Source organism: Siphateles boraxobius, unplaced genomic scaffold (assembly GCF_051911475.1).
Source record: "Siphateles boraxobius isolate OS27281-9 unplaced genomic scaffold, OSU_SipBor_1 33, whole genome shotgun sequence".
In the NCBI taxonomy this organism is placed as follows: domain Eukaryota; kingdom Metazoa; phylum Chordata; class Actinopteri; order Cypriniformes; family Leuciscidae; genus Siphateles; species Siphateles boraxobius.
This window is the reverse complement of record NW_027508953.1, coordinates 12,802,243-12,874,331: the sequence shown is the minus strand read 5'-3', so window position 1 is coordinate 12,874,331 and position 72,089 is coordinate 12,802,243. Positions and strand designations below refer to the sequence as shown.

General features: G+C 39.8%; 4 protein-coding genes across 6 annotated transcripts in view; 3 read left to right on the top strand and 1 right to left on the bottom strand.

Annotated features, from left to right (window-relative positions):
• Window positions 1-2,151, top strand: part of ppt2b (palmitoyl-protein thioesterase 2b) — a 50,442-nt gene extending 48,291 nt beyond the window's left edge. Inside the window, exon 8 of the mRNA XM_077195568.1 lies at window positions 1-2,151. This exon is cut by the window's left edge and continues 4,333 nt beyond it. The gene's annotated coding sequence lies outside the window, so the exon portion shown is untranslated.
• A 422-nt stretch (window positions 2,152-2,573) lies between these two features.
• Window positions 2,574-11,829, top strand: LOC143701863 (uncharacterized). Its single transcript, XM_077195552.1, has 3 exons — window positions 2,574-7,919; window positions 9,019-9,351; window positions 9,967-11,829. Exons 1-3 carry the CDS (start codon window positions 7,308-7,310, stop codon window positions 11,047-11,049), a joined length of 2,028 nt encoding a protein of 675 aa, XP_077051667.1. The 5' UTR covers window positions 2,574-7,307; the 3' UTR covers window positions 11,050-11,829.
• Window positions 11,830-24,958: 13,129 nt separating this feature from the next.
• On the top strand, window positions 24,959-43,222 carry clic1 (chloride intracellular channel 1). Of its 2 annotated transcripts, XM_077195571.1 has the most exons (7): window positions 24,980-25,405; window positions 30,015-30,124; window positions 32,667-32,792; window positions 32,921-33,027; window positions 39,661-39,842; window positions 39,925-40,123; window positions 40,218-43,222. In XM_077195571.1, exons 1-6 carry the CDS (start codon window positions 25,370-25,372, stop codon window positions 40,084-40,086), a joined length of 723 nt encoding a protein of 240 aa, XP_077051686.1. In that variant the 5' UTR covers window positions 24,980-25,369; the 3' UTR covers window positions 40,087-40,123; window positions 40,218-43,222. The 2 variants fall into 2 exon arrangements, with proteins under 2 accessions (XP_077051685.1, XP_077051686.1); XM_077195570.1 differs by having other exon boundaries at window positions 24,959-25,405; window positions 39,925-43,222.
• LOC143701875 (uncharacterized) lies at window positions 40,155-71,044 on the bottom strand. 2 transcript variants are annotated; one of them, XM_077195574.1, is made up of 4 exons: window positions 70,840-70,928; window positions 70,629-70,780; window positions 59,805-59,927; window positions 40,155-45,233 (listed from the first exon to the last, which is right to left on the bottom strand). In XM_077195574.1, exons 2-4 carry the CDS (start codon window positions 70,678-70,680, stop codon window positions 45,019-45,021), a joined length of 390 nt encoding a protein of 129 aa, XP_077051689.1. In that variant the 5' UTR covers window positions 70,681-70,780; window positions 70,840-70,928; the 3' UTR covers window positions 40,155-45,018. The 2 variants fall into 2 exon arrangements, with proteins under 2 accessions (XP_077051689.1, XP_077051688.1); XM_077195573.1 differs by having other exon boundaries at window positions 70,629-71,044.
• Between the last annotated feature and the right edge of the window lie 1,045 nt (window positions 71,045-72,089).

Below are 72,089 nucleotides of genomic sequence, written 5' to 3'. Positions count from 1 at the left end.
CTGAGCACTTCTTGCGTTGTTTTTGCCTCTCCAAGATGACTCGCTTGGTTTAATCCTCAAATGTAAGTCGCTTTGGATAAAAGCGTCTGCTAAATGACTAAATGTAAATGTTTGAAGAGGTACGGAAGTTAGTAATAACAATTATGGCAGAGAAAGAACAGTCAAAATTCTCAGTACCTGCATATAGAGGTGACGAAGTCAAACAAGTTAAAAAAAGGAAGACAGTATTTGAAAAGGCTATGAACAAAAAGTCTTTGGATAAATCAAGAAATCATACGAGAGTCAATATCGGCGTGGCTTTCCAGCGGTGGCGACAACTGAGAGATCTCAAGGGGCTGAAAAGTGACTCCATGATGGCTTTATTTCTGCTGGACAGCTAATACACTGGCTTAGCTATGACAGTGTAACTTTGGTGTCGACTGGTATAACGTTACTGTTAGGGAGCCAGGGTTGAGACGATAAATAAGCAATAGGCCTATCTGCAGTTGAAAGCTGTTTTGTTTAATTTCGCCAAATCTAACTTTAGACTTTAATCTAACTTTTAAACTTTAAAAAGTTTAGGGGATCTATTTTTATACCTAGCTTTACCCTCTGCCTAAACTTTGTTCCTATGTTCACCGTGAACTCTACCTGCTCCGTTTTTTCACGTTTGGATTGTTGTTATATGCTCTACATATGTTTACCTATGTCTTTATGTTGTATCTGTATGTGTTATACAATATATGTTGTGTGTGTGTGTTATATTATCTTGTGTCTGCAATGCAGTTGTGAGAAGGTGTTTGAGTGTATGTTACTCAGTTTATCTGTAAACAATACATTTAAAAATCATCAAAAAGTGGATTTACAAGGCCACCACCCCGTTTCCACTATTGTCACGGAGTCTCTTTCTGACAGGTGAGACTTTTCTGTTGTGCCGTTCAGTGAATGAGTGACAGTTTGTACAACAATAAAGTTAGTAATTTTATTACTTGTGATTCTGACATGATGTCACTATATGCACTGCGCTCCTCTCTGCTCAGCGCTGGTAAATGCGTCCGACTCTTCCAGCTGAGCGAACGGCCGGTATCGCGCGTTCATGTGTTTTGGGGGCGTGGCTTTGAAAGGAGCCGAAAAGGGAGGGGGTGGGAGTTAATGGAATAATGAGCTGTGTTTATTGCAGCCCTGAGAGGACTACAGACACTCGATTTTTATAATTTCTTTTCCAGAGTACTTACATTTTAATTATGCATTGATATATAAAGACAGTTTAAACAAATTTGTAAAAACGTATTTTTGGGGATTTCTAGCTACCCTGCCTTTAATTACTATGTTTTAATGTGTGTACATTTTCTTTATTTTTTATTCCTCTTTGTATTTATGTAATGTGTGTGTTTGATGTGGACTGTGCTGCTGCAGTAACATTCATGCCTTGCATTTAAGTTATTGGACATGTTTTGGTCTGTTTTTGTCTAAAAATGCACATAGGAAGTGCAATGAGAAAGGAGAAAATTAGGGAAGGAGAGAAAAAGGGATATATATAAAGGAAATATGAAAGGAAACTCATGGAAGTGCTGTTGCATTTGCTGTATATAACATTACCTCTCATTTCCCATTCTTCAATCCTCAGTCCCAACATTGCTTGTTTACCATAAAGGGATTTGTATCTGAACATTTAATTCCTATTTAATGTCTGTGTTAGAATATTTTACTGTTATTTCATGCTTGAAGATAACCTTGCTTTAACAAGGTGTTCTATTAACATAGTATTCACTTTAACAGTTTTAGAATTTCTAAAAGGGTTTGATATTTTTAAGCACAATTTGATTATAATGCATTTAAAAGTGTGCTATACAGATGAGTACTGTACAAAACACATTTAGCCATATTTATTGATATCATAGCAGTGTTATGTGTATTTTTATGTTTAAGGCTATTTTAACTGTTTTTAATTAAATGGAGGTTAATGGATAGTTTAACAAAAGTATATTGTCTGAAGTCTTGACCATTGAAGTACACTTTTCAGCTAAAATGATTTTGTTCAATATTTCACATTTAGTACCATGACGCATCTCCAGTTTGTACATTTTGTAAGTGACTTAGGCTGCATACCAGTGTGCTCAACTGTTTTTACAGTTTAAGTTAACTTTCAGAATAAATTTTTCATTTTTTTGATGTCGGCAGTGTTGTCATTTGTCGAAAGTCGCCTATGCAGTTCTTAATTGTATTTTTAAATAAGAGGGTTTGTGACATTGAATGAAATTTCATGTGAAAAGATTTCTGAAATGTGACCCTTGCATAATCTACAAAATGTTAATTTTAGCTTGGAAAGAAATAATTTAAAATATAGCTGTACATAAAATATAACCCACGTCCCCGCGTGCCTCGCTTTTTCCATCACTATCTCCAGTCCTGTTTACTCAGGCAGACCAACGCCCCTCCCCTCATGCGACGGGCCTCGTCTCCTTCGGCGGATCAGATGAAGAGCATGACAGCCTCTCCATTGCTGTGTCTGAGGAGAAATGGTCGGGCTCCGTGGACCCCGCCCACTCACAGTCCTGTGCTAGCGCTACAGCTAACGTGACCAGAACTAATTCGGACGCCGAAATGCTGCGCATACTCACTGCGGCCGTTATAGACCTCTGTCTCGAATGGGCCTCGCCCGAGGAGCCGCCCAGGAGTCAGCTGGATGGATGGTTTCTGCCAGGGCACCAGCACACGCTGGTTGCACCAGACGGATCAAGGAGAGCGGATGCTCAGTCCTCCTAGTAGCCCCCCTCTGGAAAACCCAAGCCTGGTTTCCAGAGCTGGCATGGATGATGGACACTGTTCCCTGGCCAGTGCCAATGAGGAAGGACCTCCTCACACAGGCGAACGGGACGATCTGGCACCCTCGCCCCAACTTATTGGCCCTCCATGTATGGCCCCTGAACGGATATATGGGGACCTCCCAGCAAAAGTCTTAAATACCATCACTGAGGCTAGAGCACCGTCTACAAGACGCCTCTATGCTCTGAAGTGGTCAGTATTCGCTGGCTGGTGCTCAGCCAGACACTTCGAGCCCCACTCATGCGAAGTATCAGTGGTGCTCTCCTTCTTACAAGAGCTTTTGGATGCGGGCGCTCCCCATCCACGCTCAAAGTGTATGTGACAGCCATGGCAGCTCACCATGCTCCTGTGGCTGGCCAGTTGCTGGGGAGAAACGACCTATCGTTCGTTTTCTCAAAGGAGCCAGGAGGTTGAACCCCTCCCAGGCCTCCCACTATATAGGCGTGGGACCTTTCCATGCCGTTTGAACCACTACAGTCAGTTGATCTCAAACCACTTTCGCTGAAGACGGCTCTTTGGCATCAGTCAAGCGAGTGGGGGATTTGCAGGCGCTCTCTGTGAGCCCTTCCTGCCTGGAATTTGGGATAAATAACTCCAGAGTCATTCTCAAGCCAAGGCACGGCTATGTACCTAAGGTGCTCTCAGCCCCGTTCAGAGCTCAGGGGCCGGTTGCATAAACTGCTTAGACTAGTCTAGTGACTAAGACTGGTGCTAACTTTTTAAAGTCAGTTACATAAAAGGGTAGATCGGCCTTACCTCTTGATTAATTTCTAGTTTGTCAAATTAGTTCTTAAGACACAGTCTTAACATAGTGGCTAAGTTTATGCAACTGGTGCCAGGTTATTACATTATTATTACATTCAAGACATTTGTGCAGCGGCCGGGTGGTCCTCGCCGTCCACATTTGTCAGATTTTATAATCTGGAGGTACCTTGCCTGCAGGCCAGGGTCCTCTCAGTATGATATTTAACCCAACGGTGTCTGGTTTTTATCTGTCTAGCATGTTACTCTCCATAAGCATAAGTAGTCCTAGGATGGTTATAAGCCCCAGTTTTTATTCATGAAACCCGACTCTGTCTGGTTAGTGTCACTATACTGGGAGACTGATTATGGCTTGTTCTGTTGAGCCTAAGGGTCTTCCCTAGGCTCCAGTTGATTCAGCCAGTTGCTAATGTGTGGCGTTTTACATTGCACCCCCACTGCGTATTAGCTACGCAATACGAAGTGACCGTTCTCGAAAGGGAACGTACTCTGTTACTAACGTAACTTCGGTTCCCCGAGAGTAAGGGAACGAGTATTGCGTAGCCTGCCGCACTATTGCAATCTGGCAGGATGTGTCGCTTCAGTCGTTTTAAACCTGATATATTGGCCGAAATGAGCGATCTTTATAGGCTTAGGCCACGCCCATTTAGGCGCACTCTGACGTACTCGGCGCTAAGTCAGTTGATTGGGGAGTGCGTCTGAGGCACTCGGCCATTGGATGTGCAGTTGCCGCAGCACAGCCAATGAGCGAGCTAGACATTCTGCTGTGTTTTCACTGTGAAGCTGCACTGTGTTTTAAATTATTGCTTCAATATTTAGAGGTAGCCAGTTAATATTTAGAGAGTAGCCAGTTAAGCAATAAGGTTTCTTTATAAAGATAAACTAAGAAATTATGTTCACTTTATTATTCAGTAAAACAATATGTTATTGCGAATATTATTGTAAAGGCCTGTTCACACCGGGACGAAATTCGCCGACATTTAATGCCTCGTGATTAAACAAAGGGCGCCAATGTGAGTTTGCACACCGACGCGAAAAACGGCACGCGTAAAAGCGTAATTTTTTTTTAAAACGCCTCGGGTTCGTTTTTTTGGTTTGACGCACTGCGTCAAAAACTATCCGACTAATGAGATTGCCGCTTTTGCTCACGTGTCTGGAGCTTCTGAAGTTACAGTAAAACACAACTTGGGGGCGCAAAAACACAAAACGGTCTTGCCGTGCACACATACGTAACGGCGAAGAAGATATACGCCAAGTAGCGTATACTGCCGGGAAGAAGACGAGGAAGATGCAAGCCAAGATGAAGTTAGAGCTGCTGGTGTCGTTGGTGTCTGAACATAAGGAGCTGTATGACAAATCGCTTGGGTGTGAACACAAAAAACGTGTTGAAAAAAGCATGCGAATAACGTGCACCGATATTTGTCCCAGTGTGTACGGCCCTTTACTTGTTCATCATTGTGTCAGTGTTTTATTTGCTGACTTTAGCTAGCTTCTTTGCATGAGACAAGACGCGTTTGTCCGTTTAGGGCCACTGTAGAAACATGGGGCAAAATGGCACATTTCAATGTAAGGGGACCCGCGGTGTATCTAGATAGAAATGGCTTATTCTAAGGTAATAAAAACATAACGGTTCATTAAGTAAGGTCTTTATACACCACTGAAAACATAGTTATGTATATTATATTGCATTTCTGTCTACAGATCCTCCTAAATATTACACAATGCACCTTTAATAATAAAAATATAGCAGTCAAAGAGTAATGAACTCCAACAGCTCATGTTTTTACTGCAAAATGATTTTGAAACTACAATGACGAAAGTTAAAGTTTGATGAAACTGCTTACAAAAATACATGCTAGTTCAATTAGAAATACCTGACTTTAAAATGAAAAGAAAATATTCAACCTATAAGGATTTCTCCTTCTTGCTCAGAATAGTACTACGGCTATTATCATCCTAGTATATCTTAAATTGTTGACAATTTAGAATTTGCTGTTTATATTTTTTAATGTCAGTTATGCATTTCTTACTCTGCATTTGTCTTTGAGAATTTGATGTTTTGTATTGATCATCTCTGAATTGACTGAATTGAAGTGAATTCACACTTAGCAGGTACAACATCTTATGCAATTGCTCTGTTCGCACGGATCATTTAAATCAGTGTGAAGTCAAGTCAAGTCACCTTTATTTATATAGCGCTTTTACAATACAAATTGTTTCAAAGCAGCTTTACAGAGATAACAGGAAAGTAAAGTTGTAATAGTATTGTTAAATTCAAAATTAAATGTTAAATGTCCCCAACTAAGCAAGCCAAAAGCCAATGGCGAATGAAGGCAAAAAAAGGCGACAGTGGCAAGGAACCAAAACTCCATCAGCTGACAGAATGGAGAAAAAAACCTTGGGAGAACCCAGGCTCAGTCGGGGGGCCAGTCCTCCTTTGGCCAACAAACGAACAATGTAGGATTATGATTTACGCGGCATAATAGGTCAGAAGTCAGATTGGATCAGAACTTTTACAATATTTATCCAGTTCATCTGGTTGGGTCGGAGTCATGACGCCGGTATGGAGATGAGTTTGTTGAGGTGTCCATGAGGCCTTCACAGTGTTGATGAGGCTGTCACTTCAGGGATGCATTGTCGTCGTGTCCATGTGATGGTCCTTCATCAGATCTGGATATGGCCTGGATCCGGCGGTTTGCGGTAAACCTCGGGATAAACAGAGAGACTAATATTAGTGTAGACGCCATCCTTCTTATGATGTACAAAGTATATCAGGATTTATGGGAAGTGTTCCCGGTTCTGGCTGATCTAAACTATGCAGCCTAACATTGAATTATAGCAATCTATAATGTCTTATGTGTATGCTAAGCCAAAGAGATGTGTTTTTAGTCTAGATTTGAACTGACAGTCTGTGTCTTTGCTTCCCGGACAATGTTAGGAAGATTGTTCCAAAGGTTTGGTGCCAAGTAGGAAAAGGATCTACCGCCAGCAGTTGATTTTGATATTCTAGGTATTATCAACTGGCCAGAATTTTGAGATCGCAATAGACGTGAAGGACTATAATTGGTTAAGAGCTCGCTCAAGTACTGCGGAGCTAAACCATTTAGTGCTTTGTAAGTAGTCAGCAATATTTTAAAATGTGTACGATGTTTAATAGGGAGCCAATGCTACGGAGCCCCTAAAGGGACCTGTGCAAAAATAAAAAAATTAAGACTATCGCGTGCGCACGAGAAACTATCGCGTGCGCACGAGATACTATCGCGTGGGCACGATATACTATCGCGTGCGCACGAGAAACTTTCGCGTGCGCACGAGATACTATCGCGTGGGCACGATATACTATCGCGTGCGCACGAGAAACTTTCGCGTGGGCACGAGATACTATCGCGTGCGCACGAGAAACTATTGCGTGCGCACGCATTACAATTTCCGGTTTGCGTTATAGCATCATTAATGCAAATGTGGAACTAGGAATGATATGTACGGAGCTCATTTTTCATCAATAATCGCAGATCACAACTGAACATGGAAGAAGAATTTATTGAATTTTTGAGGTCACGGGATATTCCTCAAGATTCAATTGAAAAACTAAAAGAAGATAAGGTAAATTGTGTAACAGTAGCCTAATTATTGATCCACTAGGCCTTGTCGATCATCATGACACTCATATGCATATGTTTGTTGCAAATGTATTTATAGCTGACCTTTTCTTTTAGATTAACTTAAGTGTCATTGCAATCATGACTGAAGACGAACTGGCAAAATATATCGTCAGATATGGGGATCGTCTTGCAATTAGAGCATTTTGCCGTCAAAGACTCGCGGCATGTGAAACCACCAAGTCCACTGTAGGCCTACTACATAGATTACGAGACAAGATGCAAAAAGGTGCCAGTACATCTGCAAATGACGGGGTTTTATTAAACAAACTTTCAGGAATCGGCAATAAACATGCATCTAAAGAGACCAGACGCCTGGAAATTGGATGGCTTAATTTTCATAAACAAGAATTTCACCAAGTTCGGACAAGACATGGAGGAGGAACGCGACATCTGACGGTTAAAAAGAACACTTCAGTTGAGGAATTGATGGCGATGGGGAAGGATTTGTTTTTTCCTAAAGGGATTTCTTCAAAAGGTCGCGCTGAAAGCTATACTTTTGAAATGCGTGATTTCAGTCAGACCACAATTCCATTAAATATTACAGTTAATGAACTGTATGAACAGAGTAAACTCAAAATGATACGCCTGTACTTATGCACGATGGAAATAACGGACTTAGAGGATTCACCACATGTTTTATCAGACTCGTCCTCAGATTTTCCTGTTGAATTGGAAAGAGAGCCGAGAATGGTAAGTTATGGATTATATAACTTAACAAAAGTTATGAGCAAAACAACATTTACAAACGCACGCACACACGCGCACGCAAACACACACGCAAACACACACACACACACACACTCTCACACACACACTCTCTATCTCTCTCTCTCTCTCACACACACACACACACAGGCTATATACAGTATGTAGATGTTTATGCTTACAGTTTTTTTCGATTGCTAAACGACAGTGAGCACAACTGGAGCTACATGTGCAAAACTCTAACTCCAGTCAACACAGCAGCAGTTCATGTGGACCAAACTCAAGTTCGTTTTTCAGTGCTTGAACACAGTTTTCAAAACTCTACACACTTATCCCATGACTTTAACCACAACCTGCACAACACTGTGGATTTACAGCACTTTGTTCAAATGCTAACACACTGCTGTCAAAACTGTGAACCACACATTCAAAACAGAATAGATTTCAGCCTTGTGCCTTTCAAACACTGCTGATTGCAATTTCAGCTAGAGATGCTAGAGAGAGGCAGGATTAGCCCCTCAATTATTTGTTCGAATTACAGTATGTACTTTTAGTTTCTAGTTTTTTTTTTCTCATTACTGTAATTCTGTAAATTACTACAGACTATTGAAGCAAACTGCTAAATTTCATTTACCTTAAAGAATTGTTATGTTCTAAAAATTTAAATAAATCATGTGAATGAAATGTCACTCTTTTCTTTGAAGAAAATATTACTTTGTATGAAGTCACTGAAATTGTTCAAATTGTAAAGATGAAAAGTTTGTATTTTCTGTATTGGTGTTTGATGCTAGTGTTTTTCCTCTCAGTGTGTTCTGAGTGACAGTGTGTGTTATCTCAGTGAGGGTTGTGTATATAGTGTTTGTCTGCATGAGCCTGTTTTGAGCCATGTGTAAAGAGTTGTGTTGCTTGGAATGAGTTTTGCAGGTGATGTGAACTGTTTTGCTCAGGGGACTGTTGGTAGTGCAGACTGTAGTTAGAGTTTTGCACGTGTAGCTCCAGTTGTGCTCACTGTCGTTTAGCAATCGAAAAAAACTGTAAATATGTGTTCTTTTAATATTTTTTTGTTCATGGATCCTTTCAACAGACAAGGACAACTAGGCGAACCAGAAACGCTGCTAGAATGTCAAGACAGCCTCGTCCTCAGACAAGTGATCCTGTGCCTGTCAGTCATTCAACACCCACTGAAGAGGAGGATAGCTTCTCTCCCAGTCATAATTCTGAAGAGGAAAATTATGCATCCACTCTTGATCTGCATGAATCTGATGATTTGGGGTATGAAGATCTAGGGCCTCCTGCTGCTGTTTCTTATGATCTAGAACTGGAGGACTCAGAGATCCAGATTGGAATTGCTCATGATAGTTTTGACATTCTGGATTCCACTCTTCCCTGGAATACAGAAGATGGGGATCCTAGACAGGTAGTTATATTTATAATATTATTATTTTTTAGATCTTTAAAATCTTTAAAAGGATAGGTCACTTACATTTCTGTTTTCATGTATTATGTGTGGCTTTTAATCTGTGAAACACAACAGGAGAATCTTAAAGTTTTTTACAATATAATGAAATTAAAGGTTGGTCTGTCAAGAATGAATATAACAATGTCTGTTTCTCAAAGTGAATTATTCAGAAGGCTTAATGTAACGTGATTTGCCATTCTTTTTTCTAGAGAAAGTTCAAATTCACTTTCATTACATGGTTAGATTCAGCATAAATGTCTTCCACAAATTCTAATTTTGTGTTCTATAATAAAGTCAAACAGTTTTGAATTTAGGTGACATTAGGTGAGTTAATGATTACAGAATTGTCAGAATTTCAACTTTCACTTAAATTTGTAAAATGTCACTGTACAATAACAATGTATTTAAAAACTTTACAATGACTTGCACCATAAATGTAATACAAATTAAAGTATTATCAACAATACTTGACTGGATGTAGTCCTAGCAGATTGGGGGGAAAAATCACCCAAAAAAACAGTGTTTGTAAAGTCATCTTTTCATGTTCTAATACAGTATTTTTGAATTCTGCAGAGTCCACCATTAAATGATCAACCCCGTCAGTTAGATGGATTATCTTCTGCAGGGCAGTTTATGGAAGCATCTGAAGAATCTGAGAGCATGAAAGAGATCAAATCTGTGAAGGTAAGAAGGGTAAATGTAATCAAAGATGTTTTGGAGATCTTCATGGAACCCCAAGTCATGAAAAAAGTCCTGCGGATAGAATTCACGAATGAAAATGCTATTGATGATGATGGAGTCTCCCGGGAACTGTACACTGCCTTCTGGGAAGATTTTCTTGCTCAGTGTGAGGGTGAAGAAGAACGAGTTCCAAGATTGCGGCCAGACTACTTGGAGAGGGAGTGGCAAGCTGTTGGAAGAGTGTGGGTGAAAGGCTACATTGATCATGGTGTGATGCCTGTCAGGTTGTCTCCAGCATTTATATTGGCATGTATTGATGGTATTGACTCTGTGGATGAAGAGCTCCTGATGTCCTCATTTTTTAAATATTTGTCTACCTCAGAGCAGTCCGTTGTTGAAAAAGCTGTTCAAGGCAGTCTGGATGAAAGTGATGCAGAAGATTTACTTGATCTCTTCTCACGGATGGGCTCATACCAATTGCCGTCAAAAGAAAACATCCGTTTAGCTATTTTGACAATGGCTCACAAAGTTCTCCTTCAAGAGCCCAAATTTATTATTGACTGCTTCAGAACCATTATGCCGAGTGGCATTCTGAATCTAAACAGACAAAGCATACTGGAAGCATACGAGTCAAAGAAAGCTACAACCAAGAAAGTGGCACAAATGATAAAGCCAGCAAAAGATTTCTTGAACCAGCAAGAGCAGCTGACCCTTAATCATCTGCAGCGCTACGTGAAAAACCTAGACCAAAGAAAGCTGGAGACATTCCTACGATTCTGTACAGGCTCTACTGTCATGTGTAAAGACAAAATCGAAGTCATGTTTAATGGATTATGTGGTCTTGGACGCAGGCCTGTTGCACATACATGTGGAGCAGTTCTCGACTTGCCGTGTACATACAACTCTTACCCTGAATTTCGTGCAGAGTTTGACAATGTCCTAAGTGGAGATTGCTTTGCTATGGATATTCTGTAACTGAATCAACTGAACTGAGAACCTAAGGTTTTTTTTTTTTTTTTACACCACTGGTCATACTATTTTTTTTTATTGCTATTTTATTTTTTTTCAACTTAATTTAGAATTTTTGAAATGATTGAGTGTTTTTAAATTATAATTTAAGGTTTTAAAGTTAGTTTACATTTTTATTCTAAAGAGACAGGATCAAATTTGAGTTTTATACAAAAAAAATTACATTCAGTTGAACTGAAAGAAGAAAGTGTATGTCTAGATGTTGTACATGAGTTTATAGTTTGTCTTCATTAATGTTACAAGTCAGTAGCAATTATATTCAATTAAATATCCTGTTAAACAATGTTTGAGAGCCGTTTAGCGCTTCGACTTCGACTTTAGAAATGTTTTCTAAACAAAAACAATGTTTGTACATTGCAGGTTAAATTAAATACCCTGTTAAACAATGTGTTTGAGAGCCATTTAGCTCTTCGACTTTGACTTTAGAAATGTTTTCTAAACAAAAACAATGTTTATACATTTCAGGTAAACAGTAATGAAAATATATTCCTGTGAAATAAATAAAACAGAGTTTCTTTTGCACTGTAATTTTAATTCATTCAATATATATTGCCGTTTTTTCTTTCTCTTTGTTTTCTTTTTTACAATTTATTATAATGAAGAAAAACATGAGTTTGAGTAGCCATGTTTGTAAACATCGTTAGATGATGTCATCAGTACATTGTCTGTGTTAAAATATAATAATCAATAAAACAAATATCAAACAAGTATCAAATATCCTTTAAACAAGGTGCCACCACCCCCTTTATTTATCTACACCCTGAGCGCAGGTTACAATAAGGTCAATAACTCACTCCTTAGATGCAAGTATAAGTCTATTGCTTGGTACGAGTCTTTTAGAAGCTCAAAGTGAGCTTCTATCATAAGAGTATTGCAAATCTCATAGACATCACTGTCACATGGTATAGACGATCGAAATGAGCATTCTGTCTTGCACAGCTGTAGGTCTCCTGTGTCCACCGGCGACATGTAGTTCTCCGTTCTATAGAGCTCTGGGAATAAGTACATCACATTGGGTCTACCGCTTGGCACTCGATTGTTCTTTGAAGGTCTTATTACATGTGCATCCCACACACGTGCGGTTTCATCCAATTCATCCTGCAATACAAATATAAATTTTAGATAAAGGTTTGAAACGAAGTTATTCAAACTGCAATTGGTATATCATTTTTAATCTGTAGTGGCATTTTTCAATGTAGAATGATTTTTTAAAATGCTGCTTAATTATTAAATGGAGTGCTTTGTTAAACCGAGGGAACAGTTTGATAATTTGTGAGTACGGTTTATAAACTGATCGTATACAGATTACAAAACCGTCCCCACAGATTGTTTTTTTTTTTCTCCCACAGGTGACTTCCCGGGCTCCGTAGTTTCTCAATTGTAGCGGGTATGAGGTGAACCTACACTGAGTGCGTGGAGGCCCCAGGCAAAATTAATCAACGAGGCCCTTTTTAAATAAATAAAAATATTTTAAATATATATATATATATATATATATATATATATATATATTAGTGGTGGGCCGTTATCGGCGTTAACGAATGTATAATGTAGAGAATACTTACGAAAATGGAGAGAAAATATAAATCGGGCGCATTAAAAAGAAAAGAACGAGATAGTCTTTGTTTTATTTAACATAAGCTTACTTGGCTCAACAAGTGACACATTATTACATATGCATTCATCAGATATTTTACGTTTTTTTTACGGTTTTAATTTTAAAATGACTTGGTAGCAGAGGGCCGCATGATAAAGCTCCGCCCCCACTGTACTGAGAGTCTGTCTCCGCCCCTGCCCATATTACAAACTACCTGCGAGGTTATTTATTTGGGTAGCACACATATTATGAATGCCTTCGTCAGAATTCAAATGAGCCATTTTAATCTAGATTAATTCCAAGATTACAGTGAGATTAATCTAGATTAAAAAAATGAATCTATGCCCACCACTAATATATATATATATATATATATATATATATATATAGGCTATATGAATAGCATATAATATTTTTTTGTTAATATATCTTCATTAGGCTTACCTGATATAACTACAAAATACTAAAAGTAGTCAAAACGCATCTAACGCATCTAATAAGTTATTGATTTTTTACAACATTGTGCTTAATTAACGAAATGTCAATCTTCATCTTTATAACAGAAGAGATACAATAGAATAATCTTCAAGATACAGTACAATCTTCACATGCAGGGCTTGACATTAACTTTTTTGCTCACCAGCCACTGTGGCTAGTGGTTTTTCAAAGTTACTAGCCACTCCGCATTTTCACTGGCCACAATTTTGACATCGATACCATAGGGAAAAACTGCCATATTTTTAATATTATCTCATTATTTGGCAGGAGTTCCGCAAGAAATGCCCAATACATGGCTGGTTTTCGTGCACGTCAGCAATTCATTGACAGATATTTTTGAATTCATCCTTATTTTGCCCAGTCTTTAAAGCATATTTCCCACATTACTTCTTTTATGATTTTTTTTTTGTTCATTCATTTAATTTAGATGTGTATTTCTATTTTTTCTTCCCTTTTTAATTATTTCATTTATAAATTCATTTAAACAAAACACGAGTACAATAAAGTGTACAATAAAGTAGGGCTGCACGATTATGACCAAAAATCATAATTGTCGATTATTGCCTTGAAATTGTAATTGCGATTATTAATTACATTATCAATATTTACATTGAATGATATTTTGAACAGCTTTATGCCATTGTTTGAAGCGACTGCATGCCATATTGTTATATCAAAATAAACCAATTGAAAACTCCTCCTGAAACATTTTCATTGCTTTTCTATAGCATTAAGCCTCAAATGTCAAATATTTAAACAAACCAAACCAAAGTAAAAATACTCATGGTATTATAATGTTACACTAACTAAAATTAAAACAATGGGGAAAAGACCCTTAAGATAAGCTAGAAAGAAAGAAAAACACATCTTAAGCACACAGTAAAATGTAAGTGGACTTTTTGTAATTGTGCCTTTGAAAGATTACATAATTGTGGCATCCATAATTGTGATCGCGATTACAAATTCGATTCATTGTGCAGCCTTACAATAAAGTACAATCAAAACCTTATATTATACTCACGTTGCAGTGTAATCTGTTAAATCTAGATAAAAAGTGTAATCTGCCGGTTGTCCTGCAATAATAAACTAGTGTTTAAAATGTTTAAAATGTGTCGGCTGCAAACATATCTTCATACATAGCCTATCCGTTTAAAAGTGGACATTTCAAGCTTTATATAGGTAGCCTATATTTATCGTCGCTGTGAGGCTATGCTTTTTACATTTTTGAGACGCGCTCCAGTTCACGGAGATCATGAAAAGCGCGCCCGATTGTTTTATTTTATTTTACAAAAGCACAACGTTTTCTTGTTATTGTGAGTTTACACAAAAAAGTAGTTGCAAATGATGATTCTTTTCTGTATGACCACAAATTGAGTAGGCCTATTTGAAGTTATTTCCACTGTTCTGTTGATAGGAAAATGCAAGTGTTCACGCCGACACCTCCATCCGTGCCGCATGCAGCGAGCGCTCAACACACTCCGCACAAACCTTTGGATACATACTATAGGCGTCAAAATCTTGTGTTTACTTGTGATAATCTTTATTATGAATAATAACATGAATGCGCGATGCTTTGGAAAAAGAGAACCAAATGTTTTGATAAGTAGCTAAATTAGGCTATACAAAACAACATCGTTAACTTTAAAAGGAAAAGTAGCCATAGACCTTCTCAACTCACCTGAATAATTCCCAAGAAACAGAATCGGATGAGATTTTTATCCAAAAATCCCCCGTCGAACAATCCTCTGTCCTTGAGGTCACCAAACAAAGAGATGAAAAATTCCATGCATTCTTTCCTGAGAAATCCCCACCAACTCTCTATTCGCTGGTTGGCTGTGCTTGCACCTTCTATGTAGCAGTCAATATTAGATTCCTGTAAAATGTTGCGTCTGAGGAAACGCTGGAAGTCTCTCACGTGCCCATTCTCTGTGCCACAGTCGCCTCTAATGATTCTAGGGCAGCCACCTGAACTCTCCACTGTTTCCATGTAATATCCTCCGATGACCTTCGGGTCACTGCTTGTTGTGTACGCATTCAGCCAAATGATCTTTCTTGAAAAGCCGTCAATACAGCCGTTTATGCAAATACCATATGGCTTCAGTTTGTCATAAGAATCAAAGTGCCAGATGTAATTTGGACCTTTTGCAAAATAGTTACGCCGATGGAGACGTCGGGCTTTTCTGCATTCTACACCACCAGGATCTAACGAGCTCAAAATGAAGCGAACATGTTCTTTTCTGATATGCAATCCATTTTCTTTACACTTTGCATGCATCCACCTGTATCCATGGAGCTGACCTGAAGTTTGGAGTTGATGCTGAATAAATACAATCGCGTCTTCAATATTTGAGTACCCTTTCCGTCGAAACAGACTTCTAGACCTCAATATGCGTTTTAAATGTCGCTCAGTGATTATATATCTGTGTCGAAATGCAAGAACAGAAACTATGTCTTTGTAAAGAAGTCCTAATTTAAAATAGATTTCGATTAATTCATGCGCATCCACATCCATGCTCTTGTTTTCCTCATAGTAATGACAGTGACGCAAATTGTACCCAAACCGGAAATTGTATCGCGTGCGCACGAGAAACTATCGCGTGCGCACGAGATACGTTTCTCGTGCGCACGCGATAGTTTCTCGTGCCCACGCGAAAGTTTCTCGTGCGCACGCGATAGTTTCTCGTGCGCACGCGATAGTTTCTCGTGCGCACGCGATAGTTTCTCGTGCCCACGCGATAGTTTCTCGTGCTACGCGAAAGTTTCTCGTGCGCACGCGATATGTTTCTCGTGCGCACGCGATAGTCTTACTTTTTTTATTTTTGCACAGGTCCCTTTAGGGGCTCCGTACAATGCAGTGTTGACAGAACCGGGCTAATATGGTCATACTTCCTGGTTCTGGTAAGAACTCTAGCGGCTGCGTTTTGGACCAGCTGTAGTTTGTTTATTAAGCGTGCAGGGCAACCACCCAGTAGAGCATTACAATAATCTAGCCTTGAGGTCATGAACGCATGAACTAATTGTTCCGCATTTGTTCCAATGATACCAGTTGTTCCGCATTTTATATCAGCTATGCATTCCGTTAATTTTGTGAATTGGTAAGTTTCGTTAGGTTTTGAGGAAATATAGAGCTGAGTATCATCAGCATAACAGTGAAAACTAATTCCATGTTTCCTAATAATATCTCCTATATTGTTAAAAGCGCTATATAAATGAAGGTGACTTGATTTGACTAGAGTACCCAGAAAAGCGCTATATACATTTTAAGAATGATTAATTATAATTAATTATTATTCTTGCAATATTGAAGGGGGCAGTTTCTTTCTTTTTTTTTTTTTTTTTTGTATTAGCAGTTTATACTATTTTATAGCACTTACTATTCAATTTTCACTTTATTATTTTTTCAGAAATTATTCAGTTGTTTAATTGTTAAAATCGAATTGATTTATTGTCCTAACCAACCCCTAACCTTAAACATACCTGTTGGTAACGCTCTTGAAATATTTAAACTTTAAGCATTTTATATAGCGCCAATATATAAGGTGCCCACTTGAAGACCCTAGAGATGTCCCCTACTCAGCTCAATCCAGACGGTTGTCATGGGGGGACCGCACTGTGCTTGCAGCCGTTGTGTGTGCTGACGTGTGTTAACACTAGACAGAAGGAGATTTACATCACCATATGGAAAGAAGCGTAAATGGATGGAGAAGCATAGGTTAATGTAAAGCTATGTCTTAGTTGGTGCTTATCTTGGCGAAAGCAGAGTACAAATCAGCATGACGTTTCAACATCTACTCTCGTGTAATGGAAATCTTAACTATATTCTGGTTTTAAATTCAGTTTTCTTGGAAAGAAAGACTATTTTCTATGTATGTGCAATACTTCATTAGCCGCTCAGGCTGGTGCCTCAGGTCTAATGGACTATTTTTGAAAAACAGTTGGATATTGGGACCTATGTTGTAAGTGAAGTAAAGGCCCATTGGTCTATGGCCTTTTAAGTACATTGTGACTGTTCTCAGCAGTATAACAAATTTACTCTGATATTTGGATTTTTGAGAACAAATCAGTGCACAAAAGTCAATGGCTACAAGAAAAGCTGCCGAGATGGAAGAAATAAAGGCATCTTTAAAGTTTATGGCAGATGAGATCAGCAAGGTTGCTACTCAACAACAAAGCATCTTGGCCCTTATGGAGGAGATACGTAATCTAAGAGAAACAGTAAATTTGAGAGATAAAAAGATTGAAGAACTTGAACAAAGGATTGACGCATTGGAACAACAAACTTGGAGTAAAGATGTCATCATTACTGGACTAGAGACAAAGCATCGCAGCTACGCCAGAGCAGCTGCAGGAGCAAATGAAGGCGAGGACGCTCCTCTAGAAGAATTGCAGACATTGGAACAACAGGTTTTGCTGTACCTAAGCAGTAAACATATCGATCTGGATGATAGTAACATCTCTAGCTGCCATGCAATCCCAAACAAGAATCGTAAAGAGAAGCCATCCATAGTGGTACAGTTAGTTTCACAAAAGCACAAGATTGAGTTACTGCGACAGACCAGAAAATTAAAAGGTACCGGAGTCTACATAAACGAGTATTTAACAAAGAAAAATGCTGAAATAGCAAAATGGAGCCGTATACTCAGGAAACAAGACAAAATACAAGCAACATGGACAAGGAATGGGAAGGTGTACATCCGACCAAAAGGAGAAGATCAAAATAGGCCAACCATAATAAGAAAATTGCAAGAATTGGACAGTTACAAGTGATGGTCCACTTCAGCAGGATAAAAGACTTTGTATTGCTATGGAGGAACTTGTGAAGAAATTGAGGAATATAACTATAGATGATATGTCTGACCGGGATGAACTTAAGAGGTATGGTTTTGAAAATGAAATTGATCCGGATATGCATTACTATAACAATCTTGACATTACTTGTAATTATTATATGGAACAAGAATTTAACAAGAGTGTGGAAATGTATGGTGCTCTGTCCGTTGTACATTTCAATAGCAGAAGTCTAAGTAAAAATTTCTCCGCTATCAAAGAATTTCTTAAGTCCTTTAAAAAATTTACTATAATAGCAATATCAGAGACTTGGCTTGATGATGGTAAAGTGGATGACGTGGGTCTTGAGGGATTCGAGTTGTATACTATCAACAGGAATAATAAAAAGGGCGGAGGAGTGGCTTTGTATATAGATCAATCATTAAGAAGTAAAATTGTAAAAAATGTTTCATACAGCATAGACAATGTTCTGGATTGTGTAACAGTGGAAATTGAAGTAGAACATTCCAGTAATATAATTATTAGCTGTGTCTACAGACCACCAGGAACATGTTTGTCAACATTTAATGAAAAAATTATAGATTTGCTTAACAATATGACCACCGACAAAGTACAAATAGTGTGTGGAGACTTCAACATTGATATACTTAATCAATGTGTCTTTAAAGGTATTTCTGAGTTTATAAATATGATGTACAGTAATCATTTATGTCCACTTATTGATAAGCCAAGTAGAATTACATCAGACACTGCAACCCTAATAGATCATATTTTTACCAATAAACTTGAGGAAAAAGTTGTTGGGGGCTTATTTATTACGGATGTCAGTGATCATTTGCCAGTATTTGCAATATTTCCAAAATTTTTTATACGAAAAAAGAAATCCCATACCAGTAATAAATTCATAAGAAGATGTACAGCAAAAAATATTGAAGAATTCAAAAAGGAACTCAGTAACCAAAACTGGTCTGATATTTATGCAGAAAGTGATGTAAATGTAGCATACGATACTTTTTTGTATAGATTTATTGAGTTGTATAATATCAATTGCCCCATGAAGATGATTCATAACCAAGAAAATAGATCAGCAAAAAAGCCATGGATAACAAAAGGTATTGAAAATGCATGTAAAAAGAAGAATGCACTATATGTGAAATTTGTAAAAAAAAAAAAAAAAAAAAAGGACTATTGAGTCGGAAGAAAATACAAAAAATATAAAAATAAATTGATAAGTATTATCCGAAATAGTAAAAAACAATATTTTCATACCCTCTTAGAACAACAAAAGCAAAATATGCAAGGAACTTGGAAAGTATTAAACAAAATTATTAAAAAAACGAATAACAAACGAGAGTGTCCAAGTTATTTCATGAATGACAATGAAGTCCTTATTAGAAATCCAAAGGAGATAGTAAATTAATTCAATGATTACTTTTTTAATGTTGGTTTCAATTTGGCAAAAGGTATTACTGAATCAAAAAGTAAAAATATAAAGAGTTGTGAAAATATCAGTAGGAACTTTTCCTCGATGTATGTGTCTGACATTAGCAAAAATGAAATATTGGAGATTGTGAATGGTTTTAAAAATAAAAGGTCAACCGATTGGACAGATATGGATATGAAACTAGTTAAAAAGATAATCCATTTAATATTAGAACCCCTGACTTATATCTTCAACTTGTCCTTTAAATTTGGAGTGTTTCCAGATCAGATGAAAATTGCAAAAATTATACCAATTTACAAGAGTGGTGATAGTCATTTATACTCAAACTATAGACCAATTTCATTATTATCCCAATTTTCAAAAATACTGGAAAAACTTTTTTTGAAGAGGCTTGATAGTTTCATAGAAAAATTCATGATATTAAGTGACGATCAATATGGATTCAGGAGTGGTCGATCGACTTCAATGGCAGTTATTAAATTAGTTGATTATATAGCATCTGCATTAGACAAAAAGTATTCTACTTTGGGTGTTTTTGTCGACCTCAAAAAAGCCTTTGATACCATAGATCATAAATTGTTAATGAATAAACTAGAGCAGTATGGTTTTAGAGGCCGTGCTTACTCCTGGTTAGAAACCTATCTTGACAATAGACACCAGTATGTTCATTTTAATGAGCATCAATCAGAAATGCGTAAAGTAACTTGTGGGGTGCCCCAGGGTTCTTTGCTTGGTCCTAAGTTGTTTATTTTATATATTAATGACATCTGTAAGGTATCCAATTTGTTAAAATGTGTATTATTTGCAGATGACACAACACTGTATGTATCTGGGGAAAATCTTCACCAATTAATTTCTGATGTGACTAGAGAACTATCTAGGATTAAGCAATGGTTTGACCGAAATAAACTATCTTTTAATTTAAGTAAAACCAAATATATTATATTTAGTAATCGACAAATTAAAACCAGCATGAGCTTAAAGATTGATGATGTGGAACTAGAAAGGGTAAATGAAAACAAATTTCTTGGAATAATATTAGACCATAAACTATCCTGGAAACCTCACATCGCTCATGTTCAATCAAAACTGTCTAAAACAATAGCTAAATTACATAAAACCAAGTATTTTTTAAATACGCCGTCTTTGTATATTCTGTATTGTTCTCTTATTGTTCCATATTTTTCTTACTGTGTTGAAATATGGGGGCATGCCTACACCACAAACACAAAACCCATTTTTATTTTACAAAAAAAAGCTATAAGGATAGTCAATCATTCACCGTATAATGAACCGACAAATGCTATATTCTGTAAATTTAAAGCAATAAATTTTTCTGATTTAGTCAGTCTGAATACTGCCGTTTTTATGTTCAAAGTTAATAGGAAAATAGTGCCTGAAAATATTCTATGTTTGTTTGAAAACAGGGAACAGAAATATAATTTAAGAGGAGAGAACATGTTTAAAAAACAGATGGTCAGAACAAACTTTAAAATGAACACCATCTCGGTAAAAGGGGTCGACTTGTGGAATGGTCTCACTGATGATATTAAGAGGAGTAATTCCATTCATTACTTTAAAAAACAGTTTAAAATCTTAATTTTTGACAAATATTCGGATGCTTAAGAAAAATTGCCCAAGATAAATTTATGCATAATTGTTGTGTTTAGATTTCAATAATATAAGTAATAAATAAATATTTGTAATCAAGTGCAGAGGTTTGTATGTATGTATATATATGAGTATGCAGTACGTGTATAGGAATGAGTGTATGTTTGCATATGTTTATACATGTATATTGTTTATGTTCAAATTTTGGTGGGTAGATGTTGATGTAAATGATGTAAATAGGGTAGGCGTAATAAGCCATGGCTTCAGCCTACACCTGTTCGGTTACCTTCTTTGTTTGTAATGAATTTGTTGTATATATTCTGTTTTGTGTTTAGTAACCGAATAAACCTTTATTATTATAATGTGTAACACACTTAAAGTGCAGTAAATTGTAAAACAATTGCTCTACAAACTAGTGTGATTATTAATACATTACAAAATCAAAATAATTTTAAAACAAATAGGTGGCACCCAGCACAGGCGACACCCCTTGTAAGAAACCCACTTTTTAATTGTGTTTATAGGAGTGGTGAAGTAGTCGGCGAGCACAGCATGACCGCTGCACTATGGCTATTTGGGCATTACATTTATAAGTCCTGTGATGTGTAAGGCACAGACATTGTCACCACTTTCCTTGCATTCAGTCATGGTGTTCAACCAGGTCTGGTAGCTCAGTGTTACTGTGATATAAGCCATAGCGCCAGCGTTGCCACCACTTTACTCTCATTCCCTCATGGTGTTCAGCAAGGTTCGGTAGCTCAGCACTGCTGTGACTAGGGTTGGGTATCGGTTGGGTACTTAGTAAAACGAAACCGCACACACTTTCTCAAAAAATAATACCCTTTTGTTTACAGGGCCAAACTGGACACAATATTAACTTAAACATTTAAACAATATAAATACAAATAACATATGGTAATAATAAATACATATGTAATCATACAGGGAACAGATAGTAGCTCTGTGACAAGTGCTACAATAACCCCCATGTTTACACAGCGCCATACCTTACTCCCAATTTCTCTTAACATGGGGACAAAGGTGTCAGTCAATAATGGGAAAACATTGGAGCAAAGACATAATGTGTTACTTTTACCGTTATTTGAAAAAAGTAATCTATTTATGTAACTTCTGTTACTTGTAATGCGTTACCCCCACCCCACTGGTGATGTGTCATGAACAATGTTTAGTTTGAACTTCTTTGTTAATATTACTTGGGGGTAGCAAGTTGTCTTACAGTGAGTTGTTCATTGTTTTTGTGACCACACACATATATGAATAAGGGTAAGGTGAATACAGCGATTTAGGAGTTGCAGCAAAAGTTAAGTTTTTTTATTATTATTATATGAAACCAGACTTTATATTCATCACTTGATTTATTGGATGAATTGGACTTTAGCTCAAATAAAATCAACTTTCATGTAGGCTAACCAATCATCTCTCTCTCTCTCTCTCTCTCTCTCTCTCTCTCTCTCTCTCTCTCTCTCTCTCTCTCTCTCTCTCTCTCTCTCTCTCTCTCTCTCTCTCTCTCTCTCTCTCTCTCTCTCTCTCTCTCTCTCTCTCTCTCTCTCTCTCTCTCTCTCTCTCTCTCTCTATTAGTTAATGAGAGATGTGTGGACGCATTAATGTTTTTTGATTTGTGGAGTAAAATAGTTTTTATTTTGAAGTAAAAAGATAAAATCAGTTCTTGCAATTGATGGGGTTTTTATTCATTCTTTTCATGAATAGATGTACTGTACATTTCAGAAATATTCATTTTCATTAAATCCTATGGGTAAATTTAGTGAAATCATTACATTTGCATTACATTTGAGTGTTACTATGACATATGTGTTTTTTTAATTCATATTTGACATTTTATGCTATAACAATTGAATTAGCAAACGTTTTTTTTATTTCCTATAATAACACATTGGCTGATGCATCACCATCATCCTGCACATCCCTGCTGAAAAAAACAATAGAAACCATTACATAATTGCTAATGGTTTTAATGGTTATAAAGAGAACTGTATTGGTTTTAATGGAAACTGTAATGGTCCTAGTGGGTCTCTATTGGTAATTTACCTTTTTCTATTGGTGGCATGTTTTGTCTATTTGTCTGTATTGGTTTTAATGGAAACTGTAATGGTCCTAGTAGGTCTCTATTGGTGATTTGCTTTCTTCTATTGGTGGCATGTTTTTTCTATTGGATACCATTAAGGACCAATAGAACACCTTTGGCAACTTATAGGTTACATGTTGGTATCTACTGGACACCAGTATGAACCATTAAGTCTCCAACAAATTTAGTGTTTTCTTTGGTTTGATGATATTAATATATCATTTGTTTGTCACTGATTTCCTGGACTGTTCCTATGTTTAAGTGACAACTTTCGCAGTAGAACTGAAATTCTATTTCTTCACAACTCTTTTTAAACACTGTTAAAAAAGATACTTGGATCGAGGTACAACCTCTTGCCCAAACAATTTATTGATCAACTGCAGTAAATCATGTAACTGGCAACCAGTTATTTTATGCTTTGCTGCATGGCTCATAATCATGAGCATGGCCTCAGCTTTTGTGGTAGTTCCTGTGGAAGTCACAGCAGTGTCCATGTCAGGCTGTAGGCCAATCATTGACAGGGATCAAGAGTGTTGTGCTTCATGCTGCCTGTCCTATGGTCTACCTCAGACTCTGACTCTGTTCCACTGCATGCCTTTAAAAAAGCAACATCTCTGTTTAAGGTATGGTTGTGTGTAGGTCTGCTCATACACATATTCACGTAGGTTCTAGTTTATATATATATATATATATATATATATATATATATATATATATATATATATATATATATATATATTGGATAATGTCACAAATAATGTATTTTATAATATTTAAATGTATCTTTGAACAATAGGCTACTGTTTAACAACAGTACTCAATATGTAGCACACTGCTACAAGCTATTCAAAATGCTTTTCTTAAAGTTTTTAAATAACCTTTTAAAAATAGGCTCTACAAAAAATAAAATGACAAAGAAATGAAACTTATGACCACTGTCTCACCTGTTTCACTGTAATACTTTTATTTAACAGGTATATGTTGTGTGAAGACTTTTCTTTTGATATCCGATGATAATTCTTCTCCTTTTCTCTGGGTTTTTATTTATTTAGTCTTTATTTATTTATTTAGAAAGTCTTCTTATTTGTCTATTAAAAATCAAAAGTTATTCTTCAATAAGTATGTCAGACTTTGCTGGATCACCTCTGCCGTATGTAGGCTACTAAAGTTTTTCTTTTTCTTTTTTAATAATCAAATTTATTCAAATAATCGGGAATCTGAAATCCTACTGGATAATAAGTTTGATAGCCTCACGTTACCCGTTACATTGGGTGTTTGGCTCTCTTCCTCGTCAACATCAACACCTGACCTCCCTGCTGAAAAATCCAGCTAAAACCAACCTAAGCTGGTTGGCTGGTCTTAGCTGGTTTAAGATGGAAGTAGCTGGTTTTAGTTGGTCTCCCAGCCTGGCCAAGCTGATGAACATCATATATATATATAAAATAATAATATATATAAACATATATATATATATAATAACATATATATATAAAATAATAATTATTGGAACCCAGATTTTTTTTTTTTTTTGCCATTTAGTTATATAACGCAATTATTAGTATTGTAACAAAACCTGGCATATAAACTGGGTTCTGGCATTTTGCACATGAATGGGTCATAGAATTACACAATGAGTTTAAAATTCAATATTAATGGTATTTTAAATGATGTTATATATTTTAATTCTAGATCCTGCATATGCTAAACTTATTCCTAAATATGTTTCAATATCTACGTATTAGATTATATAATTTGTTCAAAATTCATGTTTCAGTTATCTACCACTAGGTGTCAGGAGGTACGCTGTAAAAGTCACACTTCCCGGTTACAAGTTAGAGGAAGTTCAAAGCTTGTCAAAATCAGGAAACGAGACAGATAGAGAGAGAGAGAGAGAGAGAGAGAGAGAGAGAGAGAGAGAGAGAGAGAGAGAATGGCTGATATTGCTGTAGGCGTTATTGATTTCGATACTAAACACGAACAGTAAATCGTATAAACATTTTATACACTTTTTAGTGCCCTTTGTTTGGGCTTTGGTCAAAAATTTCCACCCGCTATCATATCCGTACCTCAAAGCGGAAAAGTTGCTTACAATTTCAAATTGGCCAAAGGCACAGCGGAAGTGAGCGTGAAAAAAGGGCGACCGGAATATAAGACATTCATTTATTGAACTATACGCTCGCTGTAGTTATTTGGCCTCTGCTAGAGGACTTGTTTGGACTCCAACATGAGTGAGAAACCTGAGGTTGAGCTCTTTGTGAAGGTGAGTTTACCCGCAGGCCATTACTCATGGTTTCACTTGAAACTAATGCAATTTTAGCAACTTAAAATTTAATAATTGCAGAATGTAATAAACGTTCTACAATTGATGTATTCATATATTTGTAATGTAATTGGCTCAAAACATCATCAAATCTTGAACGTATTTAATAACGGGGTTTACATTATGAGAAATGTATTGAATTATGAAATCAGCAAAAACATTGTCATATTGTAGGCATTTCCAAAACAAATAAAATAGTATCCTTTCAAGGCATAGAAAACAGTGGCATTCCTTTAATCTTCCTTTAATCTATGTTGCGGTCATAAACTACATATGAAATGCACCAGATTTAAATATTCATGTATTTTTTTATTATTGCTACAACTGTTAGTAATAATTTTGTTTTTATGTCTAGTAATAATATTATTTTACATTACTTCTAGTAGATGGGTGATAATTTAAAGGAAAAAACAACAAAATATCCAGCACAACTTCAATGCCCCCTAGAACTCTACTGTAAGAAAGGAAAACAATTATTCTAAAATGATTACCAAATTTTATAATGTATTATTTATTACATTATGCTGTTATTACATTATGCTTTGTTATCCAATAAAATAAAATAAACTAGTAGAACTATGCCCAAACAACATTTAATTTATGTATGCAAAATGACAATAAAATTCAATAGAATTATTTTCAACCTGTGCTATATTAAAAGTTTATCCCCTCTGGTTCTACTCACACCGCTCCAAGTGGGATTCGAACTGAATTAACAGCATGGGAGGCGGGCACACTAACAAGGACGCTAAGGACCGCAACCTCTATTCAGTAGCTATTGCACCTCTTGCACCTGTGTTGTGCATGTCAAATAATCAATCAATGTAATTTCTTATGTTTTTTTTGTATCAATGTTTATTTATTGGTTCTTATTAATTTCGTCTCAACCCCGAGTCCAGAATAGTTGGAACGTTTTGTAAAATGCAATAAAATCAAGAATCTGTGATTTGTAAATTCTCTTGAACCTTTATTTAACTGAAAAATGTACAAAGAAAACATTTCCAATGTTTTCACTGACCAACTTAATTTTATTTTGTAAAAAGTTTTGATTTTGATGGCTGCAACATACTCCACAAAAGTTGGTACAGAGGCATGTTTACCATTGTTTCACATCACCTTTCCTTTTAATTACACCTTTTTATCATTTGGGAAATGAGTATACTAATTGTTGCAGTTTTGCAAGTGGAATATTTGCCCAATCTTGTCTGATACAAGACAGCTGCTCAACAGTATGTGGTCATCGTTGCCTGATTCTCCTTTTCATGATGGGGTCATACATTTTCAATAAGAGACAGATCTGGACTGCAGGCAGGCAGGTAGACAGGCACATGTCTTTTATGGTTCTGAGTGTTTAGAAACCACTCAGTTTTACCATGTGCAGAAAGAGGCCTGGCATTATTTTGCTTCCCAGAATAGATGTTATCTTGATGGCAGTCTATGGCTCAATCCAAATATATGCCTCCATTTTTTTTTTATTGTTTGACAATTGTCTCATGGAATTTGGCACAAAGTGATGAGCTATGACCCCTCTAAGCTCCTTTTTCAACCAAACAGGATACACTCACCTAGTTGGATAATCTAACCTTTATAATCATTTCACTTTTATTTTGCCTCTGTCCCAAAGCTGAGTCTCTTTGTAGTGTGTTGCAGCCATCAATATCAAAATTTGTTTATATTTACAAAATACAATCATTTTGGTAAGTGAAAACATTGGAAAACTTTTCTTTGTACTTTTGTCAGTTAAAAAAAGGTTCAAGAGAATTAACAAATCACAGATTGTCAATGTTATTGCATTTTACAAAATGTCCCAACTCTTCTGGAAATAGGGTTGTAGATATAAAAACACTTATGTCATTGATTCATGGTTAAGTAATATTGTACTTAATGGAAACTAATTTTACCGTTAGTTACGTGAGGCAAAATAAGTTTGAATGAGGAATAAACTGAAATTCACAGCATTTCTACAGCTTCTGCTCACATATTTGAAGGCTGCTATTGGATCATTGAACAACTGGTGCAACGGAATAAAGTAAAGAGTTAGTTACAAACTAGCTAGTTGTTACTAAGCATCTAGTGTGGACTTAACATTCCAATTTATGAAAGAACTAAACGGATGGTTCAACCCTACCCAGGGGAGTGAGGTTTACCTGCACAGCTCTTTACTAGCTGGCCTCCTTTACACTCACCAATCTAAACCTCACTCCCTCCTGGGTCACAACACCAATGTAACCCCTCAGGGGTTAACCATTCACCTGTGTCTATGAAGCCTTTGACAAAATCACATCGTAACATTCAGATCTGAGTTTGCACTGCCGATGGCCCAAAGAAAGCAGTTGTCATGTATAGGTATGAAACAACTTCACAAACAGTCTTTTCAACCACACGGTAGGCCTATCGCTATTTCTGTGTTCCAACTATTCATATTATCATAGAAGTACAAGGATAAAAGTTTATAGTTTGGATATAATTAAGCACTGATGTCAACGTAAGCAATCAAAATAGAGCAAATCACCTTGTGAAAGTAACTTGAAGCTTCAAATAAAGATTGTGCCAATTATATCATTACGCCACAACGTGGGGACTAGGGACTGTTAAAAAATGTATTTGTCAATGAATCATTCATTCAAGAGATTTGTTCGAAAATGCTGATTCATCCAGTAATGAAACAAGTATTTATGAGCGAGTCATTCATTGAATCATTCACTCAAACAGTTTTTAAAAAAATAATTAATTTAGAAATTATTAATAATTTTAAAATATAATGTTATTTATTTTGTTTAGTTGTATGTTGAGAATCATGCGAGAATCGTGATCTCTGTCTGAAACAAAAAAATCGTGAGCGATTCAATTTATCCAGAATCGTGCAGCTCTATAATGCATCACACATTCTCAGATGGACACAGGTTAGGACTGCAGGCAGGCCAATCTAGTACCCGCACTCTGTTCTTATGCAGCAATGCACTTGTAATCTGGGTAGTATGTGTCCTGCTGGAGGCCTTTTATTGTGGCCAGCCTAAGGCAAACCTGTGCAATAATCTTGCTGTCTAATCAGCATCTTGATATGCCACACCTGTGAGGTGGATGGATTATCTCAGCAAAGGAGAAGTGCTCATTAACAAAGATTTAGACAGAGTTTTTAACAATATTTGAGAGAAATAGGCCTTTTGTGTACATAGAAAAAGTCTTAGATCTATGAGTTCAGTAAATGAAAAATGGGGGCAAAAACAAAAGTGTTGCGTTTATAATTTTGTTCAGTGTATTATCCCACTTACACGGCTACTTCTCAGATATGTAAATAATAGGACACAAAATATTGATTTTTGTTGACATATTTTATTAGTTCTCAAAGTGCAAAGCTTCCATAAAGGAAACCGGTACTAGCAAGCAACTTTTAGTTAAGATGACAGAACAAGACAACTAGACAAACTTTTATGGGATAAAGTGAGTCATTCCACATGTTACATGTCTTTTCATCACATTAATAATTATGTGGACAAGATATATTGACTTGCTTTTAAACTGTTTTTAACTCTTCCCCAGCATTGACGTAAATTTCTTGCTTTCCATGTTATACGGTAGGGGGCGCTATGACATGATAAAAATGCAATTTTCTCAGCTTTTTGCTCAAATTTAGTTTTTTGTTTTATTAAACTTACCCAAACTTAAGCAAGAATAAAACTTTTTGTTTGTTTGTTTGTTAGTTTAAAGCAGAGGCTCTGTTCTTTCTTTTGATATATTGCATATTCAGATATTTATACAACAAAATATTCTGGGGGCCATAACATTTTTGTGAAAATGATTAAAAAAAATGCTGGCGGTGGCTGGCAACTAAAAATAAAAATAAAAGCTGGTGAGGAAAGAGTTAAATCTTTCCTGTTTATTATACTATAATTCATTACAGTTTACAAAACAATCGTCCTGGCTAAAAGATGAACACAGCAACAATATCACAGCACTAGTAATACCGAAGTCCTCCGATTTCATTGTTAATAGAATCGGTAAATATAACAGAGACACAAGATGGCAGCTGCTGCATTTGAACAAAACAAGCATTCACTGAAGTATGATTTTCAGCATGCTATTGAGAATGGTTGTCATTCGGGGATAACACCTTGAAATGTTGTGAATGTACAGTCAGAATCAAGTATTCCAGTGAGCCGTGTAATAATTTACAACAATGTATATCAATGCAGTTGATTAGCCAAAAGATATACTCTAATATGCTGTCTTTATACAATTTTTCTTTGAATGCATGGGATTATATATTAAATAGCTATCCATGTGCACTCAGAATAATTCACTTGCTGTCACACAAAAAGATTGACATACATAATTAAGTACTAATTAGTATGACTCATATTCAAACTCACATTCATAATTTGGTTACAATATGATTCCTTGCCATGGTGCTGTATAATACAGCAAAACTGTATAGCGGTTGCAAAAACAAAACTCAAGTACTTTTTTGGGATTATGTGTAAGCATAATTTGGGGCCACACAATCTTTCAGAAACCTGTAGTAATTCTCTGTATTTGTATATATGTGTAGGCAGGAAGTGATGGTCAGAGTATTGGGAACTGTCCATTCTCTCAACGGCTCTTCATGGTCCTGTGGCTGAAAGGCGTGACCTTTAATGTGACTACTGTTGACATGAAGAGGTTGGTGATTCTGTGCAACTCATGCAGACATTCACAAACATAAAGCAGATAAATAAAGTTATAATTTCAAGTATGCAGGGAAACCTAGCATACTGCTGTTTCAATCCAGTAGTACCCTTATGAAAAAGAAGTTTATTCAAGTGTTCTATTAGTATACTTATTTTAAACTAAAAATAAAGAAGTATACTTTCAGTCTACATTTTATATACTTCTCAGAAATATACTTAAAATTACACTTAAGTGTACTTGACTTATACTGAGAGAAAAGTCCAAGTATATTTGGCCTGGACTTGTATTCAATCTTTTGATCGAGATATACTTAAAATTATAATTAAGTATTCAAAGTATACTTGGCTTGTAGTTGTGTTAATTCTTTTGATCGAGTAGCCTATTAAATATGCTTTTTTATTTAGTTTTTCATATACAGTCTTATGAAACTTACATTGTTTGAAAATATTGATTAGAATATTGATATAAAACAGATATGTTTCTAATTCTGCGTATCTGATTTTTTGTGTAGGCTAGTCCACTTGTAGTGTACATAGGAATTTACTTTAATTCTACTTTACACTTTCCTCACCATTGACTGAATTTTCCAGCATCTATGTTTTCACTATTATGTGGTAGGGGGCGCTATGACACATCTTCTAGTACAGAATCTCCGGATCAAAACAGGAGAAGAAGAAGCTGAAACAACCGATTGAAGATTGCTTAAGCAAATGTAAAATTACGTGATCATCAAACATTTACATCAAACCGCATGTAAATCAAAACTGCTTAATGTTACCAAATGAAATGTTGAACCCATGAAGAGAATATTACTGTGAAGCTTTGGGGGTATTGGACTCGATCTACTCCATCTGTGTTTTGATCATCGTTCTGAATCTGATCAAGGCGTAGTCTTTGACAAAAATGTGATTTTCTCAACAACAAAAATTTGGTTAAAATGTTGCCTTTCTCTATGAAACTTACCGACATTCAAGTGTTGATAAAAAAAGAATGCATGAAGCTAATAAAATGTTTTAAAAATGAAAGTACAGTTAAAGGTATTTTTTAAGTATAAAAAAAAATCGACATTTGAAAATTTTCACTTAAAGGGATAGTTCACCCAAGAATGAAAATTCTGTCAGTATTTACTCACCCTCATGTTGTTCCAACCCCGTAAGACCTTCGTTCATCTTCGGAACACGAATTAAGATATTTTTGATGAAATCTGAGAGCTGGATCACTCCACCATACTCCTCCATAGGCTTCAAAAGGATTGAAACTTGCCGGCCTCAAAGTTATTAAAGACATCGTTAAAATAGTCCAAGTGACTACAGTGGCTCAATCCTAAGTTTATCAAGCGACGACAATACTTTTTGTGCGCAAAAACAAACAAAAATAACGACTTTATTTCAACGATACATTTCCTTCTCTGTTGGCCTCTAGTCAGTTAACTTAGTGTAATAGCGTAGAGCTACGTCACACGAAGGCTCACTATTGGCCAACGCTGGTCATGTGGGTGATGCGTGTGACGTACAACAACAGGAGCTCTACGCTTTTACACTAGTGAACTGACTCGAAGCCCACAGAGAAGGACTTGAATAGTTGAAATAAAGTCGTTATTTTTGTTTTTTTGCGCACAAAAAGTATTCTCGTCGTTTGATAAACTTAAGATTGAGCCACTGTAGTCACCTGGACTATTTTAACGATGTCTGTAATAACTTTTCGGGGCCTGCAAGTTCAATCCCTCAAGAAGCCTATGGAGGAGTATGGAGGAGTGATCCAGGTCTCAGATTTCATCAAAAATATCTTAATTCGTGTTCCGAAGATGAACGAAGGTCTTACGGGGTTGGGACAACATCAGGGTGAGTAAATACTGACAGAATTTTTATTTTTGGGTGAACTATCCCTTTAAAGAAAACTTACAAGTATACTTGCAGTATAAACTACTAAACTAGTAGTTTACTGAGGGTACACTTCAGTGTGTACTTTCATAAACTAAATGTACTTGTATTAAAATAGTAAACTATTAGTATACTTATAAGTTCACTTGTAGTACAGATGCATTAAAAATGAGAAACCTAGTTGTGTATTTAAAGTTTACTACTGTTACACTTATAGTACACTTAAACGTATATTTTTAATATACTAAAAGTATATAGTCCTAAGCAGTATCGAAATAGTAAACTTACAAGTTTACTACAAGTACATATTGATATTAGTATACTTACTACATCAAGTATTCTTAAAAATATACTTGAACATTACTTAAGTATACTTCATAAAATAAACTTGAAGTATACTTCTTTTTCGTAAGGGTGTGCTACATTGTTGTCACAGTATTCCAGAAATTAAAATTGTTGGTCCAATAAAAAAAGAGATTTTCATTCGCGCTGGAAATGGAAGGTGAACTCATTGTATTGTGGGATCTCGAGCAGTGTGCTTTTGGCAAATCAAATAGATCATCGGGTATTCCATCCATGCAGAAAATTGCCACATAATGCATACAGCGTTTTTCAAAAGTAGTGCTATTCCTATTTTTTTGTTTTGTGACTAGGAAGCCAGACATTCTTAAAGATCTGGCCCCTGGTGCTCAGCCCCCTTTCCTGCTGTACGGTACAGAGGTGAAGACGGACACCAACAAGATAGAAGAGTTCCTGGAGGAAACCCTCTGCCCCCCTAAGTAACTCCATTAATGCATGCTTTATTTCCCTTCATTCTCTGGCTCCATATATCACTGTGCTTGTATTTGTATTCCGTCTAATTATGTACTAACTGTCCTCCTCTTCTACATCCCTCTCTACAACACAGATTCCCACGGCTGGCAGCTCGCAATCCTGAATCTAACACTGCAGGCCTTGATGTGTTCTCAAAGTTTTCAGCCTACATTAAGAATTCAAACCCTCAGATGAATGATAGTGAGTGCAAGAATGCTTGTGTTAGTTTTTATTCATTTATTAAAAAGATGCCCAATATTAAGTTTCAGTTGCGAGATTCCCAACTGACTGACCTGCTGTAAACAGACAACATTGTTTCATTTTGTCTGTCAAACTTAATCCAAATCCAATGTTCCTGTATTACAGATTTACACTACAACACCCTCAGTGAACAGACTGTGCTCTGAAATCATGCCCTAACACAGTCACTGTGCCCGAAATCAAATACTTCCCTACTATTACAGTATGTAAAAAACAGTACACCAACAGATTAGTATGTCCGAATACATAGCATTCGAAAAACAGCAGGCGAAAAATACCCAGATGACCTACTACCGCAGAGATTTTGAAGTGCGCATTCGATGGACACTTTACTATCCCATGAGGCTAAATTACCCATGGTAGAGGATTTATGATTGGAAGTGAATTATCGCAACTGATGCTGGAAGTTCACATGACAGTAACAACGTGATGAATGTAGTACTTCCGAATATAATACCTACTACCCCTTGTCATACTATATAGAACTTACTTTTTTAACAGTTGTGAAGTACGTAGTGTAGGTAATGTAGTACCTACTCAGACAGTATGTGATTATGGACGCAGCAAGTGTTTCTCAACCCTGGTCCCCAACACTGTATGGCTGAATCCGAAATCACCCCCTATACCCTGAAATAGGCCATTATTTGAGGGGACAGCCATTTGGTATGGTGTCCAAAACCATAGTGGACGTTATCGAGTGCACTCATACTGTGCCACATTCTGCACCACAATAAGGAGTGTACAGCCGATGTCTGAATTCACTCTCTCGTTTTCATTCACTCCTCCAAGTGAACTGTTTTAGTGGACTAGTGATTGAGGGTTTAGGGGCGATTCCGGATTCAGCGTATGTTTTGTGTTTCTCCCTAATCAAACACACCTGATTCTAATTATCTCATTAGAAGAAACTCCAGGACCTCAAATGGTTGTACAGTTGACCGATGGACACACCCATATTAAAACATTTTTTAATGTAAAAAAATAATCATATCAGAACCTTTGCATCTTTCATGTAAATGTTTACAACCTATGCAGTACCACTGAAAACCAAAGTTACATTTTAGTAATAAAGGACAATCTTGGTCTTATCAGACCATAATACATTTTTCCACATGGTTTTAGGAGAATGGATATATGTTTTTGTAAAGTTTAGTCTGGCCTGGATGCTTTTTATTCATAAAGGGCTTGCATTTTAACATACTGCCCCATAGCCCAGACAGATATATGATAGATAGTTGTCACATGTATGAGGCAACCATTACTTTCCAGAAAAAGCTGCAACTTTTAATGTTGCTGTAGGTCTCTTGACTGCTTGCCTGACTAGTTTTCACTTTGTCTTCTCATTAATTTTGGAGAGATGCCCTGTTCTTGATAATGTTACTGTTGTACCATACTTTCTCCACTTGTCTTCACTGTGTTCCATGGTTTATCTAATGCCTTAGAATTTTTTTGTTGTCCTCACCTGAGCGATACCTTTTAACAATGAGATCCCATTGATGCTTTGTAAGCTCTTTGTGGCCCATAGCTTTTGTAGTAGCATGCAACCAAGAAGATGTCTAAAAAATCTTACTAGAACAGCTTCAAATCAGGTGCAGACAGGTATGTACTATTTTGCATGAGCTTGATGATTAGTTAATTCAGAAAACAGTCACATGGCCATTTATAAAAGGGTATGCACACTTGTGCAGTTAGGTTATTTTAAGTTTTAGTTTTTATCTTTTTTTCTCTGAAATGTGTCACGTTTCAGTGGCATTACATAGGTTGTAAATTTTATGTTAAAAGTGCAGAAATTATTTGTCTTAATTTTTACATCACACAAATCAGCTATTTAACAGGGGCGTGTAGAGTTTTTACATGCAACTACAATCTTCTCTTTTAGGAAAATAGATAATAAAAAATATTGATTAAGTGATTGATTGTAAAAATTTAGATCCAGTAAATTGCTTTCTAGAATGAGGATGTTCCTCCCCTTAACACCACATCATCCTAAGTGACATGGGATAAAAGGTATAACAACCATGATGAGCGTCACTACATTTTAGGCTTGTCCCAATACCCACACTTGCGATTTTGATGCACACAACAGGAAGTAATTGCCCAAGACTGTCCTAGGTTGGAAAAATGCCAAAGCTCAGTGCCCTTAATCCACATTCGTCGGAGCTGTATTTGAGGCTAAGCGTATCCCGTTATTCATCATGTTCAGGAACTCACTTGCACCGAAATTGTGCAATGTCGAGGAAAAGTCACAGTGTAAGTTAAAGTACCGGTAATTAGATATTACATAAAATTTTGGTTGGTACAAAAAATGTAGTGTTGCATATTTTATTGGTCCAGAGATTAGTGTGTATTTTGTAAAATGTTTTTTATCACTTAATTAGAAGCCCCACAATTAAATTGTATTGTTTACATATGGACTACTAAACTGACAATTAAAGGTTTATTTTAAAATGTGGTATGTGTGGAGATGCTTCCAGAGGTCATAGATCCTCTTCTTAATATCATTAATTCATCTTTGTCATTAGAATACATATCAAAAACTTTTAAGCTGGCTATGATTAAACCGCTTGTTAAAGCGGTTTAAAAAAACCCAACTTGATCCTACAGAATTAGTCAATTACAGACCGATCTCGAATCTACCTTTTCTGTCAAAGATACTAGAAAAGGCACTATCCTCAAAACATTTTCCTTTCTTGAAAGAAATGGTATCTACGAGGATTTTCAGTCAGGATTTAGACCATACCATAGCACTGAGACAGCTCTCATCTGAGTCACAAATGATTTGCTCTTATCATCCAATCATGGTTGTATCTCTCTATTAGTGTTACTCGATCTTAGTGCTGCATTTGATACTATTGACCACAACATTCTTTTAAATAGATTCGAAAATTATGTTGGCATTAGTGGAATTACATAAGCATGGTTTAAATCCTACTTATCTGACCGTTATCAGTTTGTAGCAGTAAATGAAGAAATGTCTTATCAATCAAAAATACAGTATGGCGTACCACAAGGCTCAGTGCTAGGACCTTTGCTGTTCACTCTGTACATGCTACCCTTAGGAGATATCATTAGGAAGCATGGCATTAGTTTTCACTGTTATGCTTATGATACTCAGCTCTATATTTCTTCACGCCCTGACTAAACTTACCAATTCATAAAATTAACGGAATGCATAGCTGATATAAAAAACTGGATGACTAGTAATTTCCTACTTCTTAATTGTGAAAAAACAAAGATTCTAATTATTGGACAAAAAACCTCCTCACTTAATAACCTAGAATACAGTCTAACACTTGATGGCTACTCTGTCAAGTCTTCGTTGTCGGTTAGGAACCTGGGTGTGCTCTTTGATACCAATCTTTCATTTGAAAGTCACGTGTCTAGTTAGCCTGGGTGCCAGCTGAACTTAGCCCCGCCCACAACATTTGAGGTTGGGAAGTTCGGTCTAAACTCGATCCGTTGTGGAGCAACTATGCTCGAACCAGAGCTGTTCGGACCAATCAAATTGTCAGGGTGGGCTTTATACGATGATGGACAGATGATCAACAGTAACATAATCATCCATGTCACCAAAGAGCGTTTGGTTTGAATTCGTTTACAACAAAGGTGGCTGCCGCTGGAGAACTGAGATGTGTAGATTCTGCCATCGTGTCTGTTATAGAAGATATCGACAGCGCATTCATTTTAAAAGAGGAACAGAGAACCGCCGATTACTGAAACATGCCCCATAATCATAGCCCAATGGAGCAGTATCAGACTCATATTCTGACTAGAATCTAAGTATGACGACGTCAGGCTAATGTATACTATCTGTAAAACCACATTTTTCCATCTTAAAAATATATCTAAATCACGTCATATGCTGTCAATGACAAATGCAGAACAATTAGTTCATGGGTTCATGACATCAAGGTTAGATTATTGTAATGCTATGATGGGTGGTTGCCCTGAACACTTAATAAACAATCTACAGCTGGTCCAAAACGCAGCAGCTAGAGTTCTAACCAGAACCAGGAAGTATGACCATATCAGCTCTGTTCTGCCAACACTGCATTGGCTATATAAATATTGCTGATTACTTACAAAGCACTAAGTGGTTTAGCTCCCCAGTACTTGAGCGAGCTCTTAACACACTATAGTCCTTCACGTCTATTGCGATCTAAAAATTTCGGCCAGGTGATAATACCTAGAATCAGGCCAGAGCGCGTTGAGTGTTTTCTGTTAGAACGGTGTCGTGTTAGCGGCCCCTAAGTTAATAACTAATGATATTTCCAACGGAAGTAAATCAGTCAATCAAAGCTAACTTTAGCTGGACAATAACTTTATTCTAGAGCTGCTGTAAAGCCAAAACAATCTCTGTTACTGTAATTTCTTATTTTCACTGTAAAGCTGCTTTGAAACAATCTATTGTTAAAAGCGCCATATAAATGAAGGTGACTTGACTTTTTAGTTTTACGCTCTTGCGTTCTTCAGTTGTAGCGAGTGAGTGTGAGAGAGCACGCAAGCAGAGAGAAATGGTTTGATTGGCTGAGTTTTGAGATTGATTGTGTTTCATCATGCCTCAAAATCGACTTCTAGCGGTAGATCCTTTTCCTGTTTAGCACCAAAACTTTGGAACAAACTTCCTAGCATTTTCCGGGAAGCAGAAACACTCTGTCAGTTCAAATCTAGACTAAAAACACATCTCTTTGACCTTGCATACACATAACACATTATAGAATTCTATAATTCAATGTTAGGGTGCATAGATTAGGTCAGCCGGAACCGGGAACACTTCCCATAAATCCTGATGTACTTGTTACATCATAAGAAGGATGGCGTCTACGCTAATATTAGTCTCTCTGTTTATCCCGAGGTTTACCGCAGTCCGCCGGATCCAAGCCATATCCAGAACTGATGAAGGACCTGCCCCTATACCCGACAACAACGCAGTACTGAAGTGTCAACTAGTCTCTCCCCTGTGAAAGCCTCCTTCCCTTGTCGGGATAATTCCCGTTCACGTGGCTACACAGAAGCGATAAATCATTCTTTATTATACATTTTTAAGGCCAGACAAGTAGTTTGTTGAGGGTTGGTTTGTACAAAATGACTACACGCCTGCGCACATATGTATTCAAACGCGCATACCTATAGACTAAACATGTGATGCGCATATGCACGCCTTGGGCGTTTTCGCGGGTTTGCATTTTTGACTTTTGTGCAGAGATAACCTTTTTTTTTTTTTTTTTTCAAAGCTTGCACCTTGGAATCTATTCCAGGGTTTGCGTTCTCGAGCCACCAGGCACTGTTTTGTGCGGATGATCAGGCCAGAGCGCGTTGAGTGTTTTCTGTTAGAACGGTGTCGTGTTAGCGGCCCCTAAGTTAATAACTAATGATATTTCCAACGGAAGTAAATCAGTCAATCAAAGCTAACTTTAGCTGGACTATAACTTTATTCTAGAGCTGCTGTAAAGCCAAAACAATCTCTGTTACTGTAATTTCTTATTTTCACTGTAAAGCTGCTTTGAAACAATCTATTGTTAAAAGCGCCATATAAATGAAGGTGACTTGACTTTTTAGTTTTACGCTCTTGCGTTCTTCAGTTGTAGCGAGTGAGTGTGAGAGAGCACGCAAGCAGAGAGAAATGGTTTGATTGGCTGAGTTTTGAGATTGATTGTGTTTCATCATGCCTCATTTTCTGTGTTTAATGTGGACAAATTTCTTGTCGCTGGAACCATGTCACATTTCACCTGATTAAGGCCTGTTCACACCAAGAAGAATGTTTGGTGCAAACAGTTTATGTGATAAACATTTTAATTTGAATAAACAACAGGTTTTGCGTCAGACCAATACAAATAATTCACACGCCGTCAATGCGGCAATGTTGTAATGTCATTTCCATCGTACTGCGAAGAAAACTGGCCAACCAAATAAGAATCGACTTGGTGGTGCTCACAAACAGACTATTTTAGTGACAGTGAATAGCAGACGAATTATCTAGACCCAATTCTCTTCCTCTGTACTCTTGTACTTGTTTGATAAATATCATAGCAAGGGAGAAAAAAATTGAATAGCTGTTTGAAAACATATAAATGCTATTTGATTTTGTTTCTTCTCTGTGACAACCAGGTGTCAGAAATATAAAGTTGTGCATTTTTTTATTGCAACATTATGAACAATGAACACATGAAGGAAATTATGCAAATATCAGTCATAGCAAATCAAATACTGAGACAAACTTTAAAAACAAAGGAAAAAATGCAAATAGTGTATATTAGTCATATTATCCCTCTGTTTTATGCTGTATTTCTGCTTTTTCTATAAGCGCTACCTACTGTCAGAGACTGAAATTGCATTTTCCGCTTTGGTCCAAACAGACTAATTGCATGTACAAATTGGGCCAAACTTGTGTGAACAAGTCAGTGTGAATACCGAACAGCACCTGTATCTGACTAGCACTGACAAATAGAAAATTATGTTTTTATAAGCTTTTGTGTGTATTGGCTATTTAAAGTAGGACAAAAGACCCCCTTTTCAATAGGAAATACATCAACACAAAAAAAGGAAATTGTTTTTAAATGAAGTTTCTTTGTGCAGATCTGGAGAAGGGTTTACTGAAGGCCCTGAAGAAGTTGGATGACTATGTGAGCTCTCCTCTACCGGATGAAATCGATGAGAACAGTGCTGATGATGTCACTTCCTCCACTCGCCCCTTCCTGGATGGTCAGGAGTTCACTCTGGCCGATTGCAACTTGCTGCCCAAGCTACACATCGTCAAAGTGAGACAGAAACCCAACGGACTGATCCTTAAGCAAAAGAGTTTGAGAATCAAATGCTTAGCTTCTCTTTCCCTTCCTTTAGGTTGTGTGTCAGAAGTTTCGAGGTTTCTCCATCCCTCGCTCTCTGACATCTCTGTGGCGATACCTGGATGCAGCGTATGCCAGAGAGGAATTTTCCTCCACTTGCCCCAGCGATGAGGAGATACACATGGCCTACTCTTCTGTTGTGAAGGCACTCAAATAGAAGGACACACACACACACACACACACACACACACACACACACGCACACACACACACACACACACACACACACACACACACACACACACACACACACACACACACACACACACACACACACACACACACACATTCTCTTTCCAGATTATCCTAGTGTTTCAAATGTTTCCTTTATGTCTCAAGCTGCTAAGGTTGTTTGCACCAGTAGGGTTCTAAGGTCTCACTTTTAAACTAAATGTGGTCTTATAGTTCATATTTTTAAAGCACCTGAACCGCAGAGGTCAAGTTCCTTTCAATAGTGGTTCTTTTTTAGTATGTTTCATGTCATGTGGACAAGTGCTTTGCTAGCAGTTACAAACAGGATATTGTTGCCTCCTTCCCCCATTCCCCTGTCCCTCCCTCACGCTGTCATTATCTGTATTATGTAACATGAGACCTTTTCACTTACAAGTTGTCCAAGTTGTCCAAACTGCTCTTACATAGATTGATATGTTACAAAATTGTAGAAGTATCCTAAAAGTACTCCTCATAAATCATGTTTTATATTCCTAATCTTCTAAAGTCATACCTTAAGTGAGATGGACAAACTAAAATAGAAGTAATTATTCACTGAAAATCTTTTAAATCAGGTACCATCCCCAAACAACAGTCTTATCTCGTAGTTGTATGAGCAAATCAGAGTCACTAGAACAGTGCTTCTCAAACCAGTCCCGGGGACTCCCTACCACTGCACATTTTGTATGTCTCCCTCATCTAAAACAACTGATTCAACTCATTAGCTCAATAGTACAGACTGCAAGACTTGAATTGGTTGTGAGGGAAACAAAATGTGCAATGGTTTGAGAAGCACTGCATATATGCTTCCATCCAAATATCACTGTTAATGTCCACACTGAAAACACTGTGTGAAGTTTATGCAGGATTGTTGCTTTCTACAAAAGAAAACCATTAACAGCAGCAAGCAAACATTTTGTGGGTATGAATTTGTTTATATTTCAAGGAAATACAAAAGGAATTTGCACTCACCGGCCACTTAATTAGGTACACCTTGCTAGTATTTTTTCACCAGGCAGGATGGATCCATGCTTTCATGTTGTTTACGGCAAATTCTGCCCCTACCATCATTGACAGCAGAAATTGAGACTCGTCAGACCAAACAATGTTTTACCAATCTTCTATTGTCTAATTTTGGTGAGCCTGTGTGAATTATAGCCAGGATTGGCTGCTGTAGCCCATCTGCTTCAAGGTTCAGAGATGCCCTTCTGCATACTTCAGTTAAAATGGTTATTATCATTGAGTTACTGTTGCCTTTCCATCAGCTGGATTTTATTTATTTTATTTCATCACTTAAATCACCTTTCCCCATTCACCTTCCCCATTCTGATGCTCAGTTTGAACTTCAGCAGATCATCTTGACCTTGTCTACATGCCTAAATGCATTGAATTGCTGCCATGTGATTGGTTGATTAGATATTTGCATTAACAAGCAGTTGAACAGGTGCACCTAATAAAGTGGCGGTGAGTGTATAAATGGGTGACTTTTTAGTGTTTAATTTGAGTTTCAGTTTAAGGAGAAAACGAATATTCCTAGAATATTTCAATAATAACATCGTGCACACAACCCGCATAAATACGCCGCGAGCGCCTTCATAACTATGCCAAACCTATGGGCGGCAGTGTAGGGAGAAGGATAAAGCCATGCAAGCCAATCAGAACTCTCAGAATCGACAAGAGAGAAACTAAAACCAGAGAATGTCTAATATGGGGAGAACGTTCACTCAGTGAACTTCCGGCTTCTGAACTGGTTGCAGTTCCACTCTGGTTCCATATGAGGGCGCTCACAGGACGAGTGCAGAATGAATGGAGGTCAATGGAGCTATACCCCTAAAAATCCACTTTTCTCAGGATATAATTTTTTGTCTAGTAATTTGAATGTTGTATTCGAAAGGAGATGCAAAGAAATTACTCATTGCTGGCTGTTCGATTTTTTAAAGTCACTCATTTGCTTTAAAAAGTCTTTTAAAATGTCAATGACGTCATACACATCGTTCCACCAGAGATACTGCTTTACGGCAATTCTTCAGTCACTTTGGTGCTTTCGCGCTCTGCACTTTCTTTTCATCGACAACACCGCTGACACAGGTAAATACACGCACTAGAAGAGTTTTTGTTTTGTTTTTTTAAAAGACCACGCCGAAAATACACACACACATTCTGATCCTGCTTCGGATGCAATGATGCCATCAAGCAGTATCTCTGGTCGTAATCAGTCCTTCACTGACCAATCAGCGTTCATTAGCAGAATGCTAGCGTGTAATGGGCAACAACAACTCAACCTGTAAGAAATCGAAAGGACATAAGTACTCGTTCATTCAACTTTCGACCTATAACCCATGTTGAACTTGCAAAATCTACAATCAAATCTGAGATTTCTCAATGGCAATTGGGTGAAAGAGACAAATTTAGCCGTCTAGCTCCATAGAGTCCCATTCATTTTGCACTCAGGGCGATCGCCCCCCAGTGGAACTCTGCTGGAACTACTTACAAAATTCGGTAAAGTAGGGCTTAATAGGGAGTGAACAGGCTTTCCGTATACGGGCTTTGCTAAAACCCCGTTTATCCCAGTTGATAAGGCAACACATAACCGGCGTTTTCAGAAATCTCCACTTTGGCGTTTTTAGAAATAATCGCTTTCTGTGATAAAAACTGGGTTTTTGTAAATGAGAGGCCAAACCGCAGAGAAATATCTGCGTTTTCCCTTCGTGTAAACGGGCCTAAGTTTAGTCATAGGAGTTGATGAAATTTTCGTTCAAGGGACCATCATTAACAGGTTCAGTGCTAGCCTGCCTTCTTTAAGTTGATGCAGTTTCCAAGAGAACCTTAAATATATTTTATATACTGTATCTGTATACCCAGCCCTCTTCCTGTGCACTTCTGCTTTCACTTCCTCTTAAATGCTTAATGCTAATTTCCAAACATCTTACTCTGCAATTAAATGGACAACACAACATAAATAATTGTTGATGGATTTTATTGATTAGATAATTTTACAAGCATACAAGAGTTTTTTTTTTTTTCCCCTGCATTTCTAAAAGATTTATTCAGCAGATTATAATAAAGATTAAATAAAACTTTTAGAGTGGAGTAGATTTTTTTCTTGATGTTTAGATATTGCAGGTTTAAAAACTTACATTAAAAGAAAATGTTTACTGAAAAGTACAACATACTTAAAAGTGTGTGTGTGTGTGTGTGTGTGTGTGTGTGTGTGTGTGTGTGTGTGTGTGTGTGTGTGTGTGTGTGTGTGTGTGTGTGTGTGTGTGTGTGTGTGTGTGTGTGTGTGTGTGTGTGTGTGTGTGTGTGTGTGTGTGTGTGTGTGTGCTGAGTAACTATGACTCATTCTGATAAGCCTCAACAGGGTTGGGGAGTAACGGAATACATGTTACTTAGTTATGTATTTAAAATACAAAATATGAGTAACTGTTTAATTATAATTACATTTTAAATGGGTGGTAATCAAATTATATTTACATAAGAAAAGTGTTTTAGATTAACAAAGTGATTACTTTAATGTTTAAATGAAATAAATGGCATTAAAAGTCAATGTAAACTGTTACAAGCAATTAACGTAAAACGCGATTGGTGATTCTCTGACTCTGACAGTCTCCAAAAGCATCCTAAGCCTAAGCTTCAGGTCATATTCATACCCTTGCGGAACATGCAAAATTTGAATAATTTTAACAATATAAGAGGGATCATAAAAATTGCATATTATTTTAATTTAGTACTGTCCTGAATAAGCTATTTCACATCACAGATGTTTGCATACACTCCACAAGACAAAATAACTGAATTTATAAAAATTGCCCCATTCAAAAATGTACACACCCTTGAATGCTAACTGTCTGTCATTACATCAATGATTTGCGACTGTACTTACCCAGTTTAACTGTACAGAACAGTTAAACTGCCCGCTGTTCTCTAGAAAAATCCTCCAGATCCTGCACATTCTCAGACTTTGTATATTTGACACCTTTCCAAAAACGACTGTATGATTTTGAGAGCCATCTTTTCACACTAAGGACAATTAAGTGACTCATAAACAACTATTACAAAAGGTGAAAACATTTACTGATGCTCAAGAAGAAAACTGCATTAAGAGCAGGTGGTGTGAACTTTGAACAGGATGATGATGATGTGTAAATTTTGTTTAATATTTTGTTTAAAGATCTTTTTTTTTTCATTTAGGACTGCCCTTCGGAAGCTAATAATTCCATGTTTCCCAGAAGACAAAATAATGACAATATACCCTGTTCATGCAAATGCAAAAAGTTTACACACCCCAGCTCTTAATGTAACAGCATTGTGTTCCATCAGTTAAAAAGGTTATCTGCATTTTTTCCTTCATGAAATAATGTGGAAAACTGATGTTAAAAATAGTATATCTGCAGAAAATAGAAAAAAAGTCCTATGTTTGGTGGACTTTGTGTTACATACCTTATTAGTATTCCAAAGTATTTACAAAATAATAAAAATAGTTATAGAAATAATAGAGTTGCAAAACTTGTAACTGAAATCTAACAAAAATATGGTACAAATGCATTTTTAAAGCATGCATTTTGTAATCTGTTTTGAAAGTAACCTTCCCAACTCCTTCCTTAACTCTCTCTCTCTCTCTCTCTCTCTCTCTCTCTCTCTCTCTCTCTCTCTCTCTCTCTCTCTCTCTCTCTGTGTGTGCTTGTGTGTGTGGTTGAAGGCACTTCCGTTCAAGGATGCTGCATGAAGGTGCATATTCAGTTGTGTGTGCATTTCAAATGTAAGCTTTATAGTTGCATTGGTTTTATACAGATTAACAAGTCTTGGTATATAGTTGTGTTTGTTAAAATAAGGCTTTGTTGATAATGTTGTCAGCACCTCCTGTAAGATTAGACCTCCCTCATCCCAGCTGGAGAAAGAGGCCCAGACTGCAGAGCCTCAGTGCTGCTCCTGTCCAGCGGGGGGAGCTGATGGTTGCAGCGGTGTTGCAGAGATCCGTGTCACAGCATTTATTAGTGTAATTGAAGTTAAGTCCTGCTGCATGTTTCTCTCCACTCAGGTCACACTGTGATGGCAGGGCACAGCTCCTCTCGTACAGAACAATGCACACTGACCCTGGATGCACACAAACATGACATCTCATTGCTGATGCAGGGCCAGATATATTTTAATATACTTCTGTTGGTTCATTTTAAAAGTACATTCCTGGTGTTCATTAACCGCGTTCCAAATTATTATGTAAACTGGAATTAAGTGTCATAAACATTAAATATTTTATTTTTCAATCAAACTCATAAACTTGGTATTGTGTCTCTGGGCTCTTTGGGTCACTGAAATTAAGCTCAGACATTTGTGATAATTTGTTTCCCAGGTGAGCCCAATTAAAGGAAAACTACTTAAGAAGGATGTTCCACATTATTAAGCAGGCAGATTTCAAGCAATATGGGAAAGAAAAAGGATTTCTCTGTTGTGGAAAAGAGTCAATTAGTGCAATGCCTTGGACAAGGTATGAAAACATTAGATATATCACGAAAACTTAAGCGTGATCATCGTACTGTGAAGAGATTTGTGGCTGATTCAGAGCACAGACGGGTTCGTGCAGATAAAGGTATAATAGGGAAGGTTACGCCAGACAAATTCATCGGATTAAGAGAGCAGCTGCTAAAATGCCATTACAAAGCAGCAAACAGGTATTTGAAGCTGCTGGTGCCTCTGGAGTCCCGCCAACCTCAAGGTGTAGGATCCTCCAGACTGGCTTGCAGTTCTACTGTTCTGCCACCCCTAACCAATGCTCACAAGCAGAAACGGTTGCAGTGGGCCCAGAAATTCTTGAAGATTAATTCTCAAACAGTCTTGTTTACTGATGAGTGCCATGCAACCCTGGATGGGGCAGATGGATGGAGTAGTGGATGGTTGGTGGATCGCCACCATGTCCCAATAAGGCTGCGATGTCAGCAAGGAGATGGCGGAGTCATGTTATGGGCCGGAATCATGGGGAGAGAACTGGTAGTAGGCCCCTTTAGGGTCCCTGAAGGTGTGAAAATGACAGGAAAGACACCTTTGGCTCAACCTGGCTGATTTGAGAGATGCCGAGCGAACCCGCTTCCTCGACACTCCCATATCCCAGGCTGGAAAGCAGTTGCAGTCTGAGGTGATTAAACATATTCTGCCCCGTTGGCCTGCTGCTGCCTTCACCCAGCCGTCGACACAGAACCTCTTGCGGCTCCCACCCCTCCCACTCAGCCCCAGTAGCAGCCTTCACTCGGGCTGCGCCTTGGAGGAAGCTGCAGGAAGGCGCCCCTGCCCTCTCCAGCCCCGCTCCCCGCTAACACCAGGACGCTGTTAATGACCGTGCCCCCACACCGGGACGCTATGCCTCCCCCGTCTGGGCCAGTCATTCCGCCTCTCTGCACCACCTAGGGTATGTCTATGGTTCGCATGACCCCACTGGCACAGTTCTTGGGAGCCTGGCTAGAGCTTCCCAACCTGTCTCGCTGGGTCGCAAGAACCATCAGGCTCGGCTATGTAATTCAGTTCGCACGTCTCCTCCCCGCTTCTGGGGAGTCCGCTTCAGTAGGGTCGGTGGCAATGCCCCTGTCATGAGAGCGGAGGTCACCACCCTACTGGCGAAGGGTGCGATCGAGACTGTCCCTCCAGCCGAAATGAGGTCCGGCTTCTACAGCCCCTAATTTATTGTACCCAAGAAAACCGGTGGGTTACAACCAATCCTCGACCTGCACGTCTTGAACCGATCCCTTCATAGGCTTCAGTTCAAGATGCTTTTCGAATGTGTGCGTCCACAGGATTGGTTTGCAGCGATCGACCCGAAGGACGCCTACTTTCATGTCTCCATTCTTCCTCGACACAGACCGTTCCTACAGTTTGCTTTTGAGGGGCGGGCATACAAGTACGAGGTTCTCCCATTCGGGCTAGCCCTGTCTCCTCACGTCTTCACGAAGGTCGTCGAGGCAGCTCTTGTGCCGCTACGGCAACACGGGGTTCGCATCCTGAACTATCTCGACGTCTGGCTGATCCTAGCTCAATCGCCATGTGTGCCATTGCTTCATATGAGACCGCTTCAGCTCTGGCTTTGCGATCGAGTCCCCAGTTTGGCATGGCAACAAGGCACGCTCCGAGTACCAGTTACTCCGATCTGCCGACAGACCTTCACCCCGTGGACGAACCTCAGCTTTCTACAGACAGGAGTGCCCTTAGAACGAGTTTCCAGGCATGTTGTTGTCTCAACAGATGTCTCGACCACAGGCTGGGGTGCCATGTGCAATGGACATGTTGCCGTGGGCTCCTGGACAGGATCCCAGCACCTTTAGCATGTCAATTTTCTCGAGTTGCTGGCAGTACGTCTCGCTCTGCACTGCTTCCATGCGTTGCTCAAGAACCAGCACGTTCTAGTCCGATCAGACAATACCGCGACAGTAGCGTACATCAACCGACAAGGTGGTCTACGATCCTGCCGTATGTCGCAACTCGCCCGCCACCTCCCCCCATGGAGTCAGAAGCATCTGAGGTCGCTTCGAGCCATTTATATCCCGGGAGACCTGAAATGTGCAGCCGACGAGCTTTCACGGCTTCAGCCTCTTCCTAGAGAATGGAGACTCCATCCCCAGTCGGTTCAGCTGATTTGGGATCAGTTCGGGGATGCGTAGCTAGACTTGTTTGCCTCCCACGACTCGTCCATTGTGACCTGTTTTACTCCCTGACCGAGGGCACGCTCGGCACAGATGCACTGGTGCACAGCTGTTTGTGGGGCCTTCGCAGGTGTGCGTTTCCCCCAGTGAGCCTTCTTGCACAGACCATATGCAAGGTCAGGGAGGATGAGGAGTAGGTCATACTGGTTGCGCCTCATTGCCCCAGCCAGAACTGGTTCTCCGAACTTTTACTCCTCGCAACAGCACCTCCTCGGCGAATTCCTTTGAGAGAGGATCTCCTTTCTCAGAAGCGGCGCACCCTATGGCACCCTCGTCCCGATCTTTGGAACCTCCACGTGTGGCACCTGGACGGGACAAGGCAGGTTTGAGTACCCTACCACCAGTGGTGGTGGCTACCATCACTTCCGCTAGAGCATTGTTCACGAGACATGCCTACGTCTTGAAGTGGTACCTCTTCGTCAACTGGTGCTCTTCTCACCGAGAAGACCCCAGAAAATGCCCGATCAGTGTCATGCTTTCCTTCATGCAAGATGGGTTGGAGCAAAGGCTCTCCCCTCCACCCTGAAAGTGTATCACAACGCAGTCGAGGGTAAGTCTGTGGGAAAGCACAACCTGATCATCAGGTTCCTGAGAGGAGCGAGGAGACTGAATCCTCCTCGCCCTCCTCTCGTTCCCTCTTGGGACCTCTCAGTTGTTTTAACTGCCCCGCAGAGTGCTCCCTTTGAACCTCTGCAATCAGTGGAGCTTAAGTTCCTGTCAATTAAGACAGCGCTCCTGGTTGCATTGGCCTCCATTAAGAGAGTAGGGGACCTGCAGGCATTTTCCGTTGACGAAGCGTGCCTGGAATTCGGGCTGACCTATTCTCACGTGATCCTGAGACCCCGGCCTGTATATGTGCCCAAGGTTCCCACCACTCCCTTTCCAGATCAAGTGGTCAACCTGCAAGCGCTGCCCCTGGAGGAGGCAGACCCAGCCTTGGCACTGCTCTGTCCAGTACGCGCCCTCCGTACTTACATAGACAGAACGCAGTGTTTCAGGACCTCTGACCAGCTCTTTGTTTGTTATGGTGGGAAGCTGAGGGGAAAGGCTCTCCCCAAGCAAAGGTTGTCTCACTGGATAGTGGACGGCCTTGCTTTGGCATACCAGCAGCATGGTCGACCGTTCCCCCTTGGTGTGAAGGCCCACTCCAACAGGAGTGTGGCTTCCTCTTGGGCTCTAGCACATGGCGCCTCGCTAACAGACATCTGCAGAGCTGCAGGCTGCGCGACACCCAACACATTTGCGAGATTCTACAATCTCCGAGTGGAGCCAATTTCCTCTCATGTACTCGCTTCAATTAGCCGCTAGGATCTGCTCAGGTGTCTTCACTTGCTCGTCATTCCACTCGACGGACTGGATACATGCGATATTCTCCTCAGGTGAGCCTCCCCGAGAAGCCCTGAGTTCCTCCAGCGCTTTTGACGTAAACGCCAGAGTTATGCCACCGGCAGCTTTCGCGTTGGCTAGGTGCCGCCATGTGCATGGTTCCCCTTTGGTCGACCCCCACATATGTATTTCCACTGTAAGCCTCTCTGAGCATGTGTCTTTCCCTTGGCAAGCCACCTTGCCACCCCTGGGGTTGAAATATTCCACCCTGCGGGCTGGACACCCCAGTGTTTTCCATATGCACCCCCCCCCCCCCCCTTCGGGCAGGTAATAATTGCATATTTCCACTGAGATATGCTTCAGAATCAGAATCAGAAAGAGCTTTATTGCCAAGTGTGCTTGCACACACAAGGAATTTGTTTTGGTACTGAGGCTTCCAGTGGACATATACAAATACAACATGAAACATAATACTACAAATTATAAGAATAAAAAATAAAAATATAAATATATGAGAATAAAACTATCACAGTTGGGTTTAGTCAGAATAGACATTTCCAGATTTACAGATTATGAACCTATTTACAGTGTTTTGAATATTATAAATAAATAAATCTACATATAAGTATCACCTGAGTTGTGGGATATTGCACTAAACAGTGGGAGTATTGCACTTACAGGCATATGCCTTGGGAGGTGTGTTAACTGTTCAGGAGGGAAATGGCCTGTGGGAAGAAACTGTTCCTGTGCCGAGATGTTCCAGTGGCCAGTGATCTGAGTCTCCGTCTTGACGGTAACAGTTCAAACAGGTGGTGTCCAGGGTGAGTGGAGTCTGTGATGATTTTACCTGCTCTCTTCCTCACTCTGGAAGAGTACAGGTCCTGGAGGTTTGGCAGGGGGGCACCAATAATCCTCTCCGCAGTCCGAACTGTCCGTTGTAGTCTCCTGATGTCTGATTTGGTAGCTGAACCAAACCAGACAGTGATGGAAGCGCACAAGACAGACTCAATGACGGCTGAGTAGAACTGAATCAGCAGATCCTGTGGCAGGTTGAACTTCCTCAGCTGGCGAAGGAAGTACAGTCTCTGCTGGGCCTTTTTCACAGTGGAGTCAATGTGATTGTCCCACTTCAGGTCCTGAGAGATGATAGTGCCCAGGAACCTGAATGACTCCACTGCTTCCACAGTGCTGTTCATGATGGTGAGTGGGAGGAGTGCTGAGCTGTTCCTCCTGAAGTCCACGATCATCTCCACTGTTTTGAGCGTGTTCAGCTCAAGGTTGTTATAACTGCACCAGGCAGCCAGCTGTTCAACCTCCAGTCTGTAAGCAGACTCGTCACCGTTTCGGATGAGACCGATGACAGTGGTGTCGTCTGCAAATTTCAGGAGCTTGACAGTGGGGTCTTTAGAAGTACAGTCATTAGTGTACAGGGAGAAGAGCAGTGGGGAGAGAACGCACCCTTGGGGAGCACCAGTGCTGATTGTGAGTGTCTTGGATGTGTGTTTCCCCAGTCTCACTCGCTGCTGCCGGTCCGTCAGGAAGCTGGTGATCCACTGACAGATCGAGGATGGTATGGAGAGCTGGGTCAGTTTGGCTGTGAGAAGACCAGGCATGATGGTATTGAAGGCCGAACTGAAGTCCACAAAGAGGATCCTTGCATAAGTCCCTGGTCTGTCGAGATGTTGCAGGATATAATGCAGTCCCATGTTGACTGCATCATCCACAGACCTGTTTGCTCTGTAAGCAAACTGAAAGGGATCCAGCAGGGGTCCAGTGATGTCCTTCAGGTGGGCCAGCACCAGTCTTTCAAACGACTTCATGACCACAGACGTGAGAGCGACAGGTCTGTAGTCATTAAGTCCAGTGATTTTGGGTTTTTTGGGGACAGGAATGATAGTGGAGCGTTTGAAGCAGCAGGGAACTTCACACTGCTCCAATGATCTGTTGAAGATCTGCGTGAAGACCGGGGCCAGTTGGTCAGCGCAGGCTTTTAAACAAGCAGATGAGATGCCGTCTGGGCCTGAGGCTTTCCTAGTCTTCTGTTTTTTGAAGACTCGGCTCACGTCCTCCACACAGACCTTAAGCTCAGGTTGGATGGCAGGAGGGGGGAGTGATAATTGGAGAACAGGAGGTGATGCTAAATGTGTGAAGTGCAGATCAGACCGGGTGTGTGGTGTGAATGAGGGCTTTTCAAACCGACAGTAAAATGAATTTAAATCGTCAGCCAGGTGTTGATTGTCCACAGATCGAGGGGATGGTGACTTGTAGTTGGTAATGTTCCTCAGGCCATTCCAGACTGATGATGGGTCGTTGGATGAAAACTGGTTTTTCAGTTTATCAGAGTAGTTCCTTTTAGCAACTCTGATCTCCTTTGTCAATCTGTTTCTGGCCTGGTTATACAAGATTTTATCCCCACTTCTGTAAGCATCCTCTTTGGCATGACGAAGGGGTTTGAGTTTCCCAGTAAACCATGGTTTATCATTAGTGAATGATAAGAATGTCCTGGTAGGAATGCATGTATCCTCACAGAAACTTATATATGATGTTACAGTATCTGTGAGCTCATCCAGATCATTGGTAGCAGCTTCAAAAACAGTCCAATCAGTGCAATCAAAGCAGGCCTGTAGATTCTGCTCTGCTTCATTAGTCCATCTTTTCACAGTCCTTATTCCAGGTTTAGCTGATTTCAGTTTCTGCCTGTAGGTCGGTATGAGATGAACCAAACAGTGATCAGAGAGCCCCAAAGCTGCCCGTGGGACGGAGTGATATGCATTTCTTATTGTGGTGTAACAGTGGTCCAGTATATTACTGTCTCTGGTGGGACATGTAACGTGCTGTCTGTATTTTGGTAGTTCACGGGAAAGATTTGCTTTGTTAAAATCCCCAAGAATGATTAAAAGAGAGTCTGGGTACCTTTGTTCCGTTTCAGATATTTGTTCAGCCAGCTGTTGTAGCGCCGCGCTCGCGCACGCGTCTGGGGGGATGTAAACATTCACGAGAATGAAAGAGGAAAATTCCCGAGGCGAGTAGAAGGGTTTACAGTTTATGAAATGTGCCTCTAAATTAGGAGAGCACATCTTATTCAGTGTTGTTACATCTGAACACCAACTTTCGTTAATGTAGAAACACAATCCACCACCTCTCGTTTTCCCCGTTAGCTCCGCGATGCGATCCGCTCGGAACAGCTGGAAGCCCGGCAGATGTATTGCGTTGTCCGGTATGGCTTCACTCAGCCAGGTTTCAGTGAAGCACAAAGCAGCAGAGTTTAAAAAGTCCTTGTTAGTGTGGGTGAGGAGAAGAAGTTCATCCGTTTTGTTAGGAAGGGATCGGAGATTCGCGAGATGAATGCTGGGGAGTGCAGTGCGCAGGCCGCGCTCGCGGAGTTTAACCAGCGCGCCGGCTCGCTTCCCGCGTTTGCGTCTGAACGCGCGTTTGAACAACAATGCTGCCCCTCCGACGAGAATGTCCAGCAAATCGTCCGAATAATCAAAAACTGTAGAAAAGGTTTCTGGTGTGTGCTACTGAAGCCTTATGAAATCTCACAGTCAAGAATTCACTCTCACCAATGGCATTCAAGTGTGCAAACTAGAGGCGGGCTCCCCATTCTATAAGGCAGTGCTGGATGCCATTGCCTCAGAATCTTTGAACTGAAGCAGAGCACAGCTGACAAAGCCTCTAAGCTATGTAACACGGCAGCTTTACACAATGTCTCGTTCCCTTATCTCAGGGAACCGAGGTTACATCAGATAATCACCGATGTTCGTTCTTTTTAAGTTCGATTCACTCGACATTGGGACAGATGAAACTATGGGGATCTCATAAAATCCCTTTGTGTTAATAGTGAAGGTCCAGCTCAAACTGCAAGCAAAGCCGTTGACCTCAGCTAAAAGCACTTCATGCAACAGAAGACCTCATAAGCTCAGTGGCATAGTGGTTAAAAGAGCAAGTCGCACAAGCATTATACTACTGCAAACACATCACAGAGTAAAGGACGGCGGACTCGCCAGCGTCCTTGATTAACCAGTCACTGCCAGCATTCATGCCAGCGCTTGTTTCCAGAGGCTGCATTAACAGCAGGCATCCGGCGCCACAGACACTTGATGAATGAACAATGTGGTTGACGGCACTATTGCCTAGGAACATTTATCCCACAGAATTATGTGACATCACAGTGTGCTGGTGCCAAATAATGCAAACGGCAGCAACGCCGGCACTATCAAATAATGTTGCAACAAGTGGCAAGCTTGCCCATACTGTGTGGTTATTGAACTGATGTCTTATGCAGCGGTGATACCGGTGCTGGCATGAACATAATACAAGCAGGGTTATACCAACGCTAGCCCAATGAAGAGCAGTAACTGGAGCAATATTAGCAATATAAACTCAGCAGCATGCTTATTGGCTTGTATTGTCTATTTCTCCCATTACCCTGTGCAACTGTGCAGGGTAAAAAGTTGTTTTACAAATGTATAGCAATAGCCTTCTCTTCAGCTGTTGCACAACTGTGCACCATACTTCAAATCTAGAGCGTCTGTGAAAAGATACACAAAATCTCTGCATTTTCTCATGCATTGTCTCCTGCTTTGTTGGGGGTTATTTCATGTGTGTTACATGTGCAGCAGCATGTCTTACATCAGTGGTCTTCACTATTTCTTTCATGAGAGCCGCACTGATAGGACAAAGTCAGTAGGAGAGCCATTTTTACAGGAAAGTATAAAAAGTTACATCCAGTCATAAATACCATGTCTGTTTATTAATATGTCACCCCTGAACATTCAATATGAATTCAATAGTCAGCTATTGTGTTGTTTTTGTTCGATTGTTCTGCGTTGTCATTCTTTTCCTATCAGTTTCACCAAAGACGAACTACTGGACATTAGGAAACACACACCAGATAACTTTTCTACAGTTTTTGATTATTCGGACGTCTTGCAGGACATTCTCGTCGGAGGGGCAGCGTTGTTGTTCAAACGCGCGATCAGACGCAAACGCGGGAAGCAAGCCGGCGCGCTGGTTAAACTCTGCGAGCGCGGCCGCCGCACTGCACTCCCCAGTATTCATCTCGCGAATCTCCGATTCCTTCCTAACAAAACGGACGAACTTCTTCTCCTCACCCACACTAACAAGGATTTTTTAAACTCTGCTGCTCTGTGCTCCACTGAAACCTGGCTCAGTGAAGCCATACCGGACAACGCAATACATCTGCCGGGCTTCCAGCTGTTCCGAGCGGATCGCATCGCGGAGCTAATGGGGAAAACGAGAGGTGGTGGATTGTGTTTCTACATTAACGAAAGTTGGTGCTCAGATGTAACAACACTGAAGAAGATGTGCTCTCCTAATTTAGAGGCACATTTGATAAACTGTAAACCCTTCTACTCGCCTCGGGAGTTTTCCTCTTTCATTCTCGTGAATGTATACATCCCTCCAGACGCGTGTGTGAGCGTGGCGCTACAACAGCTGGCTGAACAAATAGATGAAACAGAACAAAGGTATCCTGACTCTCTTTTAATCATTCTTGGGGATTTTAATAAAGCAAATCTTTCCCCTGAACTACCAAAATTCAGACAGCACGTTACATGTCCCACCAGAGACAGTAATATACTTGACCACTGTTACACCACAATAAGACATGCGTATCACTCTGTCCCACGGGCAGCTTTGGGGCTCTCTGATCACTGTTTGGTTCATCTCATACCGACCTACAGGCAGAAACTGAAATCAGCTAAACCTGTAATAAGGACTGTAAAAAGATGGACTAATGAAGCAGAGCAGAATCTACAGGCCTGCTTTGATTGCACTGATTGGACTGTTTTTGAAGCTGCTACCAACAATCTGGATGAGCTCACAGATACTGTAACATCATATATAAGTTTCTGTGAGGATACATGCATTCCTACAAGGACATTCTTATCATTTACTAATGATAAACCATGGTTTACTGGTAAACTCAAACACCTTCGTCATGCCAAAGAGGATGCCTACAGAAGTGGGGATAAAATCTTGTATAACCAGGCCAGAAACAGACTGACAAATGAGATCAGAGTTGCTAAAAGAAGCTACTCTGAAAAACTGAAAAAACTGAACAGTTTTCATCCAACGACCCATCATCAGTCTGGAATGGCCTGAGGAACTCCACCAACTACAAGTCACCATCCCCCCGATCTGTGGACAATCAAAACCTGGCTGATGACTTAAACTCATTCTATTGCAGGTTTGAAAAGCCCTCATTCACACCACACACCCGGTCTGATCTGCATTTCACACATTCACCATCACCTCCTGCACCCCCATCACTCCCCCCTCCTGCCATCCTACCTGAACTTAAGGTCTGTATGGAGGACGTGAGCAGAGTCTTCAAAAAACAGAAGACTAGGAAAGCCTCAGGCCCAGACGGCATCTCATCTGCTTGTTTAAAAGCCTGCGCTGAACAACTGGCCCCGGTCTTCACGCAGATCTTCAACAGATCATTGGAGCAGTGTGAAGTCCCCTGCTCTTTCAAATGCTCCACTATCATTCCTGTCCCCAAAAAACCCAAAATCACTGGACTTAATGACTACAGACCTGTCGCTCTCACGTCTGTGGTCATGAAGTCGTTTGAAAGACTGGTGCTGGCCCACCTGAAGGACATCACTGGACCCCTGCTGGATCCCTTTCAGTTTGCTTATAGAGCAAACAGGTCTGTGGATGATGCAGTCAACATGGGACTGCATTATATCCTGCAACATCTCGACAGACCAGGGACTTATGCAAGGATCCTCTTTGTGGACTTCAGTTCGGCCTTCAATACCATCATGCCTGGTCTTCTCACAGCCAAACTGACCCAGCTCTTCATACCATCCTCGATCTGTCAGTGGATCTCCAGCTTCCTGACGGACCGGCAGCAGCGAGTGAGACTGGGGAAACACACATCCAGGACTCTCACCACCAGCACTGGTGCCCCCCAAGGGTGCGTTCTCTCCTCAGTGCTCTTCTCCCTGTACACTAATGACTGCACTACTAAAGACCCCACTGTCAAGCTCCTGGAATTTGCAGACGACACCACTGTCATCAGTCTCATCCAAAACGGTGACGAGTCTGCTTACAGACTGGAGGTTGAACAGCTGGCTGTCTGGTGCAGTTATAACAACCTTGAGCTGAACACGCTCAAAACAGTGGAGATGATGGTGGACTTCAGGAGGAACACCCCAGCACCCCCCCCACTCACCATCATGAACAGCACTGTGGAAGCAGTGGAGTCATTCAGGTTCCTGGGCACTTCCATCTCTCAGGACCTGAAGTGGGATAATCACATTGACTCCACTGTGGAAAAGGCCCAGCAGAGACTGTACTTCCTTCGCCAGCTGAGGAAGTTCAATTTGCCACAGGAGCTGCTGATTCAGTTCTACTCAGCCGTCATTGAGTCTGTTTTATGCACTTCCATCACTGTCTGGTTTGGTTCAGCTACCAAATCAGACATCAGGAGACTACAACGGACAGTCCGGACTGCGGAGAGGATCATTGGTGCCCCCCTGCCATCCCTCCAGGACCTGTACTCTTCCAGAGTGAGGAAGAGAGCAGGTAAAATCATCACAGACTCCACTCACCCTGGACACCTCCTGTTCGAATTGTTATCATCAAGACGGCGAGAGATAACTGGCCACTAGAACATCTCCGTACAGGAACAGTTTCTTCCCACAGGTAATTTCCCTTCTGAACAGTTAACATATCTCCCAAGGCATATGCCTGTAAGTGCAATATCCCACTGTTTAGTGCAATATCTTAAAAAACAGGTGATATTTATATTTATTTATATTTATTCATACTATTCAAAATACTGTAAATATGTTCATAATCTGTAAATGTTTATTCTGACAAAACTCAACTGTGACCATATATTTTTATAGTATTTTCATATTTTTTTCTTTATAGTTTTATTTGTAGAATTTGTATTACTATGTTTCTTGTTGTATCTGTATTTGTATATGTGCACTGGAAGCTTCAGTACCAAGGAAAATTCATTGTGTGTGTGCAAGCACACTTGGCAATAAAGCTCTTTCTGATTCTGATTCTGATTACTTCACCACTCCTATAAACACACTTAAAAAGTGGATTTCTTGGAAGAGGTGTCGCCTGTGCTGGTTGCCACCTATTTCTTTTTAAATTATTTTGATTTTGTAATGTACTAATAAACACACTAGTTTGTAGACCAATTGTTTTACCGTTTTCTGCACTTTGTTAAGTGTGTTACACATCAGACCTGAGGCACCACTCTAATGTGGCTAATGAAGTCTTGCACATACATAGAAATTATTTCAGTCTTTCTTTCCAAGAAAACTGAATTTAAAACCAGAATATAGTTAATGCTTATATATTGAAACTAATATTAAAGGTTAAATATTTCAAGAGCGTTACCAACAGGTATATTTAGGGTTAGTGGAGGGGGTTTGGTTTGGACAATAAATCAATTAAATTTTAACAAATAATTTCTTAAAAAAATAATAAAATGAAAACAAAATTGAATAGTAAGTGCTATAAAATAGTATAAACTGTTAATACAAAAAAGAAAGAAACTGCCCCCTTCAGTATTGGAGGAATAATAATTAATTATAATTAATAATTCTTTACATTTATATAGCTGTAACGCTGTTGTGGTTGTTGAAGGCACAAGACGAAGATGAGGGTAACAACAGTCTTTATTGAAACTAACTCAGGCAGGACAGACACGACCACGTTCAACATAAACGAGAACTGACAAGGGACTGTGTTACAAAGCGACCCCCACAGATCTGCTTTGGGTAGCGTGAGGGTCCGTTTGTGAGGAAAATTAAAGGATGGCTCTACCCACAACAGCACTGTCGTGCAAGGTGTAATTTATTGTCAGCACCGAAGATATATACAAAAGAAAACTGGGGTGAAGATATATACAGTGTAGCTTCAAAAAAAAAAAATACAAAGTGACAAAGAAACAACAAACTGGAAAATAAAGATGAACAAAATATATATATAAAAAGGGTATCTTCAATATACTCGCTCTGATGAAACGCTCATGGCACCACAGTTGCACGCTCACCTCTGACTTGGATAACCAGTCCCGAAATTGAGTCTGGCCTCCTCTTTTATAGGCCAGACTCCGCCCTCTCTACGGACATACCACTGCTTTAGTAATTAGCTTTAGTAATTATATCAAACTTTCAGTAAAGTTTAACTATATGCAATATAGTTATATATAATTTGAGTTATATATACAACACATGTAGTTTCACCATACTCCGAGTGTCGTGCGCCTGCGCGGCGCCAACAGTGACGTCATAAGCGTGCCCCGCTCATCCGATCGGTTTCGCCGGCGCCACCAGCCAGTACGGCTATAACAAACGCTCGCGACACACGACAAACAAATCACAGAATACACAACACATAAACAAGAAAACAATGTGTGTGGTGTAGTGTGTATGACCGGAATATTACTACAGGAGGAGATTGTAGTGTGTGAAACTGTCCATGGGCTCTCGGCCTGCGTGTGCACCCGCACCGCCGACAGCAAGAGAAACACAGATGAGGGAAAATCAATGTGGTGAGTATGTGTGTGCGGCGCAGTGCGGTGAGTATGTGTGTGTGTTGTACCCAGCGAGATATCTACTTCATCACAGACTGAACAGAACAGGGAGTATAAATACACAGGGTGAAATCAGGAAACTAACTAGACACAGGTGGAGGAAGATCAGGGACTAACGAGAACAGGTGCAGACAAGACAGAACATAATTGTGACAATAGCACTTTCTGGGTACTCAGAGTGCTTTACACTTGAAAGGGGGGAATCTCCTCAACCCCCACCAATGTGCAGCATCCACCTGGATGATGTGACGGCAGCCATATTGCGCCAGAACGGCCACCACACACCATCTTATTGGTGGAGAGAAGACAGAGTGATAAAGCCAATCAGTATAGGGAATATTAGGAAGTGGGCAAATTTGGCCAAGATGCCAGGAATACCCTACTCCAATCAATCATTTTATTTATTTTTTTATATTTTTTTATATATAAAAAACATTATTTATTGTATAATAGTATTTAAATGAACAATAACAGCCATTCTAAAAGTATAAGAAGTTTGTACAATAATAAATAAACACAAGCAACATTTCAGTTGAAAGTATGAAAGCAATGCTCTCGGATTTAAGGATTTAAGTTCAGTAAATATATAAAGTTATGAAATCAGTATACAAGAAAAAGTGAGGGAACAGTACACTATAAAATCTATATGTACAGGCCTATTTTGAGCTCTGTGTGTAAATATATATGACAAATTTGTGAGCTTTATGTCATTGAATCTTGAAAAGTTGCGTTTCATTTGATAGTCATATTGATAGTCAAATGTCTGGCTTGCAAAACTAAATTAAACTCTTGTCTAATCAGGTCGAGACAGCTTATTAGGGAACACCCTATTAAAATGTAGAACACTCCTTAAAAACATGAAAGTCCTCTAAATCATACTCTAAGAAAACCTATTCTCCCACACCACACACAAGGTATTGTCAAGATACATACCTCAACCAATCAGTCTCACAGTAGCACATTCAGTAGCACATTCACACAGACTATGCTGATAAATACTGTATTCATCTGATTCATTATTTTGTTACATTGGTTAATAAATCATATTGTACAGTGACTGACCTTTGACTCCTACAGCTGTGCTGGCAAGACATCTCTGGCCCACGGAACATTCCTGAGGGAACATCAGACAGTCCACTGGAGAGATTGCTGGAAACACACATGTGTAGCATGTCAAGGAAATCACTGAAAGAGAGAGGGAGAGTGTCACGAGATGAGGTACTGATTGAAGTGAGGACTCAACGATGCATAGGAATATGGGCTTTATTAATATAAGAGTAAAACAAACAGAAACCGAAACTAACCCGTGGTGGAAAACATTACAGGCTTGACTGGGAAGGCATATGACATGACTGACCAGGCAGAAAACATACACGACAGGAATCATCAGACAGGCAGGGTAACAACAGCATGCTACGATGTGCGACAACGATCTGGCCCAGGACAACAAACACAAGGGGAAAAAATAGGACAGCAAACAATGCAGGTAATGAGGGTGGAAAGGTTGGGAAACTGAACCAATAATCAGATAACAAGATGGGCAAGTTCAGACAATAGACAGGAGAGCACATGGCACAGTGAAGCATAACAAGACAAGCCATGTGCTCACATCAAACATAAAAGGCTTGTTCGACTTGAACCAACGCTGCATAGACCAATCGGTTTATGACATCAAAAGTACAGCAAGAGCAATTCAAATGCGTACGGAGCCGCCTGCTCTCTAATCGCTCACGCGGCACTTTGATGTCATCGGTCTGTGCAGCACCTGTTCAAGTCGAACAAGCCACTCATTGGCCGCATGTTCACACAGAACAAGATAACATGAACGCACATAGTCAGTGAGAAACACTAGCTGCGTGTGATGCAGCCCTGGAGAAAAGCACGCGGCTGTGGAAGCACGTACCTTGTGCAGAACACAACATGACACACAGACAAAGACAGGGGAATATGGGAGTGTCAGAACTCTGTCATAAAAGCAAGAAACACTAGACCGAGGTGACAGAACCCTGACACTACTCCCCCTCAAAAGGGAACCCAAGACAAGAACATCACAGAACAAGGGTCATGGTGGAATAGTTCCCGGACTTAAGAGCGAGCTCAGGATCAGCCTCCGGGCAGACGATGGGCTCTGGGAAGGTCTCTGGGAAAACAGCGGGCTCTGGGACAGTCTCTGGGCAAGCAGCGGGCTCTGGGACAGTCTCTGAGCAACCAGCGGGCTCTGGGACAGTCTCTGGGCAAGCAACTGGCTCTGGGACAGTCTCTAGGAAAGCAGCGGGCTCTTGGACAGTATCTGGGCAAGCAGCGGGCTCTGGGACAGTCTCTGAGCAACCAGCGGGCTCTGGGACAGTCTCTGGGCAAGCAACTGGCTCTGGGACAGTCTCTAGGAAAGCAGCGGGCTCTTGGACAGTCTCTGGCAACATCTTCGGACATGATAGGTAGTTCAGGAACCGACAGACTTGACGCTATAGAGGAAGCCTTCCTTCTCTTTCTCCGCCTACGTTGGTGGGACGATGGCGTGGAGATAGCTGCTTCTAGGGCAAAAGCAGCATTCATGGCAGTCTCAGGGAAAGCAGCAGCATAAATGGCCACCTCTGGGGGCACTGAAGTCAAGTCAAGTCATCCTCATTTATATAGTGCTATTAACAATGTAGATTGTTTCAAAGCAGCTTTACAGAGATAAACATATAATTTAAGGTAACAGAGATTGGTTTGGTTTTATAGTGGTTCTTGAAAAATGTTTTTTCCAGCTAAAGTTTGTTTTGATTGATTCACTTCCGTCTAAATGATCATTTGTTATTAAATTAGGGGCCGCTAAGACGACACCGTTCTCTCTAAACAGACTTTAAACGTGAACCTGTGATAGACGCTGATGGCGTTCACATGCGCATTAAGAATTGATTCTTTAGTTATGTGCGTTTGAATATATGTGCACAGGTTTGTAATTCCTTACAAACCATGCCTAAACAGACTACTTGTCTATAAATTTTGATGCAGAATTTTATTTTATCTTATCACTTTGGGTAGGTACGCGAACCAAAAAATTCCACAATGCTTTATCTGTAGAGTGGTATAGGGATCCTACATAGGGAGAGGCTAGTTGGCACTTCAGCACTGCATTGTCATCGGGTCCAGGCGAAAGTCCTTCATCAGATCTGGAAACAGCCTGGATCCGGCAGACTGCGGGAAAACCTCGGGATAAACAAAGACACTAAAATTAGCGTAGATGCTATTCTTCTTATGATGTAACAAGTACATCAGGATTTAAGGGAAGTGTTCCCAGTTCCGGCTGACCTACTTTAAGCAGCCTAATATTGAATTATAGATGTCTATAGAGTGTTATGTGAATGCTAGGTCAAAGAGATGTGTTTTTAGTCTAGCTTTGAACTGACAGACTGTGTCTGGTTCCCGGACAATGTTAGGAAGATTGTTCCAAAGTTTTGGTGCTAAATAGGAAAAGGATCTACCGCCAGCAGTCGATTTAGATATTCTAGGTATTATCAACTGGCCGGAGTTTTGAGATCGCAATAGACGTGAAGGACTATAATTGCCTTAAGAGCTCGCTCAAGTACTGGGGAGCTAAACCATTTCGTGCTTTGTAAGTAATCAGCAATATTTTAAGATTTGTACGATGTTTAATAGGGAGCCAATGCAGTGTTGACAGAACCGGGCTAATATGGTTGTACTTCCTGGTTCTGGTAAGAACTCTAGTGGCTGCGTTTTGGACCAGCTGTAGTTTGTTTATTAAGCGTGCAGGGCAACCACCCAGTAGAGCATTACAATAATCTAGCCTTGATGTCATGAACGCATGAACTAGTTGTTCCGCATTTGTCAATGAGAGCATATGACGTAATTTAGATATATTTTTAAGATGGAAAAATGCAGTTTTACAGACACTAGACACGTGACTTTCAAATGAAAGATTGGTATCAAAGAGCACACCCAGGTTCCTAACTGACGACGAAGACTTAACAGAGCAGCCATCAAGTGTTAGACGCTATTCTAGGTTATTACGTGTGGAAGTTTTTTGTCCAATAATTAGAATCTCTGTTTTTTCAGAATTTAGTAGTAGGAAATTACTAGTCATCCAATTTTTGATATCAACTATGGATTCCAATAATTTTGTGAATTGGTGAGTTTCGTTAGGTTTGGAAAAAATATAGAGCTGAGTATCATCAGCATAACAGTGAAAGCTAATTCCATGTTTCCTAATGATATCTCCTAAAGGTAGCATGTACAGAGTGAACAGCAGCGGTCCTAATACTGAACCGTGTGGTACGCCATACTGAACTTGTGATCGATAAGACATCTCTTCATTTACTGCGACAAACTGATAGCGCTCAGAGAAATATGATTTAAACCATGCTAATCCAATTCCACTAATGCCAACAGTTTTCTAGTCTATTTAAGAGAATGTTGTGGTCAATGCTGTCAAGTGCAGCAATAAGATCAAGTAACACTAATAGAGAGATACAACCACGATCGGATGATAAGAGCAAATCATTTGTGACTCTAATGAGAGCTGTCTCAGTGCTATGGTGCGGTCTAAATCCTGACTGGAAATCCTTGCAGATACCATTTCTTTCAAGAAAGGAACACAGTTGTGAGGATACTGCCTTTTCTAGTATCTTTGAAAGAAAAGGTTGATTTGAGATCGGCCTGTAATTGACTAATTCTGTAGGATCAAGTTGCGTTTTTTTTAAACAAGCGGTTTAATCATAGCCAGCTTAAAGGTTTTGGTACGTATCCTAGAGACAAAGACGAATTAATGATGTTAAGAAGAGGATCTATGACTTCTGGAAGCATCTCTTTCAGTAGTTTAGTCGGTATAGGGTCTAACATACATCGTGTCGATTTAGATGAATTAACAAGTTTGCAAAATTCTTCCTCTCCTATGGCAACAAATGAATCAAATTTTACCTAAGGGAGACTATAATGCACTCCCTGATGTGATGCTGTAGTAGACGGTTGCATAGTTATAATTTTGTCCCTAATATTATCAATCTTATAAGTGAAGAAGTTCATAAAGTCATTACTGCTGTGTCTCTTGGAAACTTCTGGGCTTGAAGCTTTTTTTTTCATTAGTGTAGCCACTTTTTCAAATAAATACCTTGGATTATGTTTATTTTCTTTTAATAGGGTTGAAAAATAAGCAGATCTAGCAGCTTTTAAAGCCTCTCTGTAAGCAATCGAGCTCTCCTTCCATGCAATCCGAAATATCTCTAGTTTTGTTTTCTTCCAGTTGCGCTCCATTTTTCTGGCTGCTCTCTTAAGGGCCCGGGTGTGCTCGTTGTACCACGCCGTTGGACTATTTTCTTTAATCTTCTTTAAGCGCAACGGAGCAACTGTGTCTAAAGTGCTGGAAAGGAGAGAGTTAAAAGTTTCTGTTGCAATATCAAGTTCTTCTAAGCTATCTGGGATGCTGAGACGATGAAACTGATTAGGAAGATTATTGATAAGGCAATCTTTAGTGGCAGAAGTGATAGGTCTAACATACTTGTAACACGGAGTTGGCTTTGCAGCCTTGGCTAAATGTAATTTACATGAGACTAGATAATGATCTGAGATGTCGTCGCTCTGCTGCAGAATTTCAACAGCATCAACATGGATTCCATGTGATAATATTAGATCTAGAGTATGATTACGACAATGAGTAGGTCCTGACACGTGTTGTCTAACTCCAATAGAGTTAAGAATGTCTTTAAATGCCAATCCCATTGCATCTTATTGCATCCAAAATCACCAACAATTAGGACTTTATCTGCAGTCAATACTAATTCTGATAGAAAGTCAGCAAATTCTTTAATAAATCTTTATGGTGCCCTGGTGGCCTGTATACAGTAGCTAGCAGAATTCTCAAACTTGATTTATCGTTTACATTATATATTTTTAACTTAAGCACCAACACTTCAAAAGAAGTATATTTAAAACTAGATTTTTTAGTGGTTTTGAAAATATTACTATAAATTACAGCAACACCTCCCCCTTTGCCTTTCAGGCGAGGTTCATATTTATAACAGTAATCATGGGGGGTGGACTCATTTAAAGTAATGTAATCGTCTGGTCTGGCAGTTGAAGCTTCATCAACTGCCACTGGGGGCATTGCAGCATATACGACCGCCTCTGGAAAAACTGCAGCAGTCACAGACGACATGGGCAGAGCTGTAGGGTGCGGTGCCACTTCTTGGTAGATGGAAGATGAATCGGGCATGTTCCTTCCTCCTCCTCCTCTCCCCGAAGGGGTCATCAGAGGACTGGGGACTTGACTGTTCATGAGGAAAAGCGGGAGGAGAGCACCTTCACCTCCACGGTTGTAAACGAATACCATAAACCCCAAAAGGATGAGAACCCCAGTATTCCCATCTCCCAATCGCAGACAGGGTCGTTCAGGGTGCTATTAAAAATGTCCTTGAGCTCCGTGTTGTTTAGGTTGAGCCCCTCCGTGGCAATGATAAATTGGTGGGCAAACTCTTTCACTGTCAACTCCCCTTGGCGAAGTGAGACAAGCTTGCCATAGCGCTCCATCGACTGACGAGCAGAGGGGTGCGGGCTGGGAGATGGAAATAAGAAGATGCCCATACCTCCGCTGAGTCCTCCTCTGGCCCGGATTGTTCTGTCACAGGTTGAGGTAATCTGTAATGATTGAAGTGAGGACTCAAGGATGCAGAGGAATACAGTAGACAAGGCAGGTAATGAGGGAGGACGGGTGGGGAAACTGAACCAATCATCAGAAAACAAGATGGGCGGGGTCAGACAATAGACAGGAGAGCACATGGCACAGCGAAACATAACAAAACAAGCCATGTGCTCACATCAAACATGAAAGGTGTGTTCGACATCGGCTGCGGCTGGATATAACCGATTGCCGAGAGTTGCCGCGTGCAGGCGGGGAGGAGCTGATAACGGAGACGGAGGGAAGTCGGACAATTTCTGCTTCCCATAGTGATGCTCGCATTGCGTTTGCATACTTTACCACAGCTGAAGTGAAATAAATGCAATCTTGTCAAATACAAAGACTTTTCAGATACATTTTCATTCAATTCTTTACAGAATGCACTGCTTAATACAGCGTCCGTTTGTACAAGAATTGAATTGAATTGAATGCCTTTATTGTCATTGTACTATAAAATACAACAAAATTAGGAGGGCTCTCCACTGGGTGCATACAATAAATACAATAAGTAATAAAAACAGTAGTAAAATAGAATTAAAACAGTAATCCCAGTACTGAAGGTGACAGTGAGTGACTGTCTAACTACATTTGTTTAGGGAAACTATTGCATTTGGGAAGAAGCTATTTTTAAATCTGGTGGTGCTGGATTGTATAGACCTATAACGCCTACTAGAGAGTAACAATTGAAACAGATGATGGCCTGGATGAGTATTGTCCTTGATGATGTTCTTATCTCTTGAGAGAGTGCAACTGAGTGCAATATCTAACAGGGGGCAACCAATGATATTTTCTGCAATCTTGATCATTCTCTGCAGAACCTTTTTGTCTGCAGCAGAACACGCAACAAACCACTCAGAGATGCATTATGAAAGGATGCTCTCAATGGTAGATCTGTAAAAGGACACCAGCAGCCTCGTATTCATGTTGTTTTTCTTATGTATCCTTAGGAAGTGGAGGCGCTGCTGTGCTTTTTTGACAATTGTTGTGGTGTTAGTTGACCATAAGAAATGGACCGTAATATGGATGCCCAGGAATTTTAATGAATTAACTCTCTCCACGCACTCACCATTTATGAAGAGGGGTTGGGGGTGTGTGTTACATTTTCTAAAGTCTATTATGAGTTCTTTTGTTTTTATAGTGTTTAGGATTAGGTTATTGGCAGAGCACGACTCAGACAGATTCTGCACTTCCTGTCTGTAGGCGGACTCGTCCCCGCCCGTTATAAGTCCTACCACAGTAGTGTCATCTGCAAACTTTATGATGTAGTTGGTGGGAAATGTTGGTAAACAGTCAAAGGTGTATGGTGAATAAAGGTGAGGGCTCAGCACATAGCCCTGAGCTGAGCCGGTGCTAAGTGTAAGGGTGGAGCTGGGGGTCAATTCTCATGGCGTCTGTGGGTGAGTCCTTTATCCAGCTGCAGGTAGGTGGGGGAAGGCCGCGAGTCAGCAGTTGTTTATCAGGATGTCGGGGATAATTGTGTTAAAGGTGGAGCTATAATCCACGAAGAGCATCCTGACGTAGCTGTTTCTCTGTTCGAGATGGCTCAGGGCAGTAAGGAGAGTAATGGATAAGGCGTCATCTATGGATCTGTTAGGCCTGTATGCAAACTGATGATTGTCCAAGGAGTGAGGTAGACTGGCTTGCACATGTTTGAGTACCAGTCTCTCAAAGCAATTCATTATGAGAGGAGTGAGGGCCACGGGTCTGTAGTCTGCAAGGCTGTTTGATGCTGATTTCTTGGGGATGGGGATGATAGTTGCTGATTTCAAAGAGGAGGGGACAATGGCCTGAGTGAGAGATAAGTTGAAAAAGGTGCTAAAAACCGCAAAGAGTTCATTACAACATGCTCTGAGTACCTTCCCAGGTACCCCATCAGAGCCAGCCGCCTTCCTGGGGTTCACTGCTTTGAGAACCTGTCTCACTTCGTGTTGTTGGACAGTGAGAATTAAAGGAGCTCTTGGTCTCAAAACAGGCAAAGAAGTTGTTAAGTTCTTCTGCCAGCAGGGCACCATTTGTTGTTGTTACTGTTTTTTTTTCTGTCCTGATAGTTAGTGAGATGTTGTAACCCCTGTCACACTCGTCTCAGATGATTATCCGAGACATAGTTCTCCATTTTCTCTTTGTAGGCCCATTTAGCGGTCCTTATTCCCCTCTTCACATCAGTCCTAGCAGTGGAATATAGGGCTATGTCCCCTAACATGAAGGCCCGGTCCCATGCTTTGAGAAGTTTGTGTACTTCTGAAGTCATCCATGGCTTCTGGTTAGGAAATACCCTAATGCGTTTATTTACAGTCACATTGTCAATGCATGTTTTTATATTAAAAAAGTACTGTTTCTGTATACTCCTGAAGATCCCCTTGTTCAAAAAGGGACCATTCACTGCTTGAGAAGCAGTCTTGGAGTTGTGACAGTCCCCCCTCTGGCCATGATGTAATTATTTTAATACATGGCTTTGTTGTCCTCCTAAGAGGGATGTAGATATGGAGGAGGAGCAGAGAGAGGTGATCTGAGAGCCCCAAGTGAGGGAGGGGCACTGCCCTGTAGGCATGCTTTAAGTTACAGTAGACATGGTCAAGAGTGTTATTTCCCCTGGTGGCGCAGTTCACATATTGAGTGAATTTGGGGGGCACTGACTTTAAGCATGCCTGATTAAAATCACCCGCAATCACATGGACTCCGTCCGGATAAGATTTCTGCAGCTTACTGATGATTTGGTAAAATTGAGCCAAAGACTCTAAGTCTTTGGCTCAATTTTCACCAAATCATCAGTAAGCTGCACAAATTTTCACCAAATCATCAGTAAGCTGCACAAATCTTATCCGGACGGAGTCCATGTGATAACATTTGCGTCCTAACATTTGCGTCCGGTGGAATATAGACGGCTGTCACAGTTAGCTCTCTCGGTAGGTAGAAGGGTCTGCATAGCACTGACACAGACTCCTGATCAGGGGAACAGTGACTGTCTAAAACACGGCTCTGCTTCCACCAATTGTCATTCACATATACACACAGCCCCCCTCCTCTTCTATTAACAGTGTCTCTGGATCTGTCCTGTCTGTGTAGCGTCCTCTTAGTCAACTCGACAGCGGTATTGGGGATCAAAGAGTTAAGCCAAGTTTTGGTGATTATCATTGCGTTGCAGTTCCGTATTAAATTATTTGCGCCTAAAAGTAGCTCCAGATAGCCGATCTTGTAGACAACGGACCTGGCATTTGAGAGAAAGAGGCTGGGGATTGGTGGTCTGTGTGGGTCTTTCCGTAGTCTGCCACTGAGAATCGCTCTTCTGTTTTCTCTCACGCCAGCATCTGCGTCGCTTTCCTGGGATAACAACCCACTGGGAGCCCGGTTCTCTGGTAAGGAAGTCGGGTATGTTGTAAGTCCGATGGAAAGATGACATTATTCAACAGTTCAACATAAGCCTATACTATCGTTATAGTGGGGTCTACGTTTTTATTATCAGTTTTATTTTGATAAACATGACACAATATAACATCCAGACTACAGGAAAAGAGATTTTACTGTTATAAAAAACATATTGGTGAGCATTAGTGGAACTAAAGGTGTGAGAATTAGCACAAAACACACGTGATTGTTGTCATGCGGTGAATCTGGCCGAAACAGCTGTTTCGGCATCAGAGCTCATGCAGCCGCTCTTGAGAAGAGAGAGTCCTGTGGCTGCTCTCGAATCGCTCTCGCGGTACTTTGATGGCATACGTCACAGTCACGTGGCGTCGGCACTGTCTCAATTCGGACAAAATTTCTAACCGGCATGCACTGCTTCAAGTCAGCCACCGATCGGTCTGCGCAGCGCTACATGAAGTCGAACAATCCTGAAATCACACACAAAGCACACGACCAGCAATAACCAATCGCTAGTTATGAGCTAACACAGAACGGGACACTAATACACAGCTAATGAGGGACACTCATAAGCCGCGTGTTCACATAGACGTGATAACATGAACTCACGCAGCCAGTGAGAAACAATGCTTGCGTGTGAAGCAGCACAAGACAAAAACACAAAAGAAAATACACTCTGTTTCTTGGTTTTGTGACAGAGCCCTGATACTCCCGTATTTCTCCTGTCTTTGTCTGTGTGTCTTGTTGTGTTCTGTACTGCATGCGGTGCTTGTTTCCAGCCGCATGACCGAGGTGACAGAACCCTGACAGAGTGTAGTCGGGTGAATGTTTTGGAGTCAGCATCTGATGTTAAAGCTGTGTGCCCACTCAGGACATGAAAAAGCTGTTGACCAGGGTGTCCTGATAATTCACCTTCTCTCAACCTTTCTTTTGTGTCTACAACTCTTAGCTATAATCAAAGGTTTCTTCTGACACAGAGTTTAGAGCCAAAGAATATGAGACATAAGTTCACAAGTAGTTTTTTAAATAAAATAAAAATACCATATTTTCTAGAGCACAGTAGATTTAATCTAAATAATTTTAGATTGTAAAATGCATGTAGTTAAGGAACTGAAATCTTTAGCAGTGGTCATGAGATAGAGTTGTGCATGATTCAGCACTCAGCAGACGCCCTTCTCAACATCCTGCAATTCCTCTTCAGGCAAATCAGGAACATCGCAAAATACTGATGTAGTTAGGAAAACATCTGAATCTTAGTCTGTATTTTATTCATTAGACCCTGAATGGCAAAAACTCAAAGTGATGCTTTATATACACTGGATTAAAAAGTCTACACACCCCTAAAAATAAAATAAATATAATCATATCAGACCTTTTGCACATTACAAATTACACAAAATACAACCTATGCAATAATGCCACTGAAAACCAAACCTACACATTTCAGATAAAATTTTAAAAAACTTGCAATATTACCAAATATTACCAAGTCAAGATGTTCCAAGCTAATGTTCCTATCTAAATAGACTGGATAATAAAATCAAAAGGTGCTTCAGCTAAATATTAGTTCAGGAGTGTGCACACTGCATTTTTTTATTTTCTCTGAAATGTGTCACTTTGGGTTTAAATACATTGCATTGGCTACAATTTTTATATTAAACATACAAAAGTTCTGATATGATTTATCTTTGTTTCAGGGATATGTAGAAGATCTTACCTATGCAGGTCAAGATCTATATTCAACTTCAGCACTACACCAACTCAGCACATCTTCAGTATCGGTGAAAGAACATTTCAGTATATTTATCTTCTTTGGTTGAATGGATAATAAATCTCCATTTTTACATGTACCTTACCGGCTAAAGGCAGACAGCTGACGGTGATGAAGAAGGATCCTTTAAGTTTCATTATGATGGTGAGTCTCCGTCTGCTCAGCTTTGGCTACTGAAGTCAGCAGAGTGAATCTTTCCTACTCTTCCAGCTCAATCACATCAGCAGTTTGCCTTTCCTAATTCCTGTTCTACAACATTGATGATGGAGTCAGCAAGTAATCTAAATGACTGCCACTATGAAACTCCTAAATCTTTTGGTTTGCTGCACTCCACCCTGGAGGTATAATTTGATTTAATGTTGATGTGAACACTTAAGAACTGAACTGAAGAGCTTTGGAAAACACAGAATGTCTTCCTTTTTAAGGCAGGCAAATCATATATTTCTATAATTGTTATAATTAGGTGGCGCTACTGCTAGTATAGTTTAAAAAGTTGTGTGTGTGAGAGAGAGCACAATGTTGCTGACAAAATGTACAGTCTGTTTGCTCCAAATTACAGGAATGCAGAGCAGCAGGGAAATCAAATGACAGCAATCTTGTGACACAAGCTTGACAGTCACGATAAACGGTTTACTAGTGATAATGCCACAGACACACACACACACACACACACACACACACACACACACACACACACACACACACACACACACACACACACACACACACACACACACACACACACACACACACACTAATGCAAATCTCAGACACACCATGAGCATATTTTATAATAGTGTGTTTACCACCTATACTGGACTGATACTGCTCACTCATGCATTGAATCAATAATGCACATGCATGTGGAGTGGAAGAGGATATGAATGTATCGCTTATGTGACTGTTTGGTGTTTTAGTTTGAGAAAAGAGGGATGGACAGATGGTCTGTTCTTTAATCCTGTCTGTCCTCTGCTAGTCTCTGGCCCTCTTTTTGTCTCAATCCCTTGCTCCATCCCCTGTTGTTACATATGTTTAGTTTCATTGTGTTTTGGTTTGGTTCTGTTCCTGTTCCTTGTCATTGTAAGTTGATCTAGTTTCCTAGTGTGTGCCAGTTTGTTTCCATTTAGTTAACGATGAGTTTTACTTGCGTTTCATTTATCTCCCTTTGTTTGCCATGTGTATTTAAGCCCTTAGTTCCCTTGGTTCTATGTTCAGTCTTGCTTGCTGGATGTGGTTTTGTTTTGTTTCTCCTATGTGTTAGATTTGTGTTTAAACACTGTGTGCTTGTATTCTCCTTCATCGTGCGCTTCATTACAGCCACACATCTGTAACACATGTAGCCTGTATGGTTGTCTAATTTTTGAGCTGTTCCAAATATCCATGGTCTCGTGCCTATTGGCTAATCATAGCCATGCTGCTATCTGGTTATTAAGTCTGAAGTCATGCGTCACAGTTTCCAGTGTAATGGATCAACTTGGGATCAAGCTAACTGAGGACATGTTCGTGCATGCAGATCATTTTACCTGACTGTCCAGCAGATGTTGGA

Excerpts from the sequence above, each read along its gene's own strand:
- LOC143701863 (XM_077195552.1), top strand. The coding sequence starts at position 7,308 with ATGACTGAAGACGAACTGGCAAAATATATCGTCAGATATGGGGATCGT. Across the intron at positions 7,920-9,018 it reads TGGAAAGAGAGCCGAGAATG|ACAAGGACAACTAGGCGAAC; the intron begins GTAAGTTATGGA and ends TCCTTTCAACAG. Across the intron at positions 9,352-9,966 it reads AAGATGGGGATCCTAGACAG|AGTCCACCATTAAATGATCA; the intron begins GTAGTTATATTT and ends TGAATTCTGCAG.
- clic1 (XM_077195570.1), top strand. The coding sequence starts at position 25,370 with ATGAGTGAGAAACCTGAGGTTGAGCTCTTTGTGAAG. Across the intron at positions 25,406-30,014 it reads AGGTTGAGCTCTTTGTGAAG|GCAGGAAGTGATGGTCAGAG; the intron begins GTGAGTTTACCC and ends ATATATGTGTAG. Across the intron at positions 39,843-39,924 it reads CCAAGCTACACATCGTCAAA|GTTGTGTGTCAGAAGTTTCG; the intron begins GTGAGACAGAAA and ends CCCTTCCTTTAG.
- LOC143701875 (XM_077195573.1), bottom strand. The coding sequence starts at position 70,680 with ATGAAACTTAAAGGATCCTTCTTCATCACCGTCAGCTGTCTGCCTTTA. Across the intron at positions 59,928-70,628 it reads CAGCTGTCTGCCTTTAGCCG|TGATTTCCTTGACATGCTAC; the intron begins GTAAGGTACATG and ends TCTCTCTTTCAG. Across the intron at positions 45,234-59,804 it reads CACAGCTGTAGGAGTCAAAG|GGTCAGTGTGCATTGTTCTG; the intron begins GTCAGTCACTGT and ends GTGTGCATCCAG.